Here is a 72,089-nt window from a genome sequence, read left to right as displayed (position 1 = left end):
ACCTGGCACCCATGTGGAATGTTGGTGCTGCAGGCAGATTAACCTACTGCGTCACAGTGCCCGCCCCAGATATATTACTATGGTTTTAACAATTTGTAATTATTTTAAATTTACTGTATATAAGTGAGATAGAATCTTTTCATTTAAAATAAAAATTAAAAAAAAAAGAAATAAAGTGTTGTCCCTTCAAGAGATTAATTTGATTATAACCTGATTACAAAGCACTGGAATTAGTGACTATTTGTGAGTATTAGGTGGTAATTCAGATTTACTTGGAACATGCTTATTTTTGTTTAAAGAGTATAAATTACATAAGAATGAAAAATTAAAACAATCTAAAGGTATTTTTTATTTGATAGAAAACTTTTATTTAATAAATATAAATTTCATAGGTACAACTTTGGGATTATAGCAGTGTATTTGTGATATTACTGCCCTTCAGCCCCACCAAATATAACTGTGGATAAGTGAGAATTTCCCAGTGTGAGGATTGCTGTGCACAAGGGGCCCAAAGGTCATCAGGACTGTGGTATGGGAAGGAGAGAACTGGAGTGACGACAGCCTCCACTATTTTCTGTCTGCGACTGGCAGGGGGGCTGGTGCTGCAAATGGGATACTGTGATCTATGTGAGTTTATATCTCCCCAGTTCCCAAGGTAGGGAGATATTTCTCCTTTCTGTAGATAAGCTTAGGCTAAATTGTTTCTGGGCTATTTGGGCCCTGCCAGATTGATGTCAACTTTCCAAATTACCCTTCCCTTAGTTTGCTGTGCAGCTTGAATTCCTTTTTCCTCTTCTAAGATATATTCATTTGTTGTAAAAGATAAGAGAGAACGCCATAATGGTGGTTATATGACATGTAACCACCATAAGGGTGGTTATATACATAAATGTATAACCCTGCTGTGTAGCTCGCCCAGGTGCTGTAAATGCCAGAAATGTGTCTCTATGGGCTGGTACTTTGGCACAGCGAGCTAAGGCCCCTGCCTGCAGCACCAGTATCCCATATGGTCATCGGTTTAAATCCCGGCTGCTTCACTTCCAATCCAGCTCCCTACTAATGCACTTGGGAAAGCAGTGGAGCATGGCCCAACTCCTTAAGCCTCTGCACCCATTGTGGGAGATCCAGAAGAAGCTCTTGCCTCCTGGCTACTGATGGACTCAGCCCTGGTTGTTGTGGCCATTTGCGGAGTGAACCAGTGGATGGAAAACCTCTCTCTCTCTCTCTCTCTCTCTCTCTCTCTCTCTGTCTCAACCTCTCTCTGTAGCTCTTTCAAATAAATAAAAATAAATCTAAAAAAAAAGGAATGTGTTTCTAGACCTTTGCTTGGAATTCAATATGATCGTATCCCATATTGAAAGGAAAATGTCACCTTAAAATATTGTTTTTTTGCCGAGTAAATGTTAGTTAAGAAAAGACAAAAAACAAAATTTTTCTTTCTTTTTCCTTCACTCTATCCATTGTTTCTCCCCATCCCGCTTCCTCTTCTCCATTTTCCTTCCTTTTAGCTTTCAGATATCCTTTAGGATACCTCCTTGGAGTTGAAAGTATAACATAGACATATTTCTGAATTCATAAAGCTATGAAAGGACAGAGCTATGACTAGACAGTCATCTCCAAGACCCTCAGGTCTGTGCTAACCACTTTAGACATTTGAAATTTGAAATTCAAACTTATGCTGAGGAGCATAAATCAGTAATATATTAAGAAGCACTCAGCTTTACAGAAGAATTTCAATTAATAAATATAGATTGAGAAAGACATAAAACCATTATTAGACAACTACCACAGTAATAACTGCTATAGGCAAAATTTGCTGATGGATAAAATCAGTAGGTAAAAGTTTGAAGAGAAACAGGATATTAGCGTAGTCTCAAAATCTCTGTTCTAAGCTACTTATCAGTTGAAGCAGGAAGAATAATAACTGTAATGGAGACACTCAACAGATACCACAGTAACCAGAGGGGTAGAGGTTAACACCTTTGGAGTTGACACTTAGCAACATCACTTAACTCCTGATATGATACACTGAGAACATACCATCACTTCTTTAGTAATTAAGTCAAAAAGGCATAAAACCTGTATTTATAAGAAACCTCTATTTCATGAGAAAACATCAGATAAACCCAAATTGAGGAACATTCTACAAAATACCTGACAAATACTCATTAAAAGTGTCAAGGTCATGGAAGGCAAAGAAAGACTGAACTGTCACAGACTGAAGGAGACTAAGGGCATAATCAACTATAATATAGGATCCTGGAGCCACGACAACAAAAAGGAATTGAAAAAACTGTAGGAATTGGACTCAGACGGTAGTACAGGCAGTGGTATTGTACTAAGATTTATTTCTTGGTTTTGATAATTATACAACATATAGACTTTATAAGAGGGTAAAGAGTATATGGAAACTCTCTGAACTAGTTTTGTAACTTTTTGGCAAATCTAAGATTATTTTTAAAAAGTAAGAAAGACTCAGAACAGACTTTTCTCTTGTTGAGAAAGGAGGAAAGGTCTGAAACTTTAGAACATCTTTAGGGCATCAGGTATTTGGTAGGATAAATACCTCTGAGAATATGTGTGTATTGTATTCGTATGAGAGATTAAATTGATTTTATTTTGCTATCCCTTTCTCACTTTCCACCAATAAATAATTTTATTTTCTTGACAAGTGTGATTTGAAATTATGTTGAAATTCAAATATTATTATAGAATTCTGAGCAAAGAATATTTCCTTTTGGGTACTCCTTTACAAGTATACAGGAAAAAAAATGAATTTTGATTCCTACTAATTTTCTGTGTAGTGTTCCTTTAGGGACTGAATCTCATCTTTTAAATAAATTTCGGTTATATCAGAATCTGATAAAGCCAATCAATCTGCAAGTATCTGTTTACTATTTGCTGAGAGCTCAGGACTTAGCTGCAATCCTTAACACTCACAATGTCTTTGGAGAAGCAAGGTGAACATAGAGAAATTATAGAAAAGGCCTAAATTTTACCTTGAAGGTGCTTTAGTTATAGTTTCATGACCTCATTCATTCATTTACTCATTCAACAAGCATTTATTTCCTGCTTAGCTCCAAGATATGCAAGATGCTGGGGATAAAAAAAATTCCATATTGTGGATTTTATTCTACTAATTCCTGGAAGGAGACAGACAATATATAAAGAGCTACATGTAGACTGTGATTATGGGGAGAATGAAAAGCTTCAGGAGCACAGGGAAGGAAAGTTTTCCAATGATGTAGGAATGTGGGTCTACAGATCAGGCAAATAAGGAAGATACGAAACCAGGAGATGTTAGCAAACAGTGGTAGAGGAATCCCATCGTGGCAAAGTCCAATTTTAATGAAATATGAAAGGCAGAAAGTCAAGGTATGAGACCTGCTGTAGCTCACACTGGGAGAGCAGAAGAAAGTCAGGACTCAGTGACAGAAGTGAAGAACATGATGAAAACTGCTGGAGAATCTGTAGTGGTCACCGACAAGGAAGAGAGTTTCGAGACAGAAGGAGTGTGATGGTTGTTTGGATCCTGAGACAACCTAAAGGGGATTGGGGACTGGTGTTATGGCACAGTGAGTTAAACTACTGCCTGTAATGCTGGCATCCCATAGCTGAATGCTGGTGAGAGTCCTAATTGCTCTGCTTTTAATTCAGCTCTCTGTTAACGCACGCGGGAAAGCAGCAGGAGATGCCTAAACACTTGGACCCCTGCTACCCCATGGGACACCAGCCCAGACCACTGTGGCCATCTTGGGGAGTGAATCAGCAGATGGAAGACCTCTCTCTCTCTCTCTCTCTCTCTCTCTCTCCCACCCCTCCCTCTCCCTCTCCCCTGTCACTCTGACTTTCAAATAATTAAAAATGGATCTTTAAAAGGGAGTGCAGGGTGAGATTGGTTCAGTAGAGTGGGAGGTAGGAGTTGGAGAGTAACTAGAGATGAAATGAAAGCACCGAGTTCTCATTTGAAAAGTCTGGTAATGAAAGAAAGCTGGAGGGGCAGCAAATGTGGGTAAAGTAAAATCTTCTCCATTCATTTCCTCAGTTCAGCAAATATTGATTCAGTTGCCAGGCACTGTGATAAGTGTTGCATGTATATTTTCTCAGTTAATCCTCACTTATTTTTTTTTGAGAGTATGTTATTTCTTCAGCAAACATTTATTGGGGGCCTATTCAGTTCCAGATATTATTTCAGGTTATACAGTACTGGACAAAAAAAAGTCCCTGCCCTCTTGGTACTTATTGTCTAAAGAGAGATTTGACATTAAAGAAATTATGGCACACATAAGTCTACTATCATGACACTTGTGGTCATTCAAATAGAGTTGTGATCAAGACACCTTTGCCCTGTGAAAAAAGGGTTTGCTAGACAAATTAAAGGAAAGGTCATGGCATCTTTATGCAAAATATTTCCATTTACAGACATGTATACAAACAGGCATGCTGGATTTGCTATATCTTTTAGGGCCACCATGATTGTTGCATTGACTTTACGGGACTTCAGATGGAAACTTGTTCTGTTGTTTCCTGAGTCTTTCGGCTCAAAAAATGTACTTTTTCAAAGTCCAGCATAGTGCCAAGAGCACACTGTGAAAGTGGTAGAGTTGAGCATTGAGTTTGGGGATTTGGTTTGGGTTGACCAAATGTTGCCTCCTCCCTATCTGCTGGGGAGAAGCCAGAAATTTGGAATCCGCAGACACTTTTTACTAGGGGTGGACACCAGGGAGCTGTCAGGCAATACTTCATTCCAGCCTCCAGAGTTTCTCACACGGTCTTGAAATTCTATTGCTGTTGTCTGGAATTGCTGTTACTTGTGTTTTCCTTTTTTTTTTTTTTCCCAGATACTGATCTCTGGCTTTAACTTAGCCTGACAAACTGAAATTACCTCTGACTCATTTCTTATTGTTTGTGAGTTGGTTTCTAAACCAACTAAAGAGAAGGCTCTCTTCATCCTGATAAGTTTCATCACTTGCTTTCTGCTCCTCATCTGGGAGGTAGGTGACCTCATATAGCCAGGATATACAATTGTTTTTAAAGCAGATAGACTTTTGAGCTCAGTTTGCTATCCTATGTGATAATTTACTCAGCTATTCTAGTACAGCTTTGATGAAATGAGAAATGGTCATGTCCTGCTTAACATTTCTTCTCTGAGCTCAGCATTTTCAGGTCTTACAGGTAAATGTGTTCTACACAACTGGTGTCTTTGCCTGTCTGAAGAATAAATTGCCATTATGGTTAGGTTAAACATTATTCATCATTATAATAAACTTGAAAATGTAACAAATAAAAAGCAAGCTCACCAAAACAAAAACCAATGTCCACCCTTCCTCTTCTTGCACTGGTCTGTGTGCTTTCCTCTTGGTCTAACCATCACTGAACTAGGCCTTAGAGTGTATAAATGGAACCAGTTTTTAAAAATATTTATCTATTTTTATTTATTTGAAAGGCAGAGTATGAGAGAGAAAGGAAGTGTGAGAAAGCTATATATGTCCTGTTGTTGGTTTATTCTCCAAATGGGTACAATAGTCAGGTCTGGGCCAGGCTGAAACCAGAATCCAGAAACTCCATTTGGGTCTCTCAGATGCAAAGCAGGGTCCCAAGTGCTTGGGTCGTCAGAAGGGAACCAGTTTTTCCTTGCCTGGAACTCACTAAGATATTGAATCTTTCCTGCACGTCCTCATGGAGTTACTGGCTCATTACCTTTGATTTATTGGAGGCTCTGAAGCTCTTGACTGTGAGAAGGAACCATTTCTCTCACTCTTTTGCCCTGAAATAGTTTTTCCTTTTCTAACCATGAATTTCATTGAATCTTTTCATCTTTTTCTAACAACCCAAGAATATCATCTGGAAAAACATTTTAAGAATTTTGTATATATATAAATAAATATAATAAATATGTAAATATATATTGTATTATATATTTATATATAAATATATATATTTATATATATATATAAAGATACCCTGATTACAACAGAGCCAAACTTCATTCTTGTATAATGTAAGGTTTTCTTTCAATTTTGGAGAGAGATGCTCAGCTCCATTTACAAAAGGATATGCTTGGGGGTCCTAATACTATAACTAATTGGGTGAAAGGAGGGGTGTTTATAGCAGAGAAAAAATGGGGTTTAATAGTGGATTTTAATGTGATTAAATGTGGTTCATCCTTTAAGATTTTTTTTTTATTTGAAAGTCATAAAGAGAGAGAGAGAGAGAGAGATATCTTCCATCCACTGGCTCACTCCCCAGATAGGTGCAATGGCTGGGGCTGGGCCAGGCCAAAACCAGGAGCTAGGATCTTCTTCTGGGTATTCTATGTGGGCGTAGGGACCCAGGCACCTGAGCCATTATCCTCTGCTGCTCCGCTGGTTCAGAACTGGAGCAGCCAGACAAGAAACAGCACTCATAAGGGATGCCGTTGTTGCGGGTGTTGGCTTCACCTGCTATGCCACAACATTGGCTCCACAGCCTTTACAATTTAATTCAGGCCTCACTTGTTTGGAGTCTTCTCTGAATTTCTACATTCCCACCTGAAGGCACTGGTGGGTGGAGGATGGCAAACCAGGATGGCTGATCACCCTAAATAATGTTCTGGGTGATAAAGTGCCTTCCACATTGATTTACGTCCTATAAGCACACAAAATCAATTATGATAACACCCACAAAAGAAGTATGGTATGGGAGACAGTTGGTTAGAATGTTTTGTCCAAAGCCCCTGGAGCAGACTGCCTTAGTTCAAATCCCAGCTTCAAGCTACTGGCTGCCTTAAGCAATTCCCTTAAATAGTTTGTGCCTCAGTTTCCCCATTTGTAGATTATAATAGAATTTACCTAATAGAATTGTTGAGAGGAGGGGCGGAGCCAAGATGGCGGAATAGTGAGGGCGCGCACCGATAGTCCGGGAAAATTTAGTTTAATAAAAGGGGAGTTACGGAAGCCTCAGAAAAAAGAACCAGGAAAATATTGCAGAGGAAACTCTTCTGGATCCAGTGGCCGTGAATCGGAGGACCTACTGGGAGAACAAGGTCGCCCACCGCGTGGAAGCCGAGCCGCGGGGCCGAGCCGTGGGACCGAGCCGCGGAAGCCGAGCCGCGGGACCGAGCTGCGCAAGCTGCAGGGTCTGCGCGCCAGTGCTCGAAGGGGAGTGCGTGCCACACAGACAACAGCGGGGAGACTTGGGACGTCCAGGGCTCCGAGTCCACACATTGGCGCTGGAAGGGGAGCGGACCTGTGTGGAGAGCGTGGGAGCCCACAGTTTGGGACACCAGCGGCAGACTCAACACACCAGCGCTGGAATGCGAGGTGAGCCGAACCTCAATAGCCCGAGACACCGGCAGGCAAGCGGAGAGAGGAGACTAGAGGGAATGACCCCCGGGGGGGTGGGGGAACTTCACCAGGCTAACTGGAAGAGAGAGAGGAAAAAAAAAAAAAGGTGACTAGTACGGACACGGGTTTCTCTCTCTCCACTCACCTCTCAAGGGCGAGCAAGACAAAGAGCAGGCGCCATCTTGGACATACGTCATAAGCAGAGCGACCTCAGGTCTGCACCTGCCCTGAGCCTAGCAGAAAAACCTAACTCTGGGGGTGGGGGGCGAATTAACAGGAGATTAGGACCTAGTAAATTTGTGGTGCTACTGAACTGAGACTGTGAAAAAAGAGATGGTGGGGGAGAGAACTCACGGAATTCACGTGAGCACTCTCCAGAGACGCTACAATTCCGTAACTTTGGCAACCCAGTGGGAGACTGAAGGAGAATTCGAGCCCACTCTGAGGGCCGAACAGATTCCCTGTGTGGTCCTTGGGAAAGAGCTTCTGATCTCTGGTTCCTGCGGGTATATCATTTGCCTGCTAACTACCTCCAATTTCCTTCAGCTGTGCAGAATTACTTCCCTTTTGAATCAAAAAAAAAAAAAAAAAAAAAAAAAAGAGAGAGAGAGAGAGAGGTTTACCACGCCTAATCTGGGAGTGTCACCTTTGGCACACCAAACAGAGCTCTCAGGCCACACCCATCTCAAGCCCTAAGGCTCCATCAAAAACAGATAGTCCACTTAATCTAGAGTCATAGTATAACAAGAAAAAGCACCACAGTGAAGAAACCAAATATCTCCAATATGCCAAATAACAAACACAAAAACCAAGGTAATAAAAACAAGGAAGTCACCATGAAGCCCTCAAATGAAAAAGACACCCCAATTCAAGATTATGAGGATGATGACATAGAAGAAATGCAAGAAGCAGATCTCAAAAAATTGATAAGAACATTAAGAAGTTATCAAAAACAAATTCTTGAACTACAGAAATCCTTAATGGACAAGATAGAAAATCTCTCTCATGAAAATGAAATATTAAGGAGGAATCAAAATGAAACGAAACAACTAGTACAACAGGAAACTGGGATAGTGACTGAAGTGAAGAATTCAATAGATCAAATGAAAAACACAATAGAGAGCCTTACAAACAGAATGGGTGAAGCAGAAGAGAGAATATCGGACTTAGAAGACAGAGAACAGGAAAGGATACAGTCAGACCAAAGAAAAGAAGAGGAAATTAGAAATCTGAAACATATTGTCGGGAATCTTCAGGATACTATTAAAAAACCCAACATTCGGGTTCTAGGAGTTCCTGAAGGCATGGAGAGGGAGAAAGGATTAGAAGGCCTTTTTAGTGAGATACTAGCAGAAAATTTCCCAGGTTTGGAGAAGGACATAGAAATACTAGTACAGGAAGCTCACAGAACCCCTAATAAACACGACCAAAAGAGATCCTCACCACGACACGTTGTAATTAAACTCTCCACAGTGAAACATAAAGAAAAGATCCTAAAATGTGCAAGAGAGAAACATCAGATTACTCTCAGAGGATCTCCAATCAGACTCACAGCTGACTTCTCATCAGAAACTCTACAAGCTAAGAGGGAATGGCGAGATATAGCCCAGGTACTAAGAGAGAACAACTGCCAGCCCAGAATATTATATCCTGCAAAGCTCTCATTTGTGAATGAAGGTGAAATAAAGACTTTTCATAACAAACAGAAATTGAAAGAATTTGTGGCCACTCGTCCAGCCCTGCAAAAGATGCTTAAAGATGTGTTACACACAGAAACACAGAAACACGGTCATCAATATGAAAGAAGGTAAAGGAAGGAAACCAAGGAAGGAAAGCTCACAGCAAAAGATCACAGGGAATTCAAAGCATATATTAGAACTTATCTTTGGCAAATGGCAGGGCAAAGTTACCACTTATCATTAGTCACATTGAACGTGAATGGCCTGAACTGTCCAGTTAAAAGACACCGATTGGCTGATTGGGTTAAGGAACAAAACCCATCTATTTGCTGCTTACAAGAAACACATCTTTCCAACAAAGATGCATACAGACTGAAAGTGAAAGGCTGGAAAAAGATATACCATGCCAACAGAAATGAAAAAAGAGCGGGCGTAGCCATCTTAATATCAGACACCATAAACTTTACCACAAAAACCATTAAGAGAGACAAAGAGGGACACTACATAATGATTAAGGGATCAATTCAACAGGAAGATATAACAATTATCAATGTATATGCACCTAACTACAGGGCACCGGTTTATCTAAAAGATTTGTTAACGGACTTAAAGGGAGACTTAGACCCCAATACAATAGTACTGGGGGACTTCAATACTCCACTCTCAGAAATAGACAGATCAATAGGACAGAAGATCAACAAGGATACAGTAGATTTAAACGACACTATAGCCCAAACGGATCTAACAGATATATACAGAACTTTCAATCCTACAGCTAAAGATTTTACATTCTTCTCAGCAGTACATGAAACCTTCTCTAGGATTGACCACATACTAGGCCATAAAGCAAGTCTCAGCAAATTCAAAAGAATTAGAATCATACCATGAAGCTTCTCAGACCATAAAGGAATGAAGTTGGAAATTAGCAACTCAGGAATCCCTAGAGCATACGCAAACACATGGAGATTGAACAACATGCTCCTGAATGAACAATGGGTCATAGAAGAAATCAAAAGAGAAATCAAAAACTTTCTGGAAGTAATTGAGGATAACAGCACAACATACCAAAACTTATGGGACACAGCAAAAGCAGTGTTAAGAGGAAAGTTTATATCAATAGGTGCCTACATCAAGAAATTGGAAAGGCACCAAATAGATGAGCTTTCAATTCACCTCAAGGATCTAGAAAACCTACAGCAAACCAGACCCAAATCTAGTAGGAGAAGAGAAATAATTAAAATCAGAGAAGAAATCAACAGGATTGAATCAAGAAAAACATTCCAAAAAATCAGCCAAATGAGGAGCTGGTTTTTTGAAAAAATAAACAAAATTGACACCCCATTGGCCCAACTAACTAAAAAAAGAAGAGAAAAGACCCAAATCAATAAAATCAGAGTTGAAAAAGGAAACGTAACAACAGACACCACAGAAATAAAAAGAATCATCAGAAATTACTACAAGGACTTGAATGCCAGCAAACAGGGAAACCTATCAGAAATGGATAGATTCCTGGACACATGCAACCTACCTAACTTGAACCAGGAAGACATCGAAAACCTAAACAGACCCATAACTGAGACAGAAATTGAAACAGTAATAAAAGCCCTCCCAACAAAGAAAAGCCCAGGACCAGATGGATTCACTGCTGAATTCTACCAGACATTTAAAGAAGAACTAACTCCAATTCTTCTCAAACTATTCAGAACAATCAAAGAAGAGGGAATCCTCCCAAATTCTTTCTATGAAGCCAGCATCACCTTAATTCCTAAGCCGGAAAAAGATGCAGCACTGAAAGAGAATTACAGACCAATATCCCTGATGAACATAGATGCAAAAATCCTCAATAAAATTCTGGCCAATAGAATGCAACAACACATCAGAAAGATCATCCACCCAGACCAAGTAGGATTTATCCCTGGTATGCAGGGATGGTTTAATGTGCGCAAGACAATCAATGTGATACACCACATTAACAAACTGCAGAAGAAAAACCATATGATTATCTCAATAGATCCAGAGAAAGCATTTGATAAAATGCAACACCCGTTCATGATGAAAACTAAGCAAACTGGGTTTGGAAGGAACATTCCTCAATACAATCAAAGCAATCTATGAAAAACCCATAGCCAACATCCTATTGAATGGGGAAAAGTTAGAAGCATTTCCACTGAGATCTAGCACCAGACAGGGATGTCCACTCTCACCACTGCTATTCAATATAGTTCTGGAGGTTCTAGCCAGAGCTATTAGGCAAGAAAAAGAAATTAAAGGGATACAAATTGGGAAGGAAGAAGTCAAACTATCCCTCTTTGCAGATGATATGATTCTTTATTTAGGGGACCCAAAGAACTCTACTAAGAGACTATTGGAACTCATAGAAGAGTTTGGCAAAGTAGCAGGATATAAAATCAATGCACAAAAATCAACAGCCTTTGTATACACAGACAATGCCATGGCTGAGGAAGAACTTCTAAGATCAACCCCATTCACAATAGCTACAAAAACAATCAAATACCTTGGAATAAACTTAACCAAGGACGTTAAAGATCTCTACGATGAAAATTACAAAACCTTAAAGAAAGAAATAGAAGAGGATACCAAGAAATGGAAAAATCTTCCATGCTCATGGATTGGAAGAATCAACATCATCAAAATGTCCATTCTCCCAAAAGCAATTTATAAATTCAATGCAATACCAATCAAGATACCGAAGACCTTCTTCTCAGATCTGGAAAAATTGGTGCTGAAATTTATATGGAGGCACAAGAGACCTTCAATAGCTAAAGCAATCTTGTACAACAAAAACAAAGCCGGAGGCATCACAATACCAGATTTCAGGACATACTACAGGGCAGTTGTAATCAAAACAGCATGGTACTGGTACAGAAACAGATGGATAGACCAATGGAACAGAATTGAAACACCAGAAATCAACCCAAACATCTACAGCCAACTTATATTTGATCAAGGCTCTAACACTAATTCCTGGAGCAAGGACAGTCTATTCAATAAATGGTGCTGGGAAAACTGGATTTCCACATGCAGAATCATGAAGCAAGACCCCTACCTTACACCTTACACAAAAATCCACTCAACATGGATTAAAGACCTAAATCTACAACCTGACACCATCAAGTTACTAGAGAACATTGGAGAAACCCTTCAAGATATTGGCACAGGCAAAGAGTTTCTGGAAAAGACCCGGGAGGCACAGGCAGTCAAAGCCAAAATCAACTATTGGGATTGCATCAAATTGAGAAGTTTCTGTACTGCAAAAGAAACAGTCAGGAGAGTGAAGAGACAACCGACAGAATGGGAAAAAATATTTGCAAACTATGCAACAGATAAAGGGTTAATAACCAGAATCTACAAAGAGATCAAGAAACTCCACAAAAACAAAACCAACAACCCAATTAAGAGATGGGCCAAGGACCTCAATAGACATTTTTCAAAAGAGGAAATCCAAATGGCCAACACACACATGAAAAAATGTTCAAGGTCATTAGCAATCAGGGAAATGCAAATCAAAACCACAATGAGGTTTCACCTCACCCCGGTTAGAATGGCTCACATTTAGAAATCTACCAACAACAGATGCTGGTGAGGATGTGGGGAAAAAGGGACACTATCCCACTGTTGGTGGGAATGCAAATTGGTCAAGCCACTATGGAAGTCAGTCTGGAGATTCCTCAGAAACCTGAAGATAACCCTACCGTTCGACCCAGCCATCCCACTCCTTGGAATTTACCCAAAGGAATTTAAATTGGCAAACAAAAAAGCGGTGTGCAGCCTAATGTTTATTGCAGCTCAATTCACAATAGCTAAGACCTGGAACCAACCTAAATGCCCATCAACGGTAGACTGGATAAAGAAATTATGGGATATGTACTCTTTAGAATACTATACCTCAGTAAGAAACAACGAAATCCAGTCATTTGCAACAAAATGGAGGAATCTGGAACACATCATGCTGAGTGAAATAAGCCAGTCCCAAAGGGACAAATACCATATGTTCTCCCTGATCGGTGACAACTGACTGAACACCAAAAAGGAAACCTCCTGAAGTGGAATGGACACTATGGGAAACGGTGACTTGATCAGCATAGCCCTGACTGTTAATGAACAACTTAATACATTATCCCTCTTAGTAGTTTTTTTGTCTGTTCTACTTAATATGACTGGTTTAATTCTGTAATTAATACACAGTTACTCTTAAGTGTTAAAAATTAACTGAAATGTGATCCCTGTTAAACATAAGAGTGGGAATAAGAGAGGGAAGAGATGTATAATTTGGGACATGCTCAAGCTGACTTGCCCCAAATGGTAGAGTTAGAAACATACCAGGGGATTCCAACTCAATCCCATCAGGGTGGCATGTACCAATGCCATCTCACTATTCCAAGTGATCAATTTCAGTTCACAATTGATCATAATGAAAGGACTAAGAGTCAAAGGGAGCACATAAACAAGTCTAGTACCTGCTAACACTAACCGATGGAATAAATAAAGGGGAGAGTGATCCAACATGGGAAGTGAGATACTCAGCAGACTCATAGAATGGCGGATGTCCTAAATAGCACTCTGGCCTCAGAATCAGCCCTAAAGGCATTCGGAGCTGGCTGAAAAGCCCATGAGAGTATTTCAGGCATGGAAAGCCAAGACACTCTGGCAAAAGATCTCTGTGAGTGAGATCCCAGTGGAAAGAACAGGTCTTCAAAGAAGGAGGTACCTTTCTCTGAAGGGAGGAGAGAACCTCCACTTTGACTATGACCTTGTCTAAACAAGATAAGAATCGGAGAACTCAGAGGGCTTCCATAGCCTTGGAAACTCATGACTGGAGCATAGGGAGACTACTGATGGCATAGACAGGAGTGTCAATTGGTAAAGTCAACAACAGGAGTCACTGTGCACTTACTCCTCATGTAGGATCTCTGTCCTTAATGTGCTGTGTATTGAGATTTAATGCTATAACGAGTACTGAAACAATATATTTCACTTTGTGTTTCTATGGGGGTGCAAACTGTTGAAATCTTTACTTAATGTATACTAAACTGATCCTCTGTAAAAAAAAAAAAAAAAAAAAAAAGAAATTATCAACTCCCAACTTGACTCTCACTGGGATTATACATGACAATAGGTCTGATCTGATTTCATCATCATTTAAAAAAATCATCTATTATTTTTCACTTTATGTTTCTGTGTGGGAGCAAACTGTTGAAATCCTTACTTAATGTATACTAAGCTGATCTTCTGTATATTAAGATAATCGAAAATGAATCTTGATGTGAATGGAAGGGGAGAGGGAGTGGGAAAGGGGAGGGTAGTGGGTGGGAGGGACGGTATGTGGGGGAAGCCACTGTAATCCATAAATCGTACTTTGGAAATTTATATTCATTAAATAAAAGTTAAAAAAAAAGAATTGTTGAGAGGATTTAATGAACTACATATACAAAATGCTTGAAACAGTGCCTGACATGTGAGTACATGCTATATAAATATTAGCTATTTATTGCTGCAGCATGAGGCTGGCCTCTTAGAAGTGGTAGAATTAGAATTGGAGTTGAAGGGTAAGTATAATGCAGCTCAAGGCAGGCTACCAGCATTTTTATCAGACTGTGAACATTAACAGTGAAGGTGCTGTGAACAGATGTTTTCATTTTATTTCTGCTGATCTTTGGCCACTGTGTTGGGTTGGGAAAGTAATTGTGTGGTCTTTGACCCAGTGGAATTTAACTTCAGTTTCTTTCTCCTAACCTCAAGATAGTCACTATCCTGCTGATAATGGGATTCTTTTATCTGAGCAGATGCAGCCTCAGGATTCTTTGCAAAAGAATCCTCTAAGTAGGCCCTGCAAGTGATGAGAAGAACCAGTAAGAGAAAAAAAATATATATGTGAGTCCTATGTTTTACAGCAGAGAAGCTGGTACCCAGAGAATCAAAGTAACTTGTTCAAGGGAGCCAGAATTTGGATGTAGAACGTGGTTAATTACTCTCTGGTAAATATCTTTCCATCATACATATCCCTTGTCTAATTTGAATGCTTTTTGTAGCCCTTGATCATTAAGAAATGTGTATCAGTACATATATTATATTATTTGTATATATAATAAGTATACTTTATTTTAAAGTCATGTAATTTGAAGTAATTTAAAGCAAAAGGAAGCAAGGTACAATCATTCACCCATGGAGTGTCCAATAATTATGATGAAGTTCACAAAGCTTTGCATGCTCCGCACAGTGCTGATGATACTGTGTGTCTGGCTTAGCCAAATTATTGTGACATGATCTTGTACTCAGGTTGCAAATGAAAAAGCTCCACTGAGCTCATCAGCTGGAGACGGAGTGTACTCTCCATGCCTATAAGCATAAATTGTGAAATTTTAGTGCTCTTAAATGATGCGTGATGAAATGATTGAAGACATCATTATGTGGAGCAAAATCCAGTGGGGAATGTGATGTTCACTAGTTAGCACTTTAAGTTCTTACAGGAGTGTTAAGTACTTTTACCAAAGAACAGTAGGGATGTGGTATCTGTTATGATAAAGACAGTATCTGGAGAAACAGTGGTGCCTTCACCCTATCGTAGACATGGGCAGTAATGTGGCATGTGGGAGTGCGGTAGCCAGCTCCATGCTGGATTTTACTGACTTAATCAGCTTTCATGGGAAGTCTGGTCAAGTGGTTTCTCATTTTTGACTGAACAATAAAATCAACTGCAACTGTTCAAAACAGCATGTTGGGAGCCCCTTTATACAGGTCTCAATTTATGCTTTCTGGACATGGTCAGACATTGACAGGCTATCAAGCTCCCACGTGATTCTAATGTACAGCAAGAGCTGAGAACCAATGGTAAAGTGCTTGAGGACCAAAACCGAGGCTGATGCTTACAAATGTGTCAATTAGCCTTTCTGTTTTTGATTCTCTTCCTTTTAAAAGATGTTCCTGGCTGGCGCCACGGCTCACTAGGCTAATCCTCCACCTGCAGCGCCGGCACCCTGGGTTCTAGTCCCGATTGGGGTGCCGGATTCTGTCCTGGTTGCTCCTCTTCCAGTCCAGCTCTCTGGCCCAGGTGCTTGGGCTCTGCACCCGCATGGGAGACCAGGAGAAGCACCTGGATCCCGGCATCAGATCAGTGCAGCGTGCCAGCCATAGCAGCCATTTGAAGGGTCAACCCACAGAAAAGGAAGACCTTTCTCTCTGTTTCTCTAACTCTGCCTGTAAAAAAAAAAAAAAAAAAAAAAAAAAAAAAAAAAAAAAAAAGATGTTCCTGTGTGGATTGCTGAGACAGTAAATGTAGGAGGCAGATGAGAAGAAACCATTGGTAGGAGAATACAAGAGGAACAGCATTTTCTTAAACTTTTTCCTACCTGTTCAGAGGTTTAAAAACTCACCTTGCAGGTGAGTCACTCAATACAAATTCTACTGACAAATCATGTCTGGAATGTGACTCAGTGTCTCTGACCTAGAATTGTAAAAAGGAATTAATTCATCTGCTCATCCACTTAACCTTATTTACAAGGATACGTGTTGCAAAATCTATGGCCTGTGCCTCTCTGGAGGCATAACTGTGGGAGCCGAAAGGTGAGGGGAACAGGATATCAATGTATGGGCCACAGGCTTCTCTTTTCCCTCTCCCTGTTTGGAGTTCAGGACTTTCTCTCGGGGGCTTGCATGAAGAAGTAGGCAAGGTGAACGCCATCCACAGGTTAAGGGAGTGTTGGGGGCTCTGGGAGAACTGGAGCAGCGTGGAGGGGGGCAGGAGTGAAATAAAAGCTGAATCCCTTCAGGAGGCTCTCCTACATCTGACACCTCTTGAATGAACGAGATTTTCTCACCTGAATCTCACGGCAAGGACTGCTTGATTGCTCTTTGGGATTTTGTGTATTTATTTGTTCATTTTCATGACTATTTTGTCTTTCTCCTCCAACAATGAAAGTGCTTGGCTTACAATGCATAGGTCAGGTTTGTATTCAGCAATAATCAGCGAAAGCTGCAATGCAGGGAGCCACTAGGTCTTCATAAATATAGATTTTTTTAATTGGAAAAAGTGTCTGGAGAGATTTGACTCCCTCTTCCTCCACGTTATTTTTCTAGATGAAGTTGTTAAGTCTCCAGAAGTAGTGAAGGAGTGGATTTGGGATGGGTGAGGCAGTTGGAACCTTGTAAGCCAGGCCACAGGGGAGGGAAGCTTAAGAATGATTGGAGCAGGGAGAAAGGATCGACTACTCAGTTATTCGGAAGATTTATTTCAACTTTGGGCACAAGTGAATTATTTTAGCAAAAGAAACAAGTATTAATATGAACAAGGATGTAATACATTTATTTTTTTTCTTTTTAACTTTTATTTAATAAATATAAATTTCCGAAGTACAGCTTATGGATTACAATGGCTTTTTGCCCCCCATAAGTTTCCTCCCACCCTCAACCCTCCCATCTCCTGCTCCCTCTCCCATTCCATTCACATCAAAATTAATTTTCAATTATCTTTATATACAGAAGATCAATTCAGTATATATTAAGTAAAGATTTCACAGTTTGTACCCACACAGAAACACAAAGTGTAAAATACTGTTTGAGTACTAGTTATAGCATTAATTCACATTGAACAACACATTAAGGACAGAGATCCTACATGAGGAGTAAGTGCACAGTGATTCCTGTTGTTGACTTAACAAATTGACACTCTTGTTTATGGCATCAGTAATCTCCCTAGGCTCTAGTCATGAGTTGCCAAGGCTATAGAAGCCTTTTGTTTTCACTGACTACAATCTTATTTCGACAAGGTCATAGTCAAAGTGGAAGTTCTCTCCTCCCTTCAGAGAAAGGTACCTCCTTCTTTGATGGCCTATTCTTTCCACTGGGATCTCACTCACAGAGATCTTTCATTTAGGTTTTTTTTTTTTTTTTTTTTTTTTTTTTTGCCAGAGTGTCTTGATTTCCATGATTAAAATACTCTCATGGGCTCTTCAGCCAGATCTGAATGCCTTAAGGGCTAATTCTGAGGCCAGAGTGCTGTTTAGGACATCTGCCATTCTATAAGTCTGCTGTGTATCCCGCTTCCCATGTTGGATTGTTCTCTCCTTCTTAATTCTATCAGATAGTATTCACAGACACTAGTCTTGTTTATGTGATCCCTTTGACTCTTAGACCTATCATTATGATCAATTGTGAACTGAAATTGATCACTTTGACTAGTGAGATGGCATTGGTACATGGCACCTTGATGGGATTGTATTGGAATCCCCTGGCATGTTTCTATCTCTACAGTTTGGGACAAGTCTGATTGAGCATGTCCCAAATTGTACATCTCCTCCCTCTCTTATTCCCACTCTTATATTTAACAGGGATCACTTTTCAGTTAAAATTTAAACACCTAAGAATAATTGTGTGTTAATTACAGAGTTCAACCAATAGTATTAAGTAGAACAAAAAAAAATACTAAGAGGGATAAAGTATTAAATTGTATATCAACGGTCAGGACAAGGGCTGATCACGTCACTGTTTCTCATAGTGTCCATTTCACTTCAACAGGTTTCTTTTTGGTGTTCGGTTAGTTGTCACCGATTAGGGAGAATATATGATTTTTGGCCCTTTGGGACTGGCTTATTTGACTCAGCATGATGTGTTCCAGATTCTTCCATTTTGTTACGAATGACCGGATTTCATTTTTTTTACTGCTGTGTAGTATTGTAGAGTAGATATCCCATAATTTCTTTATCCAGTCTACTGTTGATGGGCATTTCAGCTGATTCCAGGTCTTAGCTATTGTGAATTGAGCTGCAATACACATTGAGATGCAGATGGCTCTTTTATTTGCCAATTTAATTTCCTTTGGGTGAATTCCAAGGAGAGGGATGGCTGGGTTGAATGGTAGGGTTATATTCAGGTTTCTGAGTAATCTCCAAACTGACTTCCATGTGGCTTTACCAGTTTGCATTCCCACCAACAGTGGGTTAGTGCCCCTTTTTCCCCACATCCTTGCCAGCAACTGTTGTTGGTAGATTTCTGTATCTGAGCCATTCTAACTGGGGTGAGGTGAAACCTCATTGTGGTTTTGATTTGCATTTCCATGATTGCTAGTGAACCTGAACATTTTTTCATGTGTGTGTTGGCCATTTGGATTTCCTCTTCTGAAAAATGTCTATTGAGGTCCTTGGCCCATCTCTTCAGTGGGTTGCTTGTTTTGTTGTTGTGGAGTTTCTTGATCTCTTTGTAGATTCTGGTTATTAAACCTTTGTCTGTTGCATAGTTTGCAAATATTTTTCCCATTCTGTTGGCTGCCTCTTCACTTTCCTGTGTCTTTTACCGTACAGAAACTTCTCAATTTGTTGCAATCACAATTGTTAATTTTGGCTTTGACTTCCTGTGCTTCTGGGGTCCTTTCCAAGAAGTCTTTGCTGGTGCATATATCTTCAGGGTTTCTCCAATGTTCTCTAATAATTTGATGGTGTTGTGTTGTATATTTAAATCTTAATCCATGTTGAGTGGGCTTTTGTGTAAGGTGTAAGGTAGGGGTCTTGCTTCATGCTTCTGCACATGGAAATCCAGTTTTCCCAGCACCATTTATTGAATAGACTTTCCTTACTCCAGGAATTGGTTTTAGATTCTTGATCAAATATAAGTTGGCTGTAGATGTTTGGATTGATTTCTGGTGTTTCTATTCTGTTCCATTGGTCTATCCATCTGGTTCTGTACCAGTACCATGCTGTTTTAAATACAACTGCCCTGTGGTATATCCTGAAATCTGGTGTTGTGTTGGCTCCGGCTTTGTTTTTGTTGTACAAGATTGCTTTAGCTATTCGAGGTCTCCTGTGTCTCCATTTGAATTTCAGCATCATTTTTTCCAGCTCTGAGAAGAATGTCTTTGTTATTTTGATTGGTATCCCATTGAATCTATAAATTGCTTTTAGGAGAATGGAGATTTTGATGATACTGATTCTTCCAATCCATGAACATGGAAGAGTTTTCCATTTTTTGGTATCCTCTTCTATTTCTTTCTTTAAGATTTTGTAATCCTCATTGTAGAGATCCTTAACGTCCTTGGTTAAATTTATTCCAAGATATTTGATTGTTTTTGTGGCTATTGTGAATGGGGTTGATCTTAGAAGTTCTTCCTCAGCCATGGCATTGCCTGTATATACAAAGGCTGTTGTTTTTTGTGCATTGATTTTATATCCAGCTACTTTGCCAAACTCTTCTATGAGTTCCAATAGTCTCTTAGTAGAGTTCTTTGGGTCCCCTAAATAAAGAATCATATCATCTGCAAAGAGGGATAGTTTGACTTCTTCCTTCCCAATTCGTATCCCTTTAATTTCTTTTTCTTGCCTAATAGCTCTGGCTAGAACTTCCAGAACTATATTGAATAGCAGTGGTGAGAATGGGCATCCCTGTCTGGTGCTAGATCTCAGTGGAAATGCTTCTAACTTTTCCCCATTCTATAGGATGCTGGCCGTGGGTTTTTCATAAATTGCTTTGATTGTATTGAGGAATGTTCCTTCCATACCCAATTTGCTTAGAGTTTTCATCATGAAAGGGTGTTGTATTTTATCGAATGCTTTCTCTGGATCTGTTGAGATAATCATATGGTTTTTCTTCTGCAGTTTGTGGTGTATCACATTGATTGATTTGTGCACATTGAACCATCCCTGCATACCAGGGATAAATCCTACTTGGTCTGGGTGGATGATCTTTCTAATGTGTTGTTGCATTCTATTGGCTAGAATTTTATTGAGGATTTTTGCATCTATGTTCATCAGGGATATTGGTCTGTAATTCTCTTTCAATGCTGCATCTTTTTCTGGCTTAGGAATTAAGGTGATGCTGGCTTCATAGAAAGAATTTGGGAGGATTCTCTCTTTTTTGTTTGTTCTAAATAGTTTGAGAAGAATTGGAGTTAGTTCTTCTTTAAATGTCTGGTAGAATTCAGCAGTGACTCCATCTGGTCCTGGGCTTTTCTTTGTTGGGATGGCCTTTAGGGTGTAATACATTTAGATATATTTTTTGTTAGGAAAAAAATAGGTGAGATAAAGGAAGTTCTTGAGGCATGAGGATGGAGAATTGCCACTTACTTGGATTAAATAAAATTCGTAGGAGGCCACGATATTGGAATGACATTTTGCACTAGGCTTCAGCAGACCAGAACTTTGAAATGGGCCAGTTTTCAAAAACAAAAAACCAAATCAGGAAATTCATAGCAACCAATTAGAAGGGTCCTAGTCTACTATAGTGGGCATGATTAACAGGGCCTCTGTGCTTTAACCCTATAAGGACAGTAGCTCTGAAACTAGCAGTCCACGTTCTGCCCTTATTTCTGCTTTCATCAACACTTTGGTGTCTGTGAAGCCCACTCCCTCTGCTCAGCTCATCAGGAAACCTTTCTGTTTTATAGAATGAGCTGTTGCCTGATTCCAGAATAGCTAAAGACAAGTCAATCTTTAAGGTACATGTGTTGTAATTTGGTTTTTGACACTTGCCAGACATTTCTAGTTTATACTTAGACAACAAAAGGAAAGCATCCCTTCCCCTTTCCTTTATTACTATTTTTCTCTTCTCCCCAAATATCTCTTTTTCCCTACCTCTTCCCCCTTGTCCTTTTCTCCAAGTCTCCTGGCAATCCTTGCTGCATCCCTCTCCATCAAGGCTGTGCCACTAGGACATTTTCCTGCCTGTGTGCAGGTGTGGCTGTTCAAGACCATGGCTTCCCCTTTCTATCTCAGTCTACAGAGATTCTTTCCCCCACTCCCCCAACAGGCAAGAAAGCATAGCTATAAAAATGAGTGGTTCAAATTTTGAATTATGTACAAAAGTTATTAGAAGTGTGAATATTGTCATGGAATATCTTATAATTGCTCACAAAGGCTTACAAAAAAGCTGCAGGAATAAGTTTTGTCATATAGTAAAGACAATCATAATTTTATTTTGGAATGTCTTCTGCCTCCCATTTCCTATAATTTCTATGTAAATAACTAAAACTAAAAATTATTCAACTCTGCCCACTAATCTTTATCATTAAGTCTTCCCAATGTCGTTAATCTGGTTGTTGTCAGTATAATAATTCAGGAATGAATCAAAGCAAACCTAAATCCTAAAGTTTGCTCTCAGAACCTTTTCAAACTCTAGAATGGATGTTAGAATAATTTAATCCTGAGGAACAACCGCGCTGTTGCTACTCTTGGTTAGTCAGTTTTGATGATGCACAGTACCTAGAGAATTACATTTTGTTTCATGATGGAAAATTGAAATCCTTTCTTCCAGTTAGACATATGAGGATTATTTATGAGATTCAGAAAAGCATTAAAAACTAAAACAGAGGAAAAATACACAAAATTTCTTTCTTTCAACCCCTCAAAAAGACTCCATCCCTTTTATAGGCACCTGAATCAGCTTTGGAAATAACCTTCCCAGAGTGAGGAGGAAGTTTACTTTGAGTGTGTTTAAACAAAAAAAGATCTTGTGTATTTAATGGAATTACTTCCTTTGAGCCAACTAGTGGCAATACCTGCTGGCTTTCTAGCTTCAAATAGATATCAAATCATACTGTCCACGTCACTCTGATTCTGAGGCCACCACCTTAATCTAGCTGCTTTCTGCAGAAAGCTATGTCAGGTCTTCCTTCCCAGACTCATGGCTGTATCCTACTCACTCCATACAGTAGCCGATGTCATCCTTCTACTGTGTAAATGGCATCACAGTCATTCCCTCTTTGCCCATGAGCTTCGTGAGAAAAGTTTGGATCCCATTCTAATGCAACCTTTAACCCAAATATTTCTCCATCATTAACCAGCTGCCACATTCTTTCCGGTGCTCTGCTGTTCTTTCATAAGATCTTATCACAATACATACATATTTTAAATATATTATTCAGGTTTTTTTGTCTTGTTTGCCAGATCATAAGTTCAGGGATTCTGGTTCTCTCTCATTCAGCTCTGTTTCCTAGCACCAAACTCAACAACTAGCACACAGTAGTATTTTTTCTTTACTATTTTTTTTTTTTTTTTTGGAAGATCTTTTTTTTTTTTTTTTTTTTTTTTTATTTTATTTTTGACAGGCAGAGTGGACAGTGAGAGAGAGAGACAGAGAGAGAAAGGTCTTCCTTTGCCGTTGGTTCACCCTCCAATGGCCGCCGCTGCAGCCGGCGCACCGCACTGATCCGATGGCAGGAGCCAGGATCCAGGTGCTTTTCCTGGTCTCCCATGGGGTGCAGGGCCCAAGCACCTGGGCCATCCTCCACTGCACTCCCTGGCCATAGCAGAGAGCTGGCCTGGAAGAGGGGCAACCGGGACAGAATCCGGCGCCCCAACCGGGACTAGAACCCGGTGTGCCGGCGCCGCAAGGTGGAGGATTAGCCTATTGAGCCACGGCGCCGGCTCTCTTTACTATTTTTAAATAAAATATTTCAAATGTATAGTAATGAAAATATCACAATGAACTCCTAAAAACCCACCACCTAGTTTCTATTATATTTTCTTCATCCCATACATATTTATCTGTATATACTTCTATCTATCTGTCAGTTCATGACTGACTCAGTAAATTTGTTGAATGAATGAATGAATGAATGAATATGGTTCATTCTGAGGTTGACCCGACACAGGTACAGAGCTTCTTTGTTTTTGTGTGGACATAGGGTTTGAGGAGCCACATAGTGTTCTGTAGGGTGTGTGTCTGCTAAACTCAGAACCAGGTACTGGATCAGTTACTGGGGATTTAGAGGTTAAGACCATTTCCTGCCTTCCAGGAATGCACTAGTGACAGGACTTAAATATGTTAGTGAAGAAGAAAACAGCAGAAGATGTGGACAGTGAGTTTGGTTTTCACAAACAATAAAGACTGATCATACTCATGTGATGTTACAACTGCCTGATTTCTTGTGTTTTGTTGTTGTTGTTGTTGCACAAGCAGAAAAAAGCAATTCACTTGACCACTTCCAGGGAAGGAACACTTTATGATTCCTATTTCAGTGAGTCACAAATGCAAGCCATTGGAACTATAGAAACTTTGACTTTGTTTTTTAAACTCTTCACATGCCATTGAAATATCCAAGTAACAGAAGCAAAGGAAAATCACATAAAAAGCATTTCTAATCTAGGTTAACTGTGGTCAAGGTAAAGCATGTCTCTGCCAAATCTAAAAAAAATCAACGGAGCAGGCAGGGCAGGAGAGCTTTCTTTTCTTCTCCACTGCACACTGATTGATTTTTCCCAAACTACGCTTGATTATATTTTTTGGGCCCTGTATTATTTTGAATGCTCAGAGGTAATGCTTACCTTTGAAGTGACATCCTGGGGCAGGGCTTCCAATAATCTATTATTAAGCTTCACTGTGTCTATTCATGTTTATTTTCACTCTCTTATTTTTAGAAGAAGGATTTTGAGAAGGTCAAAGCAGTATCTTTGTGATTGAATTCCAAGAGTACTTAGCAGGGGTCCATGTATATAAGGATGTTGAATCATGGTGAACTGGGAATGCATCCAAGTTCATGCTTAACTGAGAATCTTCTGCTAAATATTTTAAAGTGAAAACGATGTTTCAGACTAGGCCTGAGGGACTTGAAGCATAGAAATCGGTGAATCCTAGGTGAATCAGCACCCCAGTGTGACACACCAGTATAGCAAAAAGGTGACAGCTGGGACCTGGGCTTGTTGACCTCCAAACTTGGCTGTCTCCTCATGTCCTTACCTTTTATTTGATGGAGTTCTTCTTTCTATTGTATTGGTGGCCCTACTCCATCAACTCTCATTAGTTCTTGTTGTCCTCTCTATGGGCTTCCATGTGACAAATATTTGTAAGGCCCCATGTAATCCTGACCTAGATATGCAGCTTTGCTACACTTCTTATAGATAACAGACCTTCAACAAGAAATGTAACTTTTTCAAGTTCCAGACTCCTTAGCTGTAAGTGGGAAACCTTAGTACTTTAATATGAAAATACATCCATCATGAGAAGTCCTTTGACAAGTGTTAGTTTTACTTTACCATTTTAAGATCAATTGTCACATTGGATTATTAATAAAGGATAAGTTGGGGGATAAATATAATATACCACCTATATATTTAGTGCCATTTGAAGAAAAAGAAATGGAAAGTTTACTTAAAATTAAGAAGTGAAAATTTTACTTAAAAATTAAACTTTATTTTATTTTTCAAAAGTCAACAAATACATATTCATATCTAGCTTTTCTTCAAAACATGCTTTTTTTTCACAAATGTGCAAGTTAATTTGGTGTACCATACATCTTTCTCTGTAGCTCTCCTTGGAATTTTTTTTCCATAACAAAAACAAGGGTGCAAATATTGTCCAAAGTCTATTTACATTTTTACCCTCCAGAATTACTAACACTAATATTATTGAGAGGAAAGAAAAACTGCAAAGCTTGGTCTTTGGCATTCATATTTGATTCAGCAGTATAATTAAAAACATATTACATATTTATTTTTAAGATAAACACTTTGAAAGAAATTTAATAAATCTTGTTTCTGTTCTGCAAAGGAATCACTGTATCAAAGCATTTAACTGGAGCTGTCGAGTTCCTGCTGGTAGAATATTACTTCCAGCCTATTTATTAGCTTTTCATTCTGTAGCCCAGTACATGCTTTTTTTTTCTCCACTGAGTGAAAGCACAGAAAGAAAACAGTTTCTCTCTCCATTTTCCCCAGCATCATGCAAAACAAGGAACATCACAAGTCACAATATCTGAATTTACTTTGATTGTACTTCGTTTCTTACACTTAAAATTATTTCGTATTATAATACTTACTTGGTTATCTAAAATCAACATGGTTGATTTTAAACCCTTATAAAGTCAGACTTTTAGAGGCCTTGGAAACTATTCAGGAATCATGTCTGAAAGGAAATGATTACCCCAACCTATCTTCTGCATTTGAAGTAAAAGAATTTCAGATATCAGCAGTTCATTAGAAAATAAGATTTTAGGGGGTCCATTTAATTGACTCACATCTTTTTATATATTGTAAACAAGTATAGGATACTTTTGACAGTAGCCTATAGAGATTGTGTGTGTACGTATAATATGTTCTTCAGTATAGAATAACCACCAAGAGAACATTTTAAATAGGATCTGATAGGTCTCTTAGGAGACTATTTTTCAGAAAAATTTAAGTGAAATTGAGCTAGTGGAAAAAAACTCCTAAAATCATGTATTGTGGTGGGAGAAGATGGTGATTGTATGTGAGGTAAAGTCATTGTCTTATCTGTAGTCTGATGTACAACATACAAGAGAACCCAAAGAGACACTGGTCTCACACTCCAGGCAGGGGATTAGAGTGTGTGCAGAGGTGGGCCTTTCAGATCAGATAGTGGAAGAATGACCTAGGAGTCACCTAAATCAATAAGTTGTAAGCGATATATGAATCTCCAGTGCTGTTTCACAGAATGAAAACAGATCAGTTAGAAATTGTACTGTGATAACCACATATTTTTGAGAAAAATTCCCAAGCCAGGCGAATGTGGATTGGGATGAAGACATAGGCAGTATACACCACCATAGCAAAAATGGTTAGTAAAATGGTGTTGAACATAGATCGCTCCCAGGGCTCCAAGACAGCACAGCAGCTAATAATTTGGTATTGATAGTAGAGCCAGGAGAAATAGTCCTTCACACGTCTGAAATCCATGGTTGGCTTCAAGTTTCAGAGAGTCTGTTCTGTTAAAGAAGGTAACAGATGAAAAGAAAAATCAAATAAGGAACCAAACACAGAATCTCTTTAAATTACCATGATCTCAGTATGTTAGGATCTTTTAAAGAATGTTAAATATCATTGAATGGATTATTAATTTGAATATTTTGTAGAAATAATACAGACTCTATCAATTATAGAAATTAATAATATTGCCACTACTAATAATTACTATTGAAATTACTAATAATAGCATTATGACAATGATAGTATCTATCTGAAAATAATTGCTAATAATAATTCTAGTAATAATAGTACCTAAAAGCTGAGGCTAATTACATTTTCTTTAGCCATGTAAATGAGAGTCACAAATGTGAGCTTTTCTGTTTCCTGCAACATTGATTCTGGTAGAAGATACACCAAATGGTATAGCAAGCCTGACGTTGCCACCTATAGAGGAACTGCTGGCAAGTTTGGCCTTGGCAGGCCTCCGGGAACTTGGTTTTTGTAATGTTCTCTTCACTCACTAATAGATAAACATGATTCACTGTACCTACACTGTACAGGCAATGTAATTTACAGTGAATATCTACTATGTTCTGAAAATCTGGAATTTTGGTAATTGCCAGGCAAAGGATACCCGTATGACCAGTGCAAATGTAAAACTCGAGTGCTGAGTCTCTGGTGGGCTTCCCAGGCAGAAACACTGCACAATCTTATACATTACTGCACCTATTGCTGGGAGAGAAAGGAGCACACTTAATAGGTCTACTCATGGGAACATCAGAAGCCTGAACATGGATTCCTCTGGGTTCTACCTCTTTCTTCCTTGTTGATTCCATTGCATTTTTCTCTCTCTCTCTCTCTTATAGATTTATTTATTTATTTGACAGGCAGTTACACAGAGATGGAGCGAGAGAGAGAGAGAGAGAGAGAGAAAGATCTGGAGCTGGGCTGCCCAAAGCCAGGAGCCAGGAGCTTTTTCCGAACCTGTGGGTTCAGGGACCCAAGTACTTGGGTCATCTTCCACTGCTTTCCCAAAAACATAGCAAGGAGCTGGATTGGAAGTAGAGCAACCGGGACTTGAACTGGCATGTACATGGGATGCTGGTGCTGCAGGGGGCAGCTTTACCCTCTGTGCCACAGTGCTAGACATGCATATTCTTTCAGTAATATCCCTTAAATGTGAGTGCAAATTCATATTGAGTCTCACAAACCCTTCTAGTGAATCACTGAACATGTGGGTGGTCATTTGATTTCAGGGTACAGAACCTATAAAAACCATATAAGTGTATTCTATTGGCCGTCAGATGGGACAATGTTTATAACCACATAAAAATTTTCTCAGAAGGGAGAGTTCCTATCATTTTTAGAGAAAGCACTTGGAAGAGCTTAAAGCTTTCATAAAGAAAAACACAAAATCATCTTTGTGCCTTTTCTGCCTACCCCTAAGGACATGATGATGTCACATCCTCAAAGTCTGCTTTGATAACTTTTACTATTCCAATTCCAGTTAAAATGTTTTGAAGAGCATTTCTATTTTCTGATCTCAGAAGGTTCTCTCTGTCTCTTTCTTTTTTGCTAATACTCTTTTGAGTGAAAGCTAGATACTCTTGCTCTATAAGACTGTGTACTGCTTAGAATATAGGAAGACTCTCACTGATCCTTGTGCTGTATATTCTAGGACAATGCCTGGCCTAAATGTTATCATTATTAAATATTTTTTGAATGAATGAATGGCAGATGACCAACTTAGAATTATACAGCACTCATGACCCCAAAGTAGAATACAATTAGCTATTATTAATTTTCATGAAATTTGGCTTTGATAATAAAAGTAATCCATTTGGTAGAGGTCATTTCCACAAAAATTTAAAATACAAAGTCTATGTCACCAGGTGGCAATTATCTGTAATAATGGCCAGAATCATTAAGATAAATGGATAATTCAATGCCAAAGCATTTTTACTTTCCTATGAAAAGAAAATCAACCTCCCATCTTTTCCAGAAGACAGAATGAGAACTAAATGATTGCATTTAAATGTCTGGTCCTGGAAGGTGGCTTTCAGGGAGAAGTTAACTCCATCCTTCTTTCTTTCTTCTATCTCTAGTTGTAGAAAAACAGAAAAGTGAATAGGGTCAGGGCTAGAAGAAAATGATTGATAGAAGAAGTGTGTACGTCTGTATGTGGCACAGTACATAATACCTGAGACTGGGTAATTCATAAGCAATAGAAATGAACTTTTCACAGTTCCAGAGGTTAGAAATTTCAAATCAAAGTGACATGAGATTCAGTCTTTGGTACACTAGTCTCTGCTTCCAACGTGGTGCCCAGAATGCTGTGTCCTTACATGAGGGAAAAGATGGGAGGGCAAAAAGGCCCAAAGCTTTGTGAAACCTCTTTCATGGGAGCCTTAATCCCATTCTCCAGAGAGGAACCCTCATGGCCTAGTCACCTCCTAGGGGCCTCATCTCTTCTTACTATTGCACCAGAGATTAAGCTTCAACATAGACTTTGGAACGGACATGGACATTCAAACTGTGGCAGAATGATAATTTCAGTGAGGTATACTGTCCAAGCAACTGAGATTTCCCACTGATAGACTGAAGCAGTGACAAATAGGAGTTAACACCATTTGAGCTTTTAGGCTACCCACTAGGCAACAGTATATTTCAAACGAAACTCAATTTTTAAAATCGTATTCATAGTAACTGACACTTGCTTCCTACTATTATCCCAACAGAGTCTGGGGCAGTGCCAGGTAACTGACCAGGAGTGTGGAGTCCAACCATTAAGTATCCGGGGCCAAGCTATGCTGGGAGAAGGTGAGATAATGGCTCAGACAGACACAGTCCATCCCCTTAGGAAGTGTGGAACAGATGGGGAAACAGAAAACAAATTATATACATACATTTATAATTATCAACTACAAGTAGTGGTATAATGGAAAAGGACAGTCTGTACATAGGGCTGTGAGGAATCTGTTGCCATGTGAGCAGGAAGAGCGGGTGTGAGGAGGTGATGAAGACACATTTGAGGTACAATTCAAGGCCTGGATATGAGTCAAACTGAGAAAATGGGTATAGAGATGGGGAGAATGGCCAGGACAGAAGGAGTGGCTTGTGCAAAGGTTAGAGGTGGGAAGGAGCTTGGAAGGTGGTCAACAGGGCCAGGGAATGGGGCACAGGGACCAAGGAATGGGATAAACTTGAGGTGGAAATGGCTGGCGTGAGGCCAGCAGCTGAGCTGGACAGCTGCCTCTTCTGTCTTTCACCTAGAAGTCAAGGAGACCTGGCGGTTATTCACAGGGAGTGTTGCAGTGGGTTTAAGAGGAGGAAACTGTATGCTCACATGGTCATGCTGCATTCTAAAGCTAAGTTGAAATGATTTTGGATATCGAGTGCTTCAGAAAATCTCCCCATGGGCATTACTCATTCAGAATCAACTGTGTACTGAGAATCTGTTTAAAATATTCTTAATACTCTTTTCATTTTTACAAATGAGGTAATCTTGCTCACTTAGAAATATAATTGACCTTCTCCCTCTACACAGCAGCTTTTAAAAATGTGCTAATTAATCTCTTGGCCATTTCTTTCTCTTTTAAAATTAAATTTCTTGCTTGGGTAGCCCCAGCAGACATCTTTGATTCCAGCTTTTTGAGGAACTCTGAGCTGGAGGCTGTCTCTAGTTTCTTGAACTTTAGAAACTGAGATGATCCAAGTTCATTGTTCTATGCTGCTAAGTCATTCATTCACTCACTAGTCACTCACTCAAAGAAACAACAGATAAAAATTATATTGACGACTATAAGAGGACTTCAAAACGTTCATGGAAAATCCAAAGTATGTATAAACTTTTTTTTTGCACCAAAACACACTTATCTTTTAAAAATTTTATTTGAAAGGCGTGCACACACACACACACACACACACAGTGGTGGGGGGAGATTGCCCATCTTCTGGTTTATTCCCCAAATGCTTAAAACAGCCAGCACTGGGCCAGGAGCTAGGAACTCAACCTAAGTTTCCTTTGTGAGTGGCAGGAAGCCAAATACTTGAGCCATCACCTGGCGCCTTCCAGAGTGCACATGAGCAGGAAACTGGAATTGGGAGCACAGCCAGAACTTGAACCCAGGTGCTCAAATATGGGAAACAGTGTCCCAAGCAGCAGTCTAACCACTGTGCAAAATTCCTTCCCAAATTATCTTTTAATTCCACTTTTCATTACTTTTTAAAAGAACCCTCATCTTACAAACCAAAGGGGGGGTTCCTGGTAAGGTGTTTATTACAAGTACCCCAAATCTACAATTATTTGAAACCTGGCCATTTAAAATATACTTTATACTGCTAACAGTTTAAGGAATTCATATTTAAAAATTTCTTGCCAGTTTCCATACCCCCTTGTATCATTTCCCAGTCGTCTAAGCAGCCAGCTCTGACCTTGAGAAGTTCTTTTATTGTCACATCACACATCAGTCTCATGAAGTCTAACAGCCTGTCCACAAAAACCATGAGTTGTTCCCCACTTTTTGATTCCTCTTCCCTTTATTGATAGGAAGCAATGTTAAAGATTATTTGTTATTTCCTATGAAAAGATGAGAAAGGCAAGAGTTGGTTATTATTTTGGTAAGCCAGCTCCTGTAGCCTATTGTTAGAATATGAACAATTTTAGGATCTAGATTTGCTTAGGCAATATATTTCTCCTTTCTGTGAGTCTATTTTATTATCTCATGCAGTACTATGCGCAAGATTAAAAAATACTTCAGATAGTTTGATGTGTAACATGAGCAGGAGAATTCACTCAGTCATTGAGCAAATGATTTTGAGTACTGTGTGGTTTCTGAATAGCAATGGCCCCAGTCAGACTCTGCGCCGGGGACACTGCAGCAGGAGGTGCTGCCCCAGGCAGCAGCAAAGTGGAGCATGGAGCAAATGTGCAGTGAGACATGGGACCCTGAAGTGGGGGAAAGGACGTGGCATTAAATGGGAGAAAGGGCATGAAAAATGCTCAGGAACAAGCTGAGTTTAGGGAAATAAGATGGCCAGAAATGCCATGAAATTAATTACCTGTAGGTAACTTAGAACCAGGTGGCACCTGTAAAGAGTAAAGATAATAATTCCTACTTCTTTGGGCTGCTGTGAAGAGCAGCATTCATAACAATGAAGCCTCAGTCTCAGGGACTTGCATATAGAGGATGTGCTTAGCATCTAACTGGAAAAAACCTTCTCTCTAGGAATTGCACTGGGAACTGGCTAGTCCATTGTGACCAAGACCATCATGATCACTGTCCTCAAGGATGAGGACTCAGCTGAGTTCATATATATTTCAGGTAGTCATCACCTTCTCTCAGTTTCCCCTATCCCTCCTGTATGCAAGGCTTTTTGTCTGAGACTGTAGTCTAGATTATTGCCCAGCAACTAAAGGTTGGGATGCCCATTCATTTCCCATAATGCTGGGAACTGGCAAGATCTAAGGTACGTCTCGGGAACTTATATTCCAGTGTGGATGAAAGCAGAGCTTTGTTCAGCATTGCTAGATAGGTGTTGGGTTGGGAGGCAGAAAGAAGAGCAAGATTATTAGAAACTTGGGAACCAAAGAGACCGCATTGAGTAGATAGGGATACTTGAACCATGGGAAATTTAAAGAAGTAGGAAGACCCTAAATAACTACCTCATAATTCAATGAGGAGTTCAATACTCTTTTAAAATCTCTGTCACTACCCTTTAATCTACAGGAGATGATGTTTCTCTCACTAGATTTGTGTGCGGTGGGGAAGGAGGTAAAGTTTCACCTCCTGTACCAGACTGGGAAGAAGGCCCAGTTTATGACCCACATTACTCAGGGCAGGACTTCGTTCCAGCCCGAATGGAGGAGATAGTGAATAAATGCAACAGTTTAAAAATACATGTGTTAACATGTATATGAGTCACAAGATGAGAACCCAGTGAGGGGAGGAGGCTGAGGAAGTTCTGAGATGATGCTGTTTTCTGTCCCTGGGAATAGGAATGTTAGGAAATTGGGAAACTGAAAGAGGAGTACCAGGTGATTCGACATGGCATTTACCTTGGGAGTTTTACAGATGTGATCCTGTAATCGTCTCCTACCTAGAGAAACATACTCTAAACTGCTGGGATTTCTCAATGGGGGAATTTCCTTCTCTAAAAATCATTTTCTTTTGGGGGCAAAAGAAAAAATAGGCCTAATACATTTTGGGTTAAATTTACTTCTAAAACATCAGCATTCAGAGCTGGAAAGTCAAAAGGATACACAATTGATTTTGGGTTGACTCCTTCCCATCTCATTTTGGAATTCTACTTTAATCACTTGACGTTTTTTATTTCATAATTGGTACCTGAAAACCTGAGAAGTGCTAAAAACTCTTCTGCCTTTTGCATAGAGAGATGCTTTATCTCAAGAGACTGTGTCTGCACTCAGAAGTAGCTTTCTTTGGAAAGAGTTCAATGAGATCCTTTCATTACGTAAATAATTTTTTAAAAATTAGGAATGTAGTGATTTCTCTCCAAAGAGATGGCATAGAAAGGGAGATTAAAAACAATAAATCATAGTAGAGCAGACTGATTGATCAGTTGATCAAGTCAACATGACAGTGATTAACATGTTGATATTATGTGTACATAATATAATGTTATGAAAATGGCATTTCAATAACTCATAACTTCAGTCTATTCATGAAAAAACATTCAGACAAATTCCAACAGAAGGGCATCCTACAAGATGCATGATGAGTACTCCTCAAAATTTTCAAGGTCATCAAAAAATAGGCAAAGTGTGAAAAACTGTTATAGCCCAGAGGAGCCTAAGAAACATGATGACCAACTGTTATGTGGCATCTCAGTTGGAATTCTGGGACAGATAGGACGTTATGTAAAAACTAAGGAAATCTGGCCGGTGCCGCAGCTCAATAGGCTAATCCTCTGCCTAGCAGCTCGGGCACACCAGGTTCTAGTCCCAGTCGGGGCACCGGATTCTGTCCCGGTTGCCTCTCTTCCAGGCCAGCTCTCTGCTGTGGCCAGGGAGTGCAGTGGAGGATGGCCCAAGTGCTTGGGCCCTGCACCTCATGGGAAACCAGGAGAAGCACCTGGCTCCTGGCTTTGGATCAGCACGGTGCACCAGCCACAACGCACTGGCCACGGTGGCCATTGGAGGGTGAACCAATGGCAAAAGGAAGACCTTTCTCTCTGTCTTTCTCTCACTGTCCACTCTGCCTGTCAAATAAATAAATAAATAAAAATAAATAAATAAATAAACTAAGGAAATCTGAATAAAGTAAGGAATTTAGTGAACAAGAATTTATCAATACTGTCTTATTAATTGTAACAAATGTGTTACATTAATGTGAGAGTTTAAAGAATGTTGTGTAGTATTTTCTTGATTTTTCTGTAAATCTAAAATTGTTCTAAATCACAAAGTCTGTTTAAGAAGTCAAAGCAGGGGTAGGCATTTGGCACAGTAATCATCACTTCTTGGGATGCCTGTAGACAATATTAGAGTGCCTAGATTTGAGTCCTGCCTCCTCTGCTTCTGATCCAGCTTCCCGCTAGTTTGCATCCTGTGAAGCAGCAGAAGATGGCTCAAGTACTTGGACCCCTGTCATCCTCGTGGGAGACCTGAATGGAGTTCTGGGATCCCCCCTTTTTTTTTGCCTGGCCCAGCCTGGCTGTTTTTGAGCATTTGGGGAATGAAACAGTGGATAGAAGATCAATATCTGTCTGTCTCTCTGCCTTTCAAAAAACCTGAAAATCAATAAATAAAAATGAAAAAGTCAGAGGAAAAATAACTATTAAGAAAATCCTGAAAGGCCCAGAATTCTCCTGGTTCTGAACTCCACTGAACTTTGCTTGTGCTATTCTTTCCTTCTTGAAAGCTTTCCCCAATAACTCCGCATGTGGATATTCTATATTGGACTAGCTTTAAATGTTTTAAAACACAACAGAGGAAAAAATAAAGTTAACATTATGATCCAGGCACACACAGATATATGGTCATGAAATTGAAAGAAATATATCCAAATTTACTTAGTTTGTGTTGCATACTAATATTGTGTGCCCTATTATATTTATTCTTGTTGTAGTCTACCAGGTGCTGTTTTATTTTCTTCTTTCATTAAAAGATATCCCAATTATGAACTATTTCACTGATTTCTTAGCCCACCAATAGCAACATGTTGGAAAAACCCTTTTAATGCTTGCTAACATCTCTGTCTCTGCACTGCCCAGTCTGGCAGCCAGCAGTCACTTGGGGCAGTCTGAATTTCTAGTGCATTGCTAGCTGGTGGCTACCACACTGAACGGCATAGGCATATTTTCATCATTGCACGGCACTTTATTGGAGAGTGCTGTTGACTCCCTCCTCTTTCTTGGGCGAATAAAACAGCTTACCAACTTGTCTCCTTTTCACCTTACAATCTTCCACACTGTTGCTAGAATTAACTTTTCAAACTATAGCTCATTCCTGTGCTTCAAAACCTTCCATGGCCCTTCATTTCCTGTAAAATGAAACATTTGTTTAAAGCCCTGCACAGTTGAGCTACCTCTCGTCTCCAAATTTGTTTCTCAACTCTCCTGCTAATTGCCATGGATTCTCAAGCACCCATGTTAGTTTGTATTATTTCATTTTCATAGGCATTCCTTATACTCATTCTTTGCCAGAGAAAATCCTTATTTACTTTCAAGACGTACCTCTATATCCTCTCTTCTATGAAACATTCTCAGAAAATGCTTCCCACTCTATGAAAATATATTGCTTGCTTTTAAGTGTTACCATTGAAACAACATTTACTTACACTGTATTACAATTAGCCGTGGACAACCTGCTTCCCCATTAAACTGTGAGGTTTTTGAATACAAGAAATGTGTGATATTCTTGTTTTTATCCCTAGGTTCAGGCTGCTGAGTTGTTGGGTTGGCTGTTTGACTGACTGAATTGTAAAGTTTGTTGAGAGGAAGAACCATATTTGGATTTTTTAAATATTTCCATGGCACAATGGGAGCCCCAGACAAGGTGTTTACGAATTTTCATTGTCTTCTTTCAGGCAATGCATTTCAAATAGATTGTTTTCTGAAAATTCAGTACAATTTGTCTTTTTGAAAGATGGAAGGGAGCTGGCACTCTCTCTCTCTCTCTCTCTATATATATATATATAATAACAAACAAATGCCTTTTGATTTTCTCATAATGTTAAAAGTTCATGGACTCTGTGGGGAATAAGAAACACTTGTAAAGTGTTTTTAAATCCCATTAAAATAGCTTTTGCAAGTGCTTACTTTAGGTGAGTACTAATTTAAGATTGGTACATAGAAAAGTGGCTCTAATGGCAAAAAATCTCAGGTTGGGAAAATCTGGAGACCTGAATTCTGAATTCTATGGCAGCTTTCCTCTTCTTTCCTTTCCCTCCCCTTCTTTTATTACCTTGAGCACCATCACCTTTCTCTTTATTTATTTATTTTACTTTGTGTGCTTGTGAAAGTTCCAAGATCATAATTGCTAATTGCCTCTAAACCTGTCTTGGTGACATAGTAAGCAGTGTAGGGGTGAATATTTTGACTCTTTAGAAATAATAGAAATAGTTGCACCTGTTATCTCTAGCGGATTGGTACAACTTAAAAATATTTTCAATATTTTACTAAATTATAGACTCAGAAAGTGCTCAAGTCCTTGGGTCCTTGCACCAGATGGGTGACGCAGATGAAGCTCCTGGCTCCTGGCTTTGGCCTGGCCCAGCCCTGGCTGTTACAGCCTTCTGGGGAATGACCCAACAGATGAAAGATCTCTCTCTGTCTCTCCCCCTCTCTCTTTAATTCAGACTTTCAAATAAATAAATCTTTAAAATGTATATAATATCCTATGATTGTTAGTTCAACAATGAAGTATTTTGTTTATTTTACAGGAAAAAAATTCCATCCCTCATTTATGTTTACTAATTGAGTTGCCTAGTACATTTAAAAAATACCAAGGCATATATATGTAGCTATTATCTCATACCAGTAGTTGAAAGACATTGCAATCTTTCTCTTTTTTTAAATATTTATTTTATTTATTTGAAAGAGTTACAGAGAGAGGTCGAGACAGAGAGAGAGGTCTTCGGTCCGCTAGTTCACTCCCCAGGTGGCTGCAACGGCCAGAGCTGCGCCGATCTGAAGCCAGGAGCCAGGAGCTTCTTCTGGGTCTCCTACGTGGGTGCAGGGGCCTAAGGACTTGGACCCTCTTCTGCTTTCCCAGGCCACAGCAGAGAGCTGGATCGGAGGAGGAGCGCTGGGACTAGAACCGGCGCCCATATGGGATGCTGGCGCTTCAGGCCAGGGCTTTAACCTGCTATGCCACAATGCTGGCCCCGCATTGCAATCTCTTAACAAATTTTCTACTGTGTCTCAAGCAGAGTCATCATATATTATTATGTGGGCTGTGCACTGCACAACCTTACATGATGGTTCTTGTTTGGGGACTTAATCACAAGCTGTTTCTTCATGTTACCACAATTTGATTCACAAAGGCCCATAATGCCTTATTGCATAAGAGACTTGAATGTGCTTTAATTTATATAAATGGCTCAACTTTGTATTGTATCTATATAAGAATTAGGCACAGCAGTAAAATTTCCTGGTTTCTCAGTGTCCAGATATCTTGCTCAAAATTTTCTCTGGGTGATCCCAATGTTTTCTGTGTTCCATAGAAAGCTCCATCCTTGCTTCCCACCTTCCTGGGAATTCCCTTTCCATCTTAGTATATTTGCCAGCCTTCCTTTGACACTCAGCTTATCATATTACAGCACAGTTAATACAGAAGTCAACCCAATAATAAGAGAGGGAAGAGATGTATAATTTGGGACATGCTCAAGCTGACTTGCCCCAAATGGTAGAGTTAGAAACATACCAGGGGATTCCAATTCAATCCCATCAAGGTGGCATGTACCAATGCCATCTCACTAGTCCAAGTGATCAATTTCAGTTCACAATTGATCATAATGAAAGGACTAAGAGTCAAAGGGAGCACATAAACAAGTCTAGTACCTGCTAACACTAACCGATGGAATAAATAAAGGGGAGAGTGATCCAACATGGGAAGTGAGATACTCAGCAGACTCATAGAATGGCAGATGTCCTAAATAGCACTCTGGCCTTCGGATCTGGCTGAAAAGCCCATGAGAGTATTTCAGGCATGGAAAGCCAAGACACTCTGGCAAAAGATCTCTGCGAGTGAGATCCCAGTGGAAAGAACAGGTCTTCAAAGAAGGAGGTACCTTTCTCTGAAGGGAGGAGAGAACCTCCACTTTGACTATGACCTTGTCTAAACAAGATAAGAGTCGGAGAACTCAGAGGGCTTCCATAGCCTTGGAAACTCATGACTGGAGCATAGGGAGATTACTGATGCCATAAACAGGAGTGTCAATTTGTAAAGTCAACAACAGGAGTCACTGTGCACTTACTCCTCATGTAGGATCTCTGTCCTTAATGTGCTGTGTATTGAGATTTAATGCTATAACGAGTACCCAAACAATATATTTCACTTTGTGTTTCTATGGGGGTGCAAACTGTTGAAATCTTTACTTAATGTATACTAAACTGATCCTTTCTTAAAAAAAAAAAAAAAAAAGAAAAAAGAAATTATCAACTCCCAACTTGACTCTCACTGGGATTAAACATGACAATAGGTTTGATCTGATTTCATCATCATTAAAAAAAAATCATCTATTATTTTTCACTTTATGTTTCTGTGTGGGAGCAAACTGTTGAAATCCTTACTTAATGTATACTAAGCTGATCTTCTGTATATTAAGATAATCGAAAATGAATCTTGATGTGAATGGAAGGGGAGAGGGAGTGGGAAAGGGGAGGGTAGTGGGTGGGAGGGACGGTATGTGGGGGAAGCCATTGTAACCCATAAATCGTACTTTGGAAATTTATATTCATTAAATAAAAGTTAAAAAAAAATTAAAAAAAAAAAGTCAACCCAAGAGTGAGTGTCTGGTGTCTAAGTCTTTAGGCAGAGCTTAAAAATCTCCTTGAAAGTTTTTGATTATTTAAGGGGAAGAAAATCAAATAACTGTGGGGCAGTTACAAAACATTATCTACACATTTGTGAGTCAGTTGAATAATTCTACAGACTCTCCAGAGAGGAAGAAAGAATTTTAAGTCAAAGCATGTTATTGCTATTAGGCGACTAAGTTACTCTAAATAAATTTAAAATCTTCTACTTAGAAGTGAACTACTGAAATAATGTACTGAAAGGAAGAAGATTTCACCGACATTTTAGCCAAATTGCTATTGGTATAGTGCTGCTTGTATTATACACAACAGTAGAGTGTGTCATGACTGCCCAAGCAGTAACCTCCAGTTTCCTTGAGTGCTAGCAAAGGCAAAACAATAGAGAACATGTATTTCCAGTCCAACTGTGAAGGGGCGCTATTGTGTAACATACTGTGTGTTGAGTGATTTCAAAGTGGTCCTTGTTTTTTTGGCATATCCTGACAGACTACAAAGGAATTTTTGAATTAATGACTTTTGGATGGGAAAATTTGGGATTTTGGTATAACAAAAATTCTCATAATAATTTAGGGAATACTAAATTCAGATTAGATAAATCTCAAATTTGTATGGCTGTCAAAAAGATGGTGCATTTGGAAAGTAAAATCAGTGGCAAGTACATTAGCAGTGGGTGGATGTCCCCAACAGAAAGAGAAATGTGTGAGGGATGGGGGTACACGAGTACGTCTGGCCTTGTCCCTGGTGTCCTTCAGTTCCTAAGTAAGAAACAGCAGTATTTCTGTCAATGCTGGCATGGAAAGATAAGCTTCAGAGTCAAGGTTTAGCTACAATTTCATTTCTTAGGATGAGTATATTCTTTTTTTTAAAGATTATATTTGTTTATTTGAGAGTTACAGAGAGAGAGAGGAAGAGACAGAGAGAAAGGTCTTCCATCCGCTGGATCGCTCCCCAAATGGCCGCAACGGCCGTAGCTGCGCTGATCCAAAGCCAGGAGCCAGGTGCTTCTTCCCGGTCTCCCATGTGGGTGCAGGGTCCTAAGCACTTGGGCCGTCTTCCACTGCTTTCCAAGGCCATAATCAAAGAGCTGTATTGGAAAAGGAGTGGCAGGGACAAGAACCAATGCCCATGTGGGATGTGAGTGCTCCAGATGGAGGCTTAGCCTCCTATGCCACAGCGCCAGCCCCTTATTATTTTTTCAAAAAAGTAATAACTATTACCTATGAAAAATGAAAGTGTATAGCTTCTGGGTGTTTATTTTCCTTTTGAAGATATTGTTATTGTCAAAGGCTGCCAAGCAGTTTTTAGAAATAAAAAGTGAAAACTCGAATGGATGTGCCACCCAAAGCTGAGTAAACAACTCCAAATGTTTTCAAGGAATAACTTTACAGCTCCCAAGTGGGGTTCCTTCTTCTTGGTTTACAGGATGTAAGAGAAAAGCTCAGAACTGCTGAACCCCACAGAACCTTCTGGGAGGAGGGTCGATGTGTTTAGGTTTCTTTTTGGCAGCAGTGAAATCTAGTAGCCTAATTGCCTCTGTAGAAGATTATTTAAGAATAATAAATTCTATGGTATGAGGGTTCCTTTGAAAAGTTCATGGAAAACGGAACTAAAAAACAAGTCTACTTTGGTGCAAAAATTAGAAATCTATGTGTAGTGTTTTTGTTTTGTTTGTTTTTTTTTTGACAGGCAGAGTTAGACAGTGAGAGAGAGAGAGAGAGAGAGAGAGAGAGAAAGGTCTTCTTTTGCCGTTGGTTACCCTCCAATGGCTGCCACCGCCTGTGCGCTGCGGCCAGCACACCGGCGCTGATCCAAAGGCAGGAGCCAGGTGCTTCTCCTGGTCTCCCATGGGGTGCAGGGCCCAAGCACTTGGGCCATCCTCCACTGCCCTCCCTGGCCACAGCAGAGAGCTGGCCTGGAAGAGGGGCAACCAGGACAGAATCCGGTGCCCCGACCGGGATTAGAACCCAGTGTGCCGGCGCCGCAAGGCGGAGGATTAGCCTATTGAGCCACGGCGCTGGCCAGTGTTTTCATAATACATGTTTCCTATGAACTTTTTAACCCCCACCGATATGCTTATCTGCTTTGGAAAAGTTTGAAATAAAAGGCTTGTAAGACCCAATACTCAGAGCACTTAGGAGGGAATGGCAGTGCAAAGTCAGCTAAATCGTTCAGGTAACATGAGTTTTCTACAGTCATTATCAACCCCATTCTTAGTGGCAGTGTTCTGTGCTTTTGATAGTTGTGTCCTTTCTTTTCTTCCCCCAATGACACAAACCCGGTTTCGTAAAGGAGATGCTTGCTGTGTGCTTCTGAGGACTCTGGTTTAGAAGCCTCACCATGAAAAATGAAACCTTTACCGCATCCCTACTTCTCATTATGTTTGATGAGTATATTTTATCTGAGGAACAACTTGATGGTGAAGAAGTTGAATTGCTGAAATACTGATTTGTCAAAAGCACACCACCTGAGAACTTGTTCCTAAAGTTCTACCAAGACAAATCTGCTTGTATAGGCAGCTGGTCAACCATGACCTTTCCAAAAGTATTTTCCAATACTGTATTTTCTTAGAAATTTCCTTTGGTAATATTGAACGAATATACTTATAGAATTGTTTTTGAGTTTGCTTATGTACCTGTCCTTCTCTCTCCTGCTGCTTCTTTTGGTTTAGTCTTTGTTTCTTATTATGCCATCTGGAAAACTTTGGGTGATGGGTTCAATGCTCCTTATGTAGTGATCAGCAAGGTTAAACTTTCACCGAGGAGATTTTGTGACAGCAGTAACGCAGCATGCTTCCTTTCCCTCTCCTCAGCTGGCCTGCCTCTGTATTTCAGTTGTTACTGCTTTGAGAAAATGAGTGGAGAGCTTGGCTGGCTCCAGGGGCCATGGAAGTCAGCAGTATTGTGGAGGTGCCTTCTCTGCCGATCACTGGATCGAGGGACATTTTCCTGCTTGATAGGTTACACTGATTTGTTCCAGGTCAGGTGGTTTCAGGGATGGGGAGAGGGAGTGAGAAGGGAAAGGCTAGAGTTCATAGAATTCATCCAAAACATGTCATGTCGCTGCTTTTAGGCAGGTCAAATTACTTGAAGTGGATTGTATAATCTTATATTTAGAGATGAATTACTGAAATGATATAGTAACAAAAGCAAGGAAAGTCTTGCTGATGATGTAGCCATGCAGATTTCTCGTTTTCCTAGGGGAATAATATAGACCTATCAGCTGGTTTCATTCTCCTTCCCCTGCTCTCAAATACATGGCTGCCCGCAAGACTCCAGAGCAAGGTGGAGGGGTGGTGAGCTCAAGCTTGCTCTGTTAAATTGGCAACAGCCGTCTGTTTCCTACTACCTAGTGGGTTCTCAGGTAAATGTGGGGAAGCCTAATGGTAACTGGACATACTTAAAAAATATGTTCCCCCTACAGATTTTGTGAGCACTTTATAGGCCTAAACTGGATGAGATGAAATATTTTACTTCCTCTTTGAATAAATGTAGGGTTGTTGTCAGGACGATTACCTGAGGGAATCTCTCAAAATATAAAAAGACTTGAACTAAGATATTATAGTAGACTGGATGGTGGCATTCAAAGAGATATATCTGTGTCCTGGAATCAGTGATCTTATTAGGAAGAAGGATCTTTGTTGATAAATTAAGTCAAGCATCTTGACAAGAAAGGATCCTGGATTACCCAGGCTAGTCCTAAATCCAATGACAACCATCCTTAGAAGAGAAAGACACAGTGGCTGGCATTATGGCATAGTGGGTGAGCCACTGCCTGTGACACAGGCATCTCTTAAGGATTCTGGTTCAAGTCCCAGCTGCTCTACTTGTAATCCAGCATTCCTGCTGATGCACCTGGGAAGCCAGTGGAGGATGGTCCAAGTACTTGGGCCCCTACCACCCACGTGGTAATCTGGATGAAGCTTCTGGCTTCAGCCTGGCTCAGCCCTGGCTGTTGTGGCCATCTAGGGAGTGAACCAACGATGGACAATCTCTATCTCTATCTCTATCTCTATCTCTATCTCTATCTCTATCATCTCTATCTCTTTCTCTTTCTCTTTCTCTTTCTCTTTCTCTTTCTCTTTCTCTCTTTTTCTCTCTCAACTCTGCCTTTCAAACAAACAAATAAATCTTATAAAAAAGAAAGAAAGAAGAGAAAGACACAGAGGAGGCCAGGTGAAGACAGAGGCAGAGGTTGGAGTTAGAGAGATACCAGTCGCAGGAATGCCTGTGAGTTACCAGCAGCTGAAGAGATGGGGAAACATTCTCTGTAGAGACTTCAGAGGGAGCACGGCCCTACCAACATGTTGATTTCAGACTTCTGGCCTCCAGAACCAATTTATGTTGCTTTAAGCCACATCATTACCACACTGTAGGAAGCAAACACAGATTTCTTCTGACAGTGTGGAACTCTGGGGAACAGAAACAGCATTTTTGAGTGCCAGTGTGACAGGTAATGGCTAGATGCTTAACTTAAATTATCCCTATTCTTAAATTTTTTATTTGATTTATTTTTATTTACTTGAAAGGCAGAGAGACACACATGGAGAGAGAATGACCTTCTATCCACTGGTTTACTTCCCAAATGCCCAGTGGTGAGTTGAGGCTGAGCCAAAGTGAGGAGCCAAAAACTCAATCCAAGTGTTCCATGGGACTGGCAGAGACCCATCACCTACTGCCTTCCAAAGTGTATATTATCAGGAAGCTGGAATTGGTAGGAGAGTTGGAACTTGAGCCTAGGTACTTCGTTATGGGATGTGGGCATTCCAAATGCTGTCTTAACTGCTGCACTAAAGGCCTCCCCCCAACTATCCTCATTTTAAAGATGAAAACATTGAAACCCAGGGTGTGACAGTGACGAGGTGGGGAGCTTAGTAAGACTCCTAATGAGTGGAAAGGGGTGCAGTTTACAAACTGGGGTTCTGGGACCTGTCTAGGTATGAATCCCGGCTCTTTCCTTAGTAATTGTGATTCTGGCTAAGTCTTTAACCACTCTGACACTCAGTTTCCTCATCTGGGAAACAGGAATGATAATAGAACTTCATTTGTTCAATTGCTGTGAATATTAAAATATATAAAGTATTTTGGGTAATGCATAAGAAGGGCTAAATGATTGTTTGCTGTTATGATTGTGACCATACTGTACTAATATATTACTGCTAGATTATGAAGACCAGACAAAGAATGAAGGAGAATGGGATCCTTTCTCTTTTTAAAAACGATTTATTTATTTGAAAGGCAGAGAGAGAGAGAGAGAGAGAGAGACAGATCCTCCAACTGCTGGTTCACTCCCCAAATGGCCACAATGGCCAGACTGGACCAATCTGAAGCCAGGGCAAGGAACTTCCTCTGGGTCTCTTATGAGGGTGCAGGGGCCCAAGGACATTGGAGCACTGACAGGGAGCTGGATTGGAAGTGGAGCAGCCAGGATAAGAATGGGATCATTTTGAAGGTAGAGTGTATGATCAGTTACTAAATCAGAAATTTAGTAACCAGGTTTAGAAAGGTTATTTTTCAGGGGTCGATATTGTGGCCATATAAACCACCACTTTTAAGATTGGCATCCTGTACCTGAGTGCTGCTTTGAGTTCCAGCTGCTCTGCTTCTGAACCAGCTCCCTGCTACTGTACCTAGAAAGCAGAAAAAGATGGCCTAAATATTTGAGTTCATGCCATTCATATTGGAGTTCCTGGCTCCTGACTTCAGCCTGTGCTAGCCCTGGCTGTTGAGGCCATTTGGAGAGTGAACCAATGGATGGAAGATCATTCTCTCTTTCTGTCACTCTGCCTTTCAAATACATACATACATACATACATAAATTTAAAGAAATATTATTCTTCAGAATGTTTATTTGATTCTGGTGTGGTTGTCATGAAGGAGACAAAAAGGCCTCAGGAAACTTGATAATAACCACTCTTTGCTGAGAAACTGACACAAGTAAAGAACTACACTAAGCGCACTTTAAATATATTACCTCATTTCAAAGATGAGGAAACTGAGGCCAAGAACATTTTACACCTTACGGAAACTATGTTGAAAACAACACTAGGATTCAGTCCTAGGATTCTCTCGTGCCAAAGCATTCTTCCTGCCATACCATACTGCTCCTACGACAGTGTTCTACAAATGCTAAATATCCAGCAAGTATCTTTTGAGTCAGTGAAATCAAGACTTTTTATCAGTAACTTTAAAGTAATGTTGAATGTTCCCAAAATATTTTGAAGTGAAGAACCTGTTGCCAGCCATTTCAGAGCCATATAGCTTCTGAAATACAGTAGCAAAAAAGGGAGAGCTAGGGAGCAACCATTCATAACATCGATCTATTTTTGTCCAAACCCCCTACTCTTTATTCAATTGAATGATGGGTCATTCTTACTGTAGCTTGAATAAAAGTGATCAGGCAGATAGTGGTAGTCCAGAGTATTTGTTGTTATTATTTCTTTCTTTCCTTCCTTCCTTCCTTCCTTCCTTCCTTCCTTCCTTCCTTCCTTCCTTCCTCTCTCTCTCTCTCTCTCTCTCTCTCTTTCTTTCTTTCTTTCTTTCTCTTTCTAAAAATAAAAGAACTAGAAAGGAAACAAATGTCAGATTGTGAACATTGAGAACCCTTACTTTCATTGTTAAAATGTTTGGCAGACAATGTTTCCATTTTACCATATTTTTCTCTTAATTTGTCACCTGGTTAGTTAAATGCGTGTTAAAACATATAGTGCTCTCTTTTACCACATATCTCCTAGGATAAGATGCTGTTCCATTTGAATAAAAGATGAAGGATGTTGTAACAGAAGCAGACTTTAAGCAACAAACACATAAATAAGAGAGTAGCTAGGCTATGCAGTTCTGACTTTGGCACTTGCACTGCAGTTGACTGCTTCTAGGCCAGGGGTTCTCAACTGGACAGCTAAGGATTTGGAGGAAGAGGGGAGAATGACATCTCTGAGCTGCTTGCAGAGTATGCACGTTTTCATGAATAAGCAGTCTCTGCACACATTTCAAAGGAGACTTTGATGTCTATAACCTAAGAACCACTGTTTCCAGGTCTGATTACTACAGCCAATAGCCACATTTTATACTTTGTATCATCTTAACTGCCATGTGTAGCCAGTATATAATGCCTGTTTTTTTTGGGTGCATAAGAGACAAGTAAGAGCTTCACCTTGTTAAAGATGTCATCTTGCAATCCAAAGAGTCGGTTTTCTAAAAAGCAAGACTTTGTGATATAATCAGAAGAATTTACCTGCCCAGGAGGGTCCAGGTCTGGGCCCTTGGCTTTGTTCCTCTACGGAATGATCCTTGTTGAGTAACTTCTCTCAGGTTACTGTTTCTTCATCTGTGCAATAGAGATTTGAATTAAATAAATTCAAAGATGACTTCAAATTTTAAAGCAATTCTGTCCCATAAAGAAGGTCATTAAATAATGTGGATGAATAATCTCCCATAAAAATGTAGAATTATAAAGGCAAGACACAGGCTAGCCTTATTTCTAAAGTTATTTTTAGAGACGATCACAGTTTGAGGACATGGCATTTCCTAGTGATTTCCCAACTGTACTCTGTGGAGCAGAAGGTGCTGCAGGTACCAGGGTTGAGAGTCTGAGGTGGGACAGGGCAGGTTTTGAACTTCCCATTTAGCTGTCATCAGAACAGCCTTCCTTTATTCTAATTTACACACTGGGTTACAGGTGAGAATTTGTTTGTAGAAAATGTTTCTTGATTTTTATGAGTGTCTTTTCATATCCATGTTGGGGAGGGTGGGGATGGGAAAGAGATTTGTTTAATTTCTGTGTTTAAAAATTTATCTTTGCAGAGACACTGGATCCAGAGTCAGACACCCTGAGACTTCGTTCCTACCCTGTCATTTATTAGCTGTGGACTATCGGGAACCTTAGGTAGTCTTTCTCAGCCTTTTCCCTCACGTATAGAACAATGATACTGTCTGATGTGTATGGCATTATGAAAGTTAAATGACAGAATATTTGTGAAAGTGTTTTAACCTGGCCCGGCTCTAGTTATTGTGTCTATATGGGGAGTGAGCCAGTGGATAGAAGATATAGCTCTGCCTCTCCCTCTCTTGATGTTGCTCTTCCTTCGAATAAATAAATGAATAAATAAATGAATAAATAAATAAATCTTAAAGAGAAAAAGTTGCTTCTTCTAGTCCTAGGTATTTTGGGAGCCTTGGGTTATGGTACAGAAGTGGCCAAGTCCAAGAGGCATACCACACACAACCAGTCCTAATAACAGCATCAAGAGACCCTGATCAAAAAGCTATGGAACTCTTAAGAGGGTGGGCCCCAAATTCCCAAGGAGCATGTATTTTGCCAGGAAGCACAGCATCAAGGGCCTGAAGAAGATGCAGGCCAATTGTGCCAAAGCTGTAAGTACATGTGCTAAGGATCTGAGGGCCCATGTAAAGCACAAAGAAGTTAAGCCTTCAATCCCAAAGGGTGTCAGCTGCAAGCTCAATCAGTTTGCCTCTATTGCCAACTGTAAATGTGGAGAGTTTACTCATGCCCCCATTACCAAGGTCTTAGACTTGTACCAGCCAAAGTCCAAGGCTAAGGCTCAAATCAAAGTGAAGAGCAAGGCAAAGTTCAAATCAAGGCCTAGTACCAGGCTCAAATAAGGTCAAGGCCCAGGCTAAAACCAAAGCCAAACCCCACAACCAAATGAAGCCCACATTCCTGGGCCCAGGTTGTACCTACAGTTGCAGTTTCGACTCTGGCTGAAGCTCAGGCTCAGGCTCATGTTTAGGCTCCTGCTCCCAACCATGCTGAGGCCCCCATGAAGCTTCCATAGTAACTGCTTCTGTCTGCTAAGGCATGGACTGAAGGACTGGTGTGACCCCTAGACTGCTGTCTGTGCGAGGCTAGTGTCTTCCTGTGCTGTTTGTACAAATACACCTGAGGTAGGGTCTCTTACAAAATGTTCATTGCGGGGACAGGCAAGATGGCGGAATAGGAAGGGAGCACACTGATAGTCCAGGGAGAGACAGTTTAATAGAAGTGGAGATACTGCAGGTTCAAGGAAGAGTAGGGGAAGAAACAGCAGAAGAAACTCTTCCAGAACTAGTGATTCACAGTGGACCTGCGTGGAGAGCGTGGGAGCCCACAGTTTGGGACACCAGCGGCAGACTCAACACACCAGCGCTGGAACGCGAGGTGAGCCGAACCTCAATAGCCCGAGACACCGGCAGGCAAGCGGAAAGAGGAGACTAGAGGGAACGACCCCGGGGGGAAAAGTTCACCAGGCTAACTAGAAGACAGAGAGAGAGAGAGAGAGAGAGAGAGAGAGAGAAAAAGTGACTGGTACGGACACGGGTTTTTCTCTCTCTCCGCTCACCTCTCAAAGGCGAGCAAGACAAAGAGCAGGCACCATCTTGGACATACGTCATAAGCAGGGCAACTTCAGGTCTGCACCGGCCCTGAGCCTAGCAGAAAAACCTAACTCTGGGGGTGGGGGGTGAATTAACAGGAGATTAGGACCTAGTGAATGTGTGGTGCTACGGAACTGAGACTGTGAAAAAAAGAGACGGTGGGGGAGAGAACTCATGGAATTCACGTGAGTACTCTCCAGAGACACTACAATTCAGTAACCTTGGCAATCCAGTGGGAGACTGCAGGAGAATTTGAGCCCACACTGAGGGCAGGACAGATTCCCTGTGTGGTCCTTGGGAAAGAGCTTCTGATCTCTGGCTCCTGTGGGTATATCATTTGCCTGCTAACTACCTCCAATTCCATTCAGCTGTGCGGAATTACTTCCCTTTTGAATCAAAAAAAAAAAAAAAAAGAAAGAGAGAGAGATTTACCACACCTAACCTGGGAGTGTCACCTTTGGCACACCCTTAACCCTGAGGAACCAAACAGAGCTCTCAGGCCACACCCATCTCAAGCCTCTAAGGCTCCATCAAAAACAGACAGTCCACTTCATCTAGAGTCATAGTATAACAAGAAAAAACACCACAGTGAAGAAACCAAAGAATATCTCCAATATGCCAAACAACAAACGCAAAAACTGAGGTAATAAGAACAAGGAAAACACTATGACGACCCCAAATGAAAAAGACACCCCAATTCAAGATTATGAAGATGATGAGATAGAAGAAATGCAAGAAGCGAATCTCAAAAAATTGATAAGAACATTAAGAAGTTCTCAAAAACAAATTCTTGAACTACAGAAATCCTTAATGGACAGATAGAAAATCTCTGTCATGAAAATGAAATATTAAGGAGGAATCAAAATGAAATGAAACAACTAGTAGAACATGAAACTGTGATAGTGACGAGAAATCATAATGAAATGAAGAATTCAATAGATCAAATGACAAACACATTAGAGAGCCTTAAAAACAGAACAGGTGAAGTAGAAGAGAGAATATCGGACTTAGAAGACAGAGAACAGGAAAGGATACAGTCAAACCAAAGAAAAGAAGAGGAAATTAGAAATCTAAAAAATATTGTTGGGAATCTACAGGATACTATTAAAAAACCCAACATTCGGGTTCTAGGAGTTCCTGAAGGCATGGAGAGGGAGAAAGGATTAGAAGGCCTTTTTAGTGAGATACTAGCAGAAAATTTCCCAGGTTTGGAGATGGACAGAGACATCCTAGTACAGGAAGCTCATAGAACCCCTAGTAAACCTGACCAAAAGAGATGCTCACCATGACACATTGTAATTAAACTCTCCACAGTGAAACCTAAAGAAAAGATCCTAAGATGTGCAAGAGAGAAACGTCAGATTACTTTCAGAGGATCTCAAAATTAGACTCACAGCAGACTTCTCATCAGAAACCCTACAAGCTAGAAGGGAATGGCGAGACATAGCCCAGGTACTAAGAGAGAAAAATGCCAGCCCAGAATATTATATCCTGCAAAGCTCTCATTTGTGAATGAAGGTGAAATAAAGACCTTTCACAGCAAACAGAAATTGAAAGAATTTGTCACCACTCATCCAGCCCTGCAAAAGATGCTTAAAGATGTGTTACACACAGAAACACAGAAACACGGTCATCAATATGAAAGAAGGTAAACGAAGGAAACCTCACAGCAAAAGATCACAGGAAGTTCAAAACATATATTAGAAAATATCTTTGGCAAATGGCAGGGCAAAGTTACTACTTATCAGTAGTCACATTGAACGTTAATGGCCTGAACTGTCCAGTTAAAAGACACAGATTGGCTGATTGGGTTAAGGAACAAAACCCATCTATTTGCTGCTTACAAGAAACACATCTTTCCAACAAAGATGCATACAGACTGAAAGTGAAAGGCTGGAAAAAGATATACCATGTCAACAGAAATAAAAAAAGCAGGCGTAGTCATCTTAATATCGGACAACATAAACTTTACCACAAAAACTGTTAAGAGAGACAAAGAGGGGCACTATATAATGATTAAGGGATCAATTCAACAGGAAGTTATAATGATTATCAATGTATATGCACCTAATTACAGGGCACCAGTTTATTTAAAAGATTTGTTAAGGGACTTAAAGGGAGACTTAGACCCCAATACAATAGTACTGGGGGACTTCAATACTCCACTCTCAGAAATAGACAGATCAACAGGACAGAAGATCAACAAGAGGACAGTAGATTTAAATGACACTATAGCCTAAATGGATCTAACAGGTATCTACAGAACTTTTCATCCTCCACATAAAGCATTTACATTCTTCTCAGCAGTACATGGAACCTTCTCTAGGATTGACCACATACTAGGCCATAAAGCAAGTCTCAGCAAATTCAAAAGAATTAGAATCACACCATGCAGCTTCTCAGACCATAAAGGAATGAAGTTGGAAATTAGCAACTCAGGAATCCCTAGAGCATATGCAAACACATGGAGATTGAACAGCATGCTCCTGAATGAACAATGAGTCATAGAAGAAATTAAAAGAGAAATCAAAATTTTATGGAAGTAAATGAGGATAACAGCACAACATACCAAAACTTATGGGACACAGCAAAAGCAGTGTTAAGAGGAAAGTTTATATCAATAGGTGCCTACATCAAGAAATTGGAAAGGCACCAAATAGAGCTTTCACTGCATCTCAAGGATCTAGAAAATCTTCAGGAAACCAGACCCAAATCTAGTAGGAGAAGAGAAATAATTAAAATCAGAGAAGAAATCAACAGGATTGAATAAAAAACATTACAAAAAATCAGCCAAACGAGGAGCTGGTTTTTTGAAAAAATAAACAAAATTGACACCCCATTGGCCCAACTAACTAAAAAAAGAAGAGAAAAGACCCAAATCAATAAAATCAGAGATGAAAAAGGAAACATAACAACAGAAACCACAGAAATAAAAAGAATCATCAGAAATTACTACAAGGACTTGTATGCCTGCAAACAGGGAAACATATGAGAAATGGACATATGCAACCTACCTAAATTGAACCAGGAAGACATAGAACAACCTAAACAGACCCATAACTGAAAAAGGAATTGAAACAGTAATAAAGGCCCTCCCAACAAAGAAAAGCCCAGGACCAGATGGATTCACTGCTGAATTCTACCAGACATTTAAAGAAAAACTAACTCCAATTCTTCTCAAACTATTCAGAACAATCGAAAAAGATGGAATCCTCCCAAATTCTTTCTATGAAGCCAGCATCACCTTAATTCCTAAGCCGGAAAAAGATGCAGCACTGAAAGAGAATTACAGACCAATATCCCTGATGAACATAGATGCAAAAATCCTCAATAAAATTCTGGCCAATAGAATGCAACAACACATCAGAAAGATCATCCACCCAGACCAAGTGGGATTTATCCCTGGTATGCAGGGATGGTTTAATGTGCACAAAACAATCAATGTGATATACCACATTAACAGACTGCAGAAGAAAAACCATATGACTATCTCAATAGATGCAGAGAAAGCATTTGATAAAATACAACACCCGTTCATGATGAAAACTCTAAGCAAACTGGGTATGGAAGGAACATTCCTCAATACAATCAAAGCAATTTATGAAAAACCCATGGCCAACATCCTATGGAATGGGGAAAAGTTGGAAGCATTTCCACTGAAATCTGGAACCAGACAGGGATGCCCACTCTCACCACTGCTATTCAATATAGTTCTGGAAGTTTTAGCCAGAGCTATTAGGCAAGAAAAAGAAATTAAAGGGATACAAATTGGGAAGGAAGAACTCAAACTATCCCTCTTTGCAGATGATATGATTCTTTATTTAGGGGACCCAAAGAACTCTACTAAGAGACTATTGGAACTCTTAGAAGAGTTTGGCAAAGTAGCAGGATATAAAATCAATGCACAAAAATCAACAGCCTTTGTATACACAGGCAATGCCATGGCTGAGAAAGAACTTCTAAGATCAATCCCATTCACAATAGCTACAAAAACAATCAAATACCTTGGAATAAACTTAACCAAGGACGTTAAGGATCTCTACGATGAAAATTACAAATCCTTAAAGAAAGAAATAGAAGAGGATACCAGAAAATGGAAAAATCTTCCATGCTCATGGATTAGAAGACTCAATATCATCAAAATGTCCATTCTCCCAAAAACAATTTACAGATTCAATGCAATACCAAATAAGATACCGAAGACCTTCTTCTCAGACCTGGAAAAAATGATGCTGAAATTCACATGGAGACACAGGAGACCTCGAATAGCTAAAGCAATCTTGTACAACAAAAACAAAGCCAGAGGCATCACAATATCAGATTACAATGTAATACTTTATCCATTTTAGTATTTTCTCTTTGTTTTGTTCTAGTACTATTGGTTGAACTCTGTGATCAACACACAATTATTCTTAGGTGTTTAAATTTTAGCTGAAACGTGATCCCTGTTAAACATAAGAGTGGGAATAAGAGAGGGAGGAGATGTACAATTTGGGACAGGCTCAATCAGACTTGCCCCAAATGGTGGAGTTAGAATCATGCCAGGGCATCCCAATACAATCCCATCAAGGTGGCATGTACCAATGCCATCTCACTAGTCCAAGTGATCAATTTCAGTTCACAATTGATCATAATGATAGGTCTAAGAGTCAAAGGGATCACACAAACAAGTCTCCTGTCTGCTAATACTAGCTGATAGAATCAAAAAAGGAGAGAATGATCCATCATGGGAAGCGGGATACACAGTAGACTCATAGAATGGCAGATGTCCTAAATAGCACTCTGGCCTCAGAATTAGCCCTTAAGGCATTTGGATATGGCTGAAGAGCCCATGAGAGTATTTTAGGCATGGAAAGCCAAGACACCCTGGAAAAAAAAAAAAAAAAAAAAGGAATACCTAAATGGAAGATCTCTGGGAGTGAGATCACAGTGGATAGAACAGGGCCATCAAAGAAGGAGGTACCTTTCTCTGAGGGGAGGAGAGAACTTCCACTTTGATTATGACCCTGTCGGAATAAGATCGAAGTCAGGGAGCTCAAAAGGCTTCCATAGCCTTGGGAACTCATGACTAGAGCCTAGGGAGATTACTGACGCCATAAACAAGAGTGACAAATTGTTAAGTCAACAACAGGTGTCATTGTGTACTCACTTCTCATGTGGGATCTGTCCTTAGGGTGTTGTTCAATGTGAAGTAATGCTATAACTAGTACTGAAACAGTATTTTACACTTTGTGTTTCTGTGTGGGTGCAAGCTGATGAAATCTTTACTTAATATATACTAAATTGATCTTCTGTATATAAAGATAATTGAAAATGAATCTTGATGTGAATCGAATGGGAGAGGGAGTGGGAGATGGGAGGGGTGTGAGTGGGAGGGAAATTATGGGGGGAGCCATTGTAATCCATTAACTGTACTTTGAAAATGTATATTTACTAAATGAAAAATAAATTAAAAAAAATGTTCATTGCCCAAGAGTAAGCTGGAGGGAAATTTGACTTAAGCAGTTCAAGTAAATGGAATTTTGTGACTTCAAATTCATGATGAGCCAACAATGTTGTGATATGGTTGGCAAATAAATAAACAAGTCATACAGTATTCTTATGTATTTACAGAAGTATAGTGCCAGAGAGGAGAAATGGAGCTATGATTCTTCTTCCTGCTGTTAAAAGCTATCACTCAAGTAAGCTGAACACATCTCATAGGAAGAGAAGGAGAAGATACGGAAGATTTCCTATAGGAAAGACTGCAAGATTTTTGAGGCAGACCATATTCTGCAGGTCTTAAATGGTGCTACTGAAGGTCGAGGTTTGCAACTGTTTAATTGTTTTTGGAGGTGAATCTCAGAAAAATGTAAACAGTAAGAACTGTATAAAGGGGGATGGGTTACCTGGTGAGATGGTAAGAGCTCTATTGAGAAAACCGTTCAAGCTTAGACAACACCTTCTGCATGTTGCTCTTAATTGACGGGTAGTTTTAAGAAGACATGATAAAAATTTCACCAATGCTAAGATACTATTTCTGAAGTAGAATTAAATATCCCACTGGAAAATGATCTGCTTAACTTTTCTGCTATAGTAAAAGAGCTTGAACTTTTTAATTGGCAAACTGGAGTTTACCATTGCGTGACATTCAGAATGCTGTTTAACCTCTGTGAACATCAGTTTTGTCATCAGTAACATAGAAGTGATTAATGATTTCTGCAGTATGGTGAAGCTCAAATGGTACAATTCTTGGTAAAGAAAACTTAGTGTGTGCCTGTTTCTAGTAAGGGTTCAGACAGTAGCTTTTGTCCCCATTATTATTGGTTCCGCCTGTTTTCAATGTGGCTTTATTACCTCTTATCTAAGATTCCTTTCAGGTGACTGTAATAAGCCTTTCAGAGCCAGGCTGGGAGAAGGAATTCACCCAGAAGGAAGATACTAGGTCATTGTGATTCAGCACCATGTTTTCTGTTTGCATGGGTGTTTGTTTCCTCTCAAATGGAGGAAACTTGTAGAACAACTTTTTTTTTTTTTTTCATCCTAGATTATAACCTGATTTTCATGCCCATCATATCAAAACTAGGTCAGCCTGATTTATTTATTTTTCTTTGTTTGAAGTGTTAGGCAGTAACAAACCCTATTAACATTTTAAGGCTCAGGTTTTCCGTGTGGAGTGGATGTGCTGTCAGCAGCCTTGGGAGCATAAGCGGTCAGTTATATGTTTTGTCTGTGCCTAATTATTCAACCCACAAAGTGACCCTAAATCAATCTAGTTAAAAATTACTCTTCAATGGTTGAATCAGTAAGGGAGATTCAGTTTAGCATTGTTAGGACAGGATCCAACACGTGAGCTCCTGTGCTGTCAGGCGTACCACCAGCCCTGAGTAGGAACCTTCCAGCTCAGACACACTGAACTAAGCAGATATACTAAGGAAACACCCTGTTGCCCCTCAACCCTCACCCCAGACTCTGACAGGCCTTTGTTAATTGTTCACATCATGTTTTATATTTTTCACTCTGTTCCTTAACTATGTTTTGCTTTGTATCTAAAAAAGCAAATTCGTCCTTCATAACATTAACTGTTGTAAGACTCTTCCCCCAAACCTACACATATTAGAATTGATTTTTAAATAAGTCTGTAAACAAGAAACAAATTAGAATCTATAATCACTTCTCAGCCTTTTGTCTAAGATCAAGTGTAGAATCTATATCAAGTGTAGAATCAAAAGTGATAAATGTTAGAGTGGGATAATTAAGTCACAGCTTGTTATATCTAAAACAGTTGCCTTGTTTATGATTACAGATAACTAGATTATTACATTAGATGACCAAACAGTGCAATAACTTATTTAAATACTATAACGAAAATGGGAGCTATTTAACATCAATTATTCACAAAGCCCATGAAAATTGAGTATGCACTTTCCATAGCATTTAATTTAGGGAATAGTAGTGATATTATGTTTTATTAAAACTTAGAGCTAAGCCTACATATGTAAGAAGATATTGAATTTTCTATTGCAGCTTTGTACAATATGATAATAATAATCTGTGTAAGTATATATATTTTGGTATTTACAAATATATATATACACATGTATGTACTAGTATATCATATATTTAAAATTTTTAAAGTAACAGAATGTATTTTATACTTTTAAAATAGGAAACACTGTATTCCTTTACAGTTGGCAAATATTATATTGGAATTCTTTTGTTTTCTAAATTTTGTTTTAATTATGTTTGGAGGCAATATGTTTAACTTTTAGAGAAGAGCAAATATAAAATGTTTAGGCCAAATATTTCTGTTTTTTTTATTTTTACTTTTTAACCTAATTATGTGACAAATGGGCTCCTTCTTCAATAGTATAATACTTTAAAAAATTTTTTCTGTAGCAATAGTATAGTTTTCATATTTTTCTTGACTATGACAAATATAGATTTTTTTGTATAGTAAATTTATTATCAGTGAAGGTAGATGAAATAAAGTAGCAACCAAGTCAGAAGAATCCATTAACAACCCTGAGAAAAATATTGTTGTTCCATAAATAATTTGTCTTTTTAAGTACAAAGGAATAATTTGTTAATTAGTAGTCTGTTAAAAATCACACTTGCTATTTTGGAAATAAAATATTCCCCATGAACTATTACAATAAAAATTATAAAATATTATGAAAAATGTAGACACCTGTAATACCACCATCTTATTAAAAATCCACATATTGCTGGAATTTTGGGATTTTTTCTATTTATTTTTTGCTTTCAAATTTGTTTGTAATCAGCCGGCACCGCGGCTCAATAGGCTAATCCTCCGCCTAGTGGCGCCGGCACACCGGGTTCTACTCCCGGTTGGGGTGCCGGATTCTGTCCCGGTTGCCCCTCTTCCAGGCCAGCCCTCTGCTGTGGCCAGGGAGTGCAGTGGAGGATGGCCCAAGTGCTTGGGCTCTGCACCCCATGGGAGACCAGGAGAAGCACCTGGCTCCTGCCTTCGGATCAGCATGGTATGCCGGCTGCAGCGCGCCAGCCGTGGCTGCCATTGGAGGGTGAACCAACGGCAAAAGGAAGACCTTTCTCTCTGTCTCTCTCACTATGCACTCTGCCTGTGAAAAAAATTTTTGTTTGTTTGTAATCAAAATATGTATTCAATTCTGTTTTCTTATTTTTTCAATCTATTTTATTCAAAAAAATGTTTCTTTTATTATACGTTTTTTCTAATCTAAAGTTTCCATTAGACTAAATCTTAAGTTAACTAAGATCTCTTCAACTCACACCACAAAGTTATGAAGCCACCAATAACAACCTAGGTCTGGTAAAGACACTTGACAAACATTCTTGTACATTCTGTGGGATGATGTCAGAGGATATGTAGATGGTATATGAAGAACAAATGTGTGAAATCGGTGCTATTGCCCTCCTAGTGTTAATGACTTGAATTGTTCTTTTTGTTGCTGATTATCAACCCAAGGCAGATAGGAAGTGTGTATGTAGGTACAGTGTTTAAGTCTATTAAACTCAAATGGCTTTTTGTTTTAAATTCCTCTCTTCAAATAGATATATAGCATTCATGTCCTAGTAATAACAGCAGAAGATTCTTGAGACAAAAGGGATTCTGCCAAGATAGCTGATTATAACAGCTTCAATTTATTGTGAACCTGAGTATTGCCACACTTTCTGTTGTGTGTGATGGTTGCTAATGCAGAGTTCTTAGGGCTATCAGAGGCTTCAGTGTGAGACATTTAAAATTCCCTATGAGGATCTTTCTCCCTGATGTGGAGGAAAGCATTAAAATTGTGGTTTCCATAGGTTGATCACAGGTTAACTCTTTGTCTTATTCAGAGGGAAATAGACAATTCCATATAAGGAGGCTTTGTGATAATTTTGAATAAAGTGTTTCACAGAAAAGATTATTAGATTTTTTTTTAGAAGAAATTAAAAAATACCCTTGGGTTTAGACAAGACTCAACTTCAATTCCGCACCCCCCTTTTCTTTCTTCTACATCAGTGAACACTCCATTGATGCTTATTGGGCATGACATTCTGTGAAACACACCAGGTAAGTTCTTGAACTTAAGCATGAATTGGTATTCTGGTTATTTATGGGAGGATGTGGGTGTGAGAGCAGTAGAGGTATTATTTCCCCAGAAAATTAGCTTTGGACATGTATCTTGAAATTTTTTCCTTTTTTCTAGTCCTTTTAATTTTCTTGTTCAGTATGCTACTTTTATTTGTTCACAGATTCTCTTAAAAATTTTTACAGATCTTGAACTCAATGCAATAACTTTATTTTAGAATTACTAACTGGCATTCTTTGATCTTATAATGGGGCTGAAAGAGTGGGGATGCAATACTTGAATAGCAATTGTCACCTTGGATGTTCCCATTTATACTGATTATAATTTTGGATATTTATTGAGCAATTTATGTTCCAGAACTTTCCCAAGCATTTTATAGGTATTACCTTGTGTAATTCACTTAATACTATTATGGAGGTACTATTTCTATACTCATTTTCCAAATGATGAGATTGGGAAATTAAAACTGGCACAAAGTCTCACAGTGAATACAGAGCACACTCTCTTAACTACCTGACTGGCTGCTTCTTATGGCAAGTTCTGATCATAACCTGGCAAATCATCCATCCATGTCTCCAGCCATCCATCTATCCATCCATCCATACATTCATATTTGTCCTTGCACTGTTCTTTAATCCATCCATTCTGCTATCCATCTATCCATCCATTCATCTATCCACCCAAACATCCATCCTGCCAGCCAGACAGCCAGACAACATTCAATCAAGTATTTAACAAGCATGAAGGAGGGATATAAACTATCAGTAAGGTAGACGTGACTGTTGCAGCCACCTTTCTAGAGAGAGAAGGTGTTGGATTAAGCAAACATCCTCAGAGTGTGCTAAGTGCTGTGACAAAGAAATGTAGGCTCCTCTGAGGTAGAGAAGGGGGCTCTAACACAGTCTGGAGGAGGTATCAAGACAGCAGGTCAGAAAGTTTGTGTCCTCATCCCTGTGTTCTATCTTATAACAAAGGCTTACAATGTAAACTCTAGAAGAAAAGATCTTTGAAACAAAGTCCTCCTCTACCTTGTTCTCTCTGTGCCTGGACCTAGTAAAATGTATTGGATAAATGAGAATTCTAAGGCTCCACAATAGCTCCCTTATAAAAGGGAGTCTTTCATTTCTATCTTTACTCTGAACATAGTTAAACACTTCTCCTTTAAGCCTGAAATAAATGTTCCCTTTTCACTTTTCAATATCTAGTCCTTGCTCCCTTTTATTCTGTTACCTAAAAGCTCTACCCAAGAAGGCTGCCACACCCATTATATTTTAGTAGAACAAGACCTCCCCAGGTATCCTTTAAATCAGATTTCCTGACTAGAAATTTTGTGGCTTTCTGGTGAAGTGGAGACTCTCTGGTTGCTTTTTCCCTCTTTGCACTGGTTGCTCTATGGGTTTGATGCTCTGCTCACTCTGTAGTTCTGAAAAACTTGTTCTCCCTTCACCTTTCCAGGGTGGCCTGGAAATTTTTCCCCATGAACATCAACCCTTTCACTCTTCAAAAAATGTTAACTTTGAGGAACCAGTTCTTAACTATTCACCACATAATTTCCTGGGAGACTACAAGAATCCAGGGCAAAGCTAGGAAAAAAGCCAAAGGAAACACAAATCCTGGGCTAATGATTTCCCCGAGTGAGATTTTTTGGTATCATAAGGCAGTATTTTAGTTAGATTGTGACTCTTTGGAGCAGGTTTTGGATTATATCTTCCTGTGCCTATTTGGAATGTGTTGGGGTTAATGTAAAAAATTCTTTAAGAAATGATGTTAAATCTAGGCAAAAAAAATCAATGCTGTGGATTGAAGTTAATGTAAAGGAGAAACTAAAGTTCCCAGGGGAAGAGTGAAGTTAAACCTGGAGCTGTAATTCTTGCAGCCTAAGCTAGAGTCACAGTGGGCAAGTTTGTACATGATCTTTGTATTATCTAATTACATAATCTTACTTCCTAGCCTGATTTCGCAAAGTAAAATTGTACCTCCTTCCCTTCTCTGTTTTATTTTTCTCCAGAGCCCTTATCTCCTGCTGATATATTATGTATTTACTCATTACTATTAATTCCTGCTAGAATTTAACTCCTTGAGAGATGTTTTTGTCTGTTTTGTGTATTATTATACATCCGGAGTCTAGAAGTGCCCTGGAACAAGGAAGATATGCAATAAATATCCATTGAATAAATGAATTATTAATCCTGATGAAAGCAACATTAACTCATAGTAACTATAATAAAATCACTTTCTAAAATGTATTTAATGATTTATTATTATTATTTAAAAGTCAGAGTTACGGAGAGAGAGAGAGAGACAGGAAGAGAAAGAAAACTCTTCCACCTACTGGTTCACTCCCCAGATGGCCACAATGGCCATAGCTGGAACAGGTTGAAGCCAGGAGCCAGGAGCTTCACCCTGGTCTCCCACGTGGTTGGCAGAGGCTCAAACACTTGCCATCTTCTGTTGCTTTTTCGAGACCATTAGCTAGAAGCTGAATTGGAAGTGGAGCAGCCAGGACACAAATCAGCACCCATAAGAGATGCTGGCATTACAAGTGGTGGCTTTACTGGCTATACCACAATGCCAGCCCTTCTAACATGTATTAGATTTATATACAAATGTTTGAGCATTAAAAATTATTTTATAGAAATTTTTCTAGTTAGACAAAATATGATAATAGGACCCCTACAAAAGGTTTTGTGATCAAAAATCATTTGTAGTGGCCAGTGCTGTGACATAGTGGGCTAAGCCTCTACCTGTGGTGCTGGCATCCCATATGGATGCCAGTTCTAGTGCCAGATGCTCCTCTTCTAATACAACTCTCTGCTATGGCCTTGGAAAGCAGTGGAAGATGGCCCAACTCCTTGGGCCCCTGCACCTGCATGGGAGACTTGGAGGAAGCTCCTGGCTCCCGCCTTCAGATTGGCTCAGTTGTAGCTGTTGCACCCATTTAGGGAGTGAACCAATGGAAGGAAGACCTTTCTCTCTGTTTCTCCCTTTCTGTGTCTGTAACTCTACCTTTCAAATAAACAACCTAGTCAGCTAAAGAAACTGGATCTCCACGTGCAAAAGTATGAAACTAGACCCATACCTTACACCTTTCACAAAAATCTACTCAAAATGAATTAAAGACCTAACTCTATATCACAATTCCATCAATTCATTAGAGAACATTGGGGAAACTCTGCAATACATTGGCATAGGCAAAGACTTCTTGGAAAAGACCCCAAAAGCACAGGCAATCAAAGCCAAAATTGACAAATGGGATTACATTAAGCTGAGAAGCTTCTGCAATGCAAAAGAAACACTCAGCAAAGTGAAGAAGCAACCGACAGAATGGGAGAAAATATTTACAAACTATGCATTTGATAGAGTTAACATCAAGATTCTATAAAGAGCTCAAGAAATTCAACAACAGCAAAACAAACAATCTAGTTAAGAAATGAGCAAAGGACCTGAACAGACATTTTTCAAGAGAGGAAATTCAAATGGCCAACAGACACTAGCCTCAGGGAGATGCAAATCAAAATCACCATCAGGTATCACCTCACCCCCGTTAGAATGGTTTTCATATAGAAATCAACAAACAACAAATGCTGGTGACAATGTGGGGAAAAGGGTACCTCAATCCACTGTTGGGGGAATGTAAACTAGTACAGCCACTGTGAAAGACAGTATGGAGATATCTCAGAAAGTTGAATATAGACCTACTGTATGACCCAGTCATCCCACTCCTGGGAATTTATCCAAAGGAAATGAAATCAGCATATGAAAGTGATCTGTACCCCTATGTTTATTACAGTTCAATTTATAATAACTAAGATATGGAATCAACCCAGATATCCATCAACTGAAGACTAGATAAAGAATTATGAAATAATGGTATATATACACAATGAAATACTACACAGTGGTAAAAAAAATGAAATCCTGTCACTTGCAACAAAATGATTACAACTGGAAACTATTATACTTAGTGAAATAAGCCAGTCACAAAAAGACAAATACCATATGTTCTCTATGACCTGTGGTAGCAAATAGAGTGCCTAAAATGTAATGTATAGGAGAGAAACTGACACTTTGAGATGTGATGATTTTGAACAGTCCTTGCCTTGACTATTGAGGAACAATATTTGGTTGGTTGGTTGGTTTTGTTCTTTTCTTCATTTTATCTTCATACTAATTGGATAACTCTCTACTTAGTGTAGGGTTAATCTTATGAGTATAAAAATTAACTGAAAATTGATCTCAGTAAAAAAATAACAATGGAGGGGCTGGCACTGTGGTACAGCGGGTTAAAGCCCCAGCCTGCAGTGCCAGCATCCCATATGGGCACCAGTTTGAACCTTGGCTGTTCCACTTCTGATCCAGCTCCCAACTAATGCACCTGGGAAAGCAGCGGAGGATGGCTGAAGTTCTTGGGCCCCTGCACCCACGTGGGAGATCCAGAAAAAACTCCTGGCTTCAAATCGGCTCATCTCTAGCTGTTGTGGCTATTTGGGGAGTGAACCAACTGATGGAAGATCTCTCTCTCTCTCTCTTTCTGTGTGTGTGTGGGGGGGGTGGCTATATGTCTACCTCTCTCTGTAACTCTTTCAAATAAATAAAAATAAATCTTCAAAAAAATGGGAAAGGAAGAGGGAGGGGGAAGAAGGGCAGAAGTATAGGTGGGAGGGAGGAAGGGGCAGGGGTTCATCATGTTCCCAAATATGTATATATTAAATGCATGAAATTGTATTCCTTAAACAAAATTTTTAAAAAATCTTTAAAATATCATATGTGAAGTATTTCTGTCGACATGCTGTGCTCTTCAAAGCATATACAGGAGATGTGTTGTGGAGAATGGAAAAATTCTTGTGGTTTCCTAAAGCAGGTTGACTTGAATCTCTAAACCAAGGGTATACTTTGGTTCAATGAATTCATAACTATTCTAGTAACAAGTTCAGATGCTGATTACTGCCTCCACAAAACTCTGAGACTCACTAATTTTTCATTCTAATTTCCAGACAATGTATTATTATCCAATTCCATGGTTCTTAGCACAAAATCAGAAAGCAAAACGTAAAAGATGAATACAGGGGTATATTAATTATTGGGAGCTTTGCTTGCATTTGGGTTTTTCATGATCATGGCAGATGTTTTCCAGCAAGGACACATCTGTGTTCTGTGGGGACTACGGTGACCACTACTATTTGTCTTTCTCCTGGCTTTCAGGGTCAATCAAGTGTAAGTGAAATGGCTAATCTGAACAGAAGACAGTATACTTTTGGCTGAGATATAAGTACCTCCCTCTTTTACCTAACCTGGGCCATAACAAAGTCAACAATTTCTCTGAAGAACTGATAAAGAATTAGACTTATCTAGAAGTAAGTGGAACAACTGGCTTCACAGGCCATAGATTAATACAGTGAGTGGGTGAGTCCAAAAAGATACGGCATTGCAAGCAAATTCTCTATGGCACTGCATTCATGCACTTGACATTTCTAAATGGAAGCATGGCAGGTGTGTAAGCATATGTAAATCACATAGCTGTGTGACACCTGTGCCATTCTTATTTATTATATTTCAGTGTAAACCTTGGCGGGGGGGAGGGGAATCTCTTGTAAACTACTTGTCTGGTGGCACATGGAAATACATGATTTTGAAATTCTAAACCCACTTGTTCTTTTAATAACTTGGATAATTTTTTAAAAACAGCTTTATTGAAATGTAAGTCACACACTTTATAAAATTCACCTGCTTAAATTCAATTGTTTTGTGCATTCATAATTATGAAACTACAGTTAGTTTTAGACTACTGTCATCACCCCAAAAGATAGCCAGGATCCTGCAACAGTCATGCCTCACTTTTCCCCAAACCCATCTTCCATTCCAGTCCTAATCTGCTTTCTGCCTCCATAGATTTGCCTATTGCAGATATGTTACATAAATGAAATCATACAATATATGGTCTTCGTTCACTTAGTAGAGTGTTTTCAATATTTAATCACAGTTTTAAGTATCAACTACATTCTTTTTATTACTGAATAATACCCTATTGTTGCATTCCACACCATGTTTTATAATGCACTTATCACTTAGTGGAAACTTGGATTGTTTCCACTTTTTGGCCATTATGAGCAGTGCTACCATAAACATGTGTACAAGTTCTTGCATGGACATATGTTTTTAGTTCTCTTGGCTATATGCCTAGGAGTGTGGTTTCTGGGTTATTTGATAATTCTGTGTTCAATCTTTTTGAGGAACTACCAACCTATCTTCCACAGCAACTCCACTATTTTAACATTCTCACCAGCAATGATTGTTCTAATTTCTCTACATCTAATCCAGCACTTGTTGTTCTCTGGCTTTTGGTTATAGCCGTTCTGGCTAGTGTGAAGTGATATTTCATTGGGATTTGGATTTTCATTTTCCTAACAACTAATAATAAAAAGCACTTTTTTGGTGGTACATTTGTTGATCATTAGTGCATCTTTTTTTTTTTTTTTTTTTGAGAAATGCCTATTCAAGTCTTTTGCCCAATTAAAAAGAGACATTTGTCTTTTTGTTGCTGAGTTCTTCATCTTCTGCTCTATTGGCAGAAGATCAGAGGAAGAAAGTCTCAGACATCTCACTTGTTCTTACCTGGAATAGAAATTTGCAACCCAGTGCTGAGGACAAGAAGTGTTCGTGGCCTGCTTCTGCTTGGATATACCCTACTATACCTCTGGACTGGGATCTAGATTAAGAGGGAGCCCTGTGTTCTTGGCAGTATTCAGCAAGAGTGGAATAGCATCACACCCAGCTGGAGGGGGCAAGGGTGAGGGTATGCAGAAAAATGGGTTGTGGCTCAAATGCCATAAACTCTTTCTCATCTGCTAGTTCACTCCCTAAATACCTGTCTGAAACCAGGAACCAGGAAGCCAATTCAGGTCTCCTATAGGTTGGCAGGAACTCAGTTACTTCAGCCATCATCACTGCTTCTATGAGTCTACATTAGTAGAAAGCAGGAATCAAAAGTCAGAGCCAGAACCCAGATACTACATGAGATTTGGGCATTTTAACTGGTGTCTTAACTGCTAGGCTAAATGCTTGCCCCCTTTAATAAATATTTTTTCAGGAAAATTTTCATCAAAACTTTTATACATCAGCATTCTGGAAGTTGAATTCCATTTTGATATTTGTAAATGAAGATTTTGCTTTTAATATATTTGGTGGTAAAACAGTTTAAGCTGACATGGTAGATACAAAATTGGCTATTCAAATATGAAGATAGTTTTTGTAAAGGTATTTACAGTGGATTAAGAAAATCAATGGAAGCCGGCGCCGTGGCTCAATAGGCTAATCCTCCACCTTGCGGCGCCGGCACACCGGGTTCTAGTCCCGGTTGGGGTGCCGGATTCTGTCCCAGTTGCCCCTCTTCCAGGCCAGCTCTCTGCTATGGCCAGGGAGTGCAGTGGAGGATGGCCCAGGTGCTTGGGCCCTGCACCCCATGGGAGACCAGGAAAAGCACCTGGCTCCTGGCTCCTGCCAGGATCAGCGCGGTGCGCCGACTGCAGCGGCGGCCATTGGAGGGTGAACCAACGGCAAAGGAAGACCTTTCTCTCTCTGTCTCTCTCTCTCTCACTGTCCACTCTGCCTGTCAAAAAAAAAAAAAAAAAAAAGAAAATCAATGGAAACTGAGAACACAGGCTGACTTCCAACCTGATATCTAGTCAGATTCTAGAAGGTTCATGCATTTGACTCGATTTATTGCTGTTGGTTATATAGGAGTAAGTGGATAATGAGAATGATGATGAATTTCATACTAGAGCTTGTTTTTGGTCTGGTAATCTATACAAAGTCAGCACAACCTTTGAAACAGTCAGCACTGTGGCCTATCGGGTAGAGCCGTCACCTGCTGGCATCCCATATGGGCGCCTGCTGGAGTCCCTGCTGCTCCACTTCAGATCCAGCTCTCTTCTGTGGCCTGGGAAAGCAGTAGAGGATGGCCCAAGTCCTTGGGCCCCTGCACCCAGTAGGAGATCCAGAAGAAGCTCCTGGCTCCTGGCTTCGGATCGGCCTAGCACCAGCCCTTGCAGCCAGTTGGGGAGTGAATCATCGGATGGAGGTGGTAGCTTTGGGATCCGCAAGGAGGAAGGCCTACACTTCTGGTAATGGAGAAGTCCCTACCTGTACCTGCGGGGAAGAAAAGTCCTTGTCAAGGTCCCAGCGGGTGCCTAAAGGTCAACCAATGAGGATCAGACCCGCCTCAACCTTTAACCCCCATGCCCTGAATCTATAAAAGGAGCCCTCCCAATCTCTGACGCTGGACTTCCCTGGCCCCCTCTCTGTTGCTCTGTTGGGACCGGGGAACCTTGTCCGGGAGCAGAACCCCAATAAAAGCCTGTGAATTAATTGATTTGTCTGCCTGGGAAGATTTGTTGCGCGCCGGACACCTTACAGGAGGCCCTCTCTCTCTCTCTCTTTCTCTGCCTCTGCCTATCTGTAACTCTGCCCTTCAAATAAATAAACAAATAAATCTTTAAAAAATAAAATAAAATGTCACTCCCCCCAAAAGACCACATATTTCTTATTTTTTTGTTTAATTCAAAATAACTACTTAACAACAAAGTCTTTTAGAAAAACAACTTTCCCAACTACTCTGATGTATCTTTTCAAACTGTTGGGGCTAAGATTTACATTTAACAAGGCTTTAATTGATCTCAGGCTGGACTCATAAGTGAACTGACAACCAGTTGAATGACACTTTAATATGGAATCCTGCTCACATCTAAACACTTCTGTGTCCACTCCCCACCTTCCCTATCCCCCAAATAAAGTTAACTATGTATTTCCCCTTAAGCCAGAGAAGTTTGGTTACTTATAAATGACCATCTTTGAAAAACACATACAAGAAAAAAACGTTAAAATACATTCCTCAAACAGTACTTTATACTCTGTGTGTCTGTGTGGGTGCAAACTGTTGAAATCTTTACTTAGTATAGAGTTGATCTTCTGTATATAAAGGTAATTAAAAATGAACCTTAATGAAGAATGGGATGGGAGAGGGAGTAGGAGGTGGGATGGATTGGGTGTGGAAGGGCAGGTATGGGGGGCAAGAACCACTATAATCCAAAAGTTGTACTTATGGAAGTTATATTTATTAAATAAAAGCTTTCTATAAAATACATTCCTTATTGGAAATTTATGTTTTTGGATATTTACTTGTACGTTCTATTGCCTAAAGTAGCTATGGGCAAAAAACTATTGCATAAGGGCATGAAACTGGAGAAAGATGAATATTTAAGAAGGACGCCAAGCACATCCCAATGACACTTCCCTGAAGAGTTATTAATGAACCACGCAAAGATAAATAGTGAAAATAATTAGCTAAGTAATTTTCTTTTGACTGGGAAAGTTTCACCATCAAAGTTTGGTTTCTTTAGAGTGAAACATCTTAATTCCCACCAGAGTGAAAGGCAAATGGAAACCCATTCAATTCTGAAAATTGTAGTGCAGTTTAAAAAAAAGAAAAAGCCGAAAATTGCGTTAAAGCTCGGTATTGATTACACCTCCGCTCCCCCCACCCCCCGCCCCGTCAAGAGAATTCTGTTCTACTAAAGCTACTTGCAGGTAGTTGGAAGATGCTTACCTACCGGCTGGGTGTTCTCCCTGTGGCTTAGGTGAGCGCCGATGCTTGGCCCCTCCCCAGGGCCGCGAGCTTCCCTCTGCGCGCGGAGCCTGGAGCCTCCCGGGGTTAGGTGCGCGGCCCCGCCCTCGGCACTATTGCTAAAACTCCAATTCTGCCAGACTGATTCCGGTGATTAATTATTGACAGAAGGAAAACACACCTACGCCAACTTGTGTCCAACCGCACTGCTCCCAGCGACTCCTTGCAGAAGAGAATGCCTACTGCACCACTCCCCTCCCCCTTGCTCCCCGGTCCCAACTTCCCAGATGCAGCTGCCACTCTCAGTCCAGGGAGATGGGTCTCGTCCGCGGAGGAATGCAGCCCAGCCACTTCTCCACGCTTACATTCGGGTTTCTGTAGCTGTCCTGCAGTTCGCACTTCTCCGGGGACTAGCCTCTTCCGAGGGGGCGCTTTCCCGATGCGGTGCGGGGGGAACGCGGGGCTCTGAGAACAACGGAGGAGGCTAAGGCGTCGCTGTCACCTCCGGCTGCTGCAGTAAAACCCCGAGCTGAGGCAGGGAATGGGGAGGAGGGGAGAAGGAGGCGCCCTCCCCCTCGCTCGGGCTGGGAGCCCCGACACTGCCAGGGAGCACCTCCTGGGGTGGTGGTGGTGGTGGAGGGGCAGGCAGGTGAACTGGAGGTGCCGAGGTGGGAGCTGCCGGGCTCTGGGTTAAGCCCGGGAGAGCCTGCGCGCAGCATCCATCCGTCTGCAGACTTGGGCGAGGGGCCCAGGCACGCCAGTGCCGCCGACCAGGACTGCGGTTTGAAACTCAGCTTCGGCAGCGAAGTGAGCCCAGGGTTCTGGCCGGGGTGGCAGCGGGCAGGGCAGGCATCCTGCTGCATCTGTTTGTCAAATCGCGAAGAAAGCAGACTCTCTTCGCAACGGTGGCTGATTTTGGTGCCTTTGAACCTGCAAAATGCCTCTCTCCCCGCTGCGCTCGCTCCATCCTGCCGCCCTCCCCGCCCCCCCCCCCCCCCCCCCCGCCGTGCCAGGAGGTTAATCGTAGGAAAACGAGACTCCCCCGGGGAAACAGATGGAAGAATCGTGCCTGAGGAACTTGTGTGTGCTCACTCACAAGTGCAGAGAATTAATGTGGGCCCGGACTGCGGCAGGAGGGCAAACTGGGGAAAGGGCTGGGAGGCGGCCTTGTGGTGCAGAGACGCGCTGCGGGCGGGCTGGCGGGCTCTGCGCGCAGCCCAGCGCTCGCTGGTCTTCCCGGGAGGCGCGGGCTTGGGGAGCGCGTCTTCCCTGGAAACCCGCATCTAGAACACCATCGATCTCCTCTCTGCCCAGGGAGCTCTTAAATTTGACCCCGTGGCTGCTGGCTGAGAGCGCAGAGGACCTTGAAGGCTCGGTGACCGAACCTCTTGTTGGCCAAGGCCGAGGGGCGTCCGGGGGCGAGAGCCTCTTGATAATGAGCATTTGGGAAGCATCTGCCGGTCGGCCCCCACTGCCGAAGGAGGAGGACCGCACATGCTCCGCCAGGCCTGATTGTGCTGAAGCGCGAATTTGAGCTGCCAGCAGGTTTCTGCTCCTCTCTCCACACACTTTCTTTGGGCAGGCTCCAGGCTGACAGTGCTAGAAGAGGGAGACGCGTTATTGTGTGGCGGTGTGCAGCAGGCAGGGTGTCCCCGAAGAGAGCTGAAGGTGGTGGTGGTGGGGCAGAGAAGGGAACCTGCTGGAAGCTCGTTTTAGCCATTTTATGTAGCTACCTTTTCCTGCTGCTCCTGTGTCTGAAGATTAGCAACCACCGCTGATGTCTTTTTTTTTTTTTTATTTGTTTATCACTTTATGTGCCTCCCTTTCCTTATCTCTTGACTTCCCTTGACACACCTTGCAATGTGGCTGGGCAGATTTAACCACGCAGGGCGTGTGGATGAGGAAATAGAACCCTCCAGGGGAAGCGACTTGACCAGGGTCTTCAAGCCCATTTGTGAGAGGACCAATACTGTTTCTAGATCTTGCTAGTCATTATGCAGCTTCCCCACTAGATTGTAGCGTGCCTTCCCCCAACACACTGTGGTGCATATTTTTGGAAACAGAGAGCCAGATTTTCCTGCCAAAGGTTTGTGAAATAGATGTGAGACCTTGCAACTACCTCGGTTGGAGTTTGGGAGGAACTGGTCTGGCTGGCCAAAGTATGTGTATCATTAAAAATCATCTTGAATGACACAGATGTAATATAACCACAAGAGGCACACCTTTGGATTTATCCTTGCATCCCTGAGTGGAGATTAGATTCTGTATGTTTTCCATACATAAAATGTACTTGAAACTTTGGCAGGTCACAAACAAAAGGTCGACAGATTTTAAAAGACAGAAATCATGCTGACCATATTAACCATCAAAACACAATGAGGGGGGCTGGCACTGTGGCACAGTGGGTTAAAGCCCCAGACAGCAGTGGCGGCATCCAATATGTTCGAGTCCTGGCTGCTCTACTTCCTATCCAGGTCTCTGCTATGGCCTGGGAAAGCAGTGGAGGATGACCCAAGTCCCATGGGCCCCTGGACCCAGTGGGAGAGCCAAAAGTTTCTGGCTCCTGGCTTCAGATCGGCAAGCTCTGGCCATTGAGGCCATTTGGGGAGTGAACCAGTGGATGGAAGATTTCTCTCTCCAACTCTACCCCTTTCTGTAACATTGTCTTTCAAATAAATAAAAGTTTAAAGAAAACACAATGAGGATAAAGTTAACAATAAGTAATTTTCTGTGACTGATAGATCATTGGATATCCAAAGATGCTTTGAATCTGAATTAGAGAGCAGCACAAATGGGAAATTACAAGCTCTTTAGCAATAAGAAAAATAAAAGCCTTACTGAAAAGAATTGTAGAGAAAAGCTGAAACAATGAATCATAAAGCATTAAATATTTATTAAAGTATAATGTACAAACCAAGATAGTAGACAAAAATTGTGAAAGAATTATATTAACTAATAAAGATAAAAGCAGAAAGGAATGAAATAGAAAAGCAAACAAATAAAAACAGACGACTTGATCAATAAAAAAGAAACATTTTCTCTGCAGAAATATCAAGAAGAGATCAAGCAACAGAGAAGACACAGTAACATTAGGAAGGAAAGGTGGCACATATATAACATATATAACCACAGGTGAGGAGGTCAATACAAGAAAGCCAAAACCCTCGACTGCTGCTTTTGTCCATGGGCGGATACTCCCTTTGTGCTGATTATGAGAATTTGTGAGCTAAACAAGGGTTAACATCACAGCTTGTACACTCTGGGGGAAAAAAAAAACAACCTAAATGAAAGATCTCTGTGAGATCCCAGTGGAAAGAACGGGTCATCAAAGAAGGAGGTATCTTTCTCTGAAGGGAGGAGAGAACTTCCAATTTGACCATGGCCTTGTCTAAATATGATTAGAGTCAGTGAACTCAGGGGGCTTCCATAGCCTTGGCAGCTCATGACAAGAGCCTAGGGTGATTACTGATGCCATAAACAAGAGTGTCAATTTGTTAAGTCAACAACAGGAGTCACTGTGCACTTACTCCTCATGTAGGATCTTTGTCCTTAGTGTGCTGTACATTGAGATTTAATGCTATAACGAGTACTCAAACAGTATTTTTCACTTTATGTTTCTGTGTGGGAACAAACTGTTGAAATCTGTACTTAATGTATGCTAAACTGATTTTCTGTATATAAAGAGAATCGAAAATGAATCTTGATGTGAATGGAAGGGGAGAGGGAGTGGGAAAGGGGAGGGTTGCGGGTGGGAGGGACGTTATTGGGGGGGAAGCCATTGTAATCTATAAGCTGTACTTTGGAAATTTATATTCATTAAATAAAAGTCAAAAAAATAAAATAAAAAAAAAGAAAAAAAATCACAGCTTGTGCACGGGGGAACGAGATATGAAGAACCAGGTAGAATTCTTTTTTTTTTTTTTTTTTTTTTTACAGGTAGAGTGGACAGTGAGAGAGAGAGACAGAGAGAAAGGTCTTCCTTTTGCCGTTGGTTCACCCTCCAATGGCCGCCACGGCTGGCACGCTGCAGCCGGCATACCATGCTGATCCGAAGGCAGGAGCCAGGTGCTTCTCCTGGTCTCCCATGGGGTGCAGGGCCCAAGCACTTGGGCCATCCTCCACTGCACTCCCGGGCCACAGCAGAGAGCTGGCCTGGAAGAGGGGCAACCGGGACAGAATCCGGCACCCCGACCGGGACTAGAACCCGGTGTGCCGGCGCCACTAGGTGGAGGATTAGCCTATTGATCCGCGGTGCCGGCCATCAGGTAGAATTCTTTAGAATACTATAAGATATTATAAGAGTGTAAAGTAATGGTAATTATAGCAACTGAACATTTTGAAACAGGTCTTTCATCATTGTCATAAAGTAGCTATTGCAAAAGTAAAAAACACACACTATTGGAGAAGAACACTTTAAAAAGTATTAATTACTAAAGAGTGTATTCCCTCAGGTAACCTGGGAGGCTTGAGACAGATATTACAGGGAAGGGAATGCAACCACTGTGTGAAAGCTGTGTTTGTGGCCCAGAATGGTTACTTGAAATGGTTCTATAGTTCAGAATACCAGCAAGGAGAAAGGAGCTGATGTGAAAATCTACTTGCAATGACCCCATGGTCCGTTACTCAGTCTTATGTGCATCTGCTGAGGATAGTATTAATCTTAGGGGATCAAAATTCAAGCATAAATTGTTTTTCTCAGTCTTCCAAACCTGACCTTGGAGGCATTGTGGGAAGAACATGAGCTCTAGGGCAAAACAGCTCTGGGATGGAGACTCAGCTCTCTCTGTTAACTAGCTCTCTGAGACAAATGAGCTAGTATCTCTAGTCTTAGTTTTATTAATGATGGAGGAGGAATAATGCTGACTTCATAGGGTTCCTGTGACGATTAAATGAGACACTACTTAC

The 72,089-nt window shown here is 40.3% G+C and overlaps 1 protein-coding gene across 11 annotated transcripts; it reads right to left on the bottom strand.

Moving 5' to 3' along the window:
* Positions 1-25,113: 25,113 nt before the first annotated feature.
* SPTSSB (serine palmitoyltransferase small subunit B) lies at positions 25,114-68,155 on the bottom strand. Of its 11 annotated transcripts, none has more exons than XM_051859105.2 (5): positions 67,167-68,118; positions 45,874-45,966; positions 44,211-44,269; positions 35,041-35,147; positions 25,114-26,666 (listed from the first exon to the last, which is right to left on the bottom strand). In XM_051859105.2, exon 5 carries the CDS (start codon positions 26,635-26,637, stop codon positions 26,407-26,409), a length of 231 nt encoding a protein of 76 aa, XP_051715065.1. In that variant the 5' UTR covers positions 26,638-26,666; positions 35,041-35,147; positions 44,211-44,269; positions 45,874-45,966; positions 67,167-68,118; the 3' UTR covers positions 25,114-26,406. The 11 variants fall into 11 exon arrangements, 8 of the variants coding, with proteins under 8 accessions (XP_051715065.1, XP_069928677.1, XP_017202377.1 ...); XR_007924589.2 differs by having other exon boundaries at positions 26,642-26,666; positions 67,171-68,155; XM_070072576.1 differs by lacking the exons at positions 35,041-35,147; positions 44,211-44,269 and adding an exon at positions 42,879-43,051 and having other exon boundaries at positions 67,167-68,119.
* Positions 68,156-72,089: the final 3,934 nt, after the last annotated feature.

Source organism: Oryctolagus cuniculus, chromosome 4, assembly GCF_964237555.1.
Source record: "Oryctolagus cuniculus chromosome 4, mOryCun1.1, whole genome shotgun sequence".
Taxonomy (NCBI): domain Eukaryota; kingdom Metazoa; phylum Chordata; class Mammalia; order Lagomorpha; family Leporidae; genus Oryctolagus; species Oryctolagus cuniculus.
The sequence above is the reverse complement of the archived record's forward strand: the minus strand, read 5'-3'. Positions and strand labels throughout refer to the sequence as shown.

Bases quoted from the DNA above. Each gene is read 5' to 3' on its own strand.
- SPTSSB (XM_070072576.1), bottom strand. From the start codon at position 26,637: ATGGATTTCAGACGTGTGAAGGACTATTTCTCCTGGCTCTACTATCAA.